The 72,089-nt window shown below is 34.5% G+C and overlaps 4 protein-coding genes across 5 annotated transcripts in view; 3 read left to right on the forward strand and 1 right to left on the reverse strand.

Annotated features, from left to right (window-relative positions):
* Window positions 1–22,912: 22,912 nt before the first annotated feature.
* Window positions 22,913–25,968, reverse strand: LOC112039711 (uncharacterized). Of its 2 annotated transcripts, none has more exons than XM_065767340.1 (6): window positions 25,478–25,968; window positions 25,340–25,397; window positions 24,786–24,850; window positions 24,470–24,530; window positions 24,186–24,245; window positions 22,913–23,306 (listed from the first exon to the last, which is right to left on the reverse strand). In XM_065767340.1, the coding sequence occupies exons 2-6, from the start codon at window positions 25,373–25,375 to the stop codon at window positions 23,181–23,183; spliced, it is 348 nt and encodes a 115-aa protein (XP_065623412.1). In that variant the 5' UTR covers window positions 25,376–25,397; window positions 25,478–25,968; the 3' UTR covers window positions 22,913–23,180. The 2 variants fall into 2 exon arrangements, with proteins under 2 accessions (XP_065623412.1, XP_023928379.1); XM_024072611.2 differs by having other exon boundaries at window positions 23,194–23,347.
* A 23,409-nt stretch (window positions 25,969–49,377) lies between these two features.
* LOC111999656 (aluminum-activated malate transporter 8) lies at window positions 49,378–52,076 on the forward strand. Its single transcript, XM_024031788.1, has 6 exons — window positions 49,378–49,651; window positions 49,776–49,916; window positions 49,998–50,270; window positions 50,682–50,794; window positions 50,925–51,068; window positions 51,735–52,076. Exons 1-6 carry the CDS (start codon window positions 49,378–49,380, stop codon window positions 52,074–52,076), a joined length of 1,287 nt encoding a protein of 428 aa, XP_023887556.1.
* A 7,188-nt stretch (window positions 52,077–59,264) lies between these two features.
* LOC111999657 (uncharacterized) lies at window positions 59,265–60,492 on the forward strand. Its single transcript, XM_024031789.1, has 3 exons — window positions 59,265–59,540; window positions 59,699–59,947; window positions 60,061–60,492. Exons 1-3 carry the CDS (start codon window positions 59,265–59,267, stop codon window positions 60,490–60,492), a joined length of 957 nt encoding a protein of 318 aa, XP_023887557.1.
* A 9,501-nt stretch (window positions 60,493–69,993) lies between these two features.
* The window catches only part of LOC111999658 (aluminum-activated malate transporter 2), a 2,480-nt gene continuing 384 nt past the window's right edge, over window positions 69,994–72,089 (forward strand). Inside the window, exons 1-5 of the mRNA XM_024031790.1 lie at window positions 69,994–70,267; window positions 70,392–70,532; window positions 70,727–70,999; window positions 71,418–71,530; window positions 71,654–71,797. Of these exons, the coding sequence (XP_023887558.1) occupies window positions 69,994–70,267; window positions 70,392–70,532; window positions 70,727–70,999; window positions 71,418–71,530; window positions 71,654–71,797 (945 nt within the window). The remainder of the gene's footprint in view (window positions 70,268–70,391; window positions 70,533–70,726; window positions 71,000–71,417; window positions 71,531–71,653; window positions 71,798–72,089) is intronic.

A 72,089-nucleotide genomic window follows, 5' to 3' on the forward strand; every position in this document is an offset into this window, starting at 1 on the left:
AAAAAACACACATCCAAGCATAGTCACAAAGCATAGGAAGTATTAATGCATGGACATGTTGTAATGCTTATGCATAAGTACCCCTCTTCACCCACACGTTACGTGCGTTTGGGGTGTTATCCCTATAGGATTGGGTACGAGAGTTAGGACTTTCAAACCTTTTAGTGAAGCTTTCCAAGCAGGCGGTGAATGCACCGATCATTTTCATCATGTCCATCACACCGAGATCACCATTTCGACCTCTTGATGACTCAACAGCCCAAGTCCTTTTGTCATTTCTTGGTCCTCTTGACCTTTGATCAGTCGCATTCTTCAATGCTCTAAGCTTATGACAATTTGGTTTGGCGTGTCCTTGAAATCCACAATTATGGCAAAAATGGTTCGTTCTCGGACCTCTTTGTGATCTTGGAAGATATTTCCATCTAGCTTCAGGTTTGATCACTGATTGGTTACGGGGCTTGTTCAACACCCTTTAATTAGCCATGTTCTTCTTCTTTTCATCCCCTACTTTCTTAGGTGTAGAGGCAACCACTATAGGTTTTTTGGCTTGCACAAACTTCACTTCTTTAGTGATTTTGACAGCTAAACTAATTTCTTCGGTATACCCTAACCCAGATTTGTCTGAGAATTGTTTTTGAGAGGAAATGACATCATCTAGTTTCTTAGTAGAGACCCTCTCTACCTTGGCATTTGCTTGAACTACTCAAGCTCGAGAAATTTTATCTTTGAGTAGGCTTTGGTCAGCTCTCCATTCAGCGTCTCTATCTCACACTTGGCCTCCTTATGTCGCACCAGAAGACTTCTGTAGTCCTCCTCTGCCTTCTTCATCTTTTTCACAGCAGCCTTGACCACACGTGCATATTCTCCAAATTTCTAAAAGAGAGAATTGAAGTTTTCCTGAAGGCCCCCTGTACTCTCATCTTCTTCAACATCTGATTTTTCTACAATTCCAATTGATTCCTCATCACTATGCTCCCCAAGCTCATGTACAAGAAAATTCAAGTCCTCCGAAGACTCAACATGAGCAATAGTCATAAAAGCAGAGTAATTCCCTTCTCCATCACAGCTTTCCTCAAAATCAGAATTGGATGAATCCGAGTCACTAAGAGTTGTGGCATATGCCTTGCCATTCGATTTCAAATAATTGGGACACTTTTTCTTGAAATGTCCGTGTCCATTGCACTCGAAGCAAGTGATTCCTTGTGTAGATTGGGATTCCTTTCCATCTTTTCTTTTGAATTTCTTTTTCTCTTTTCCGAAACTTTGGAATTTCCCTTTACCACCAAAATTTCCATTGTTCTTGAATTTCAAGAACTTTCTGAAATTTCTTCACCAAATATGCCACATCTTTATCGTCAACATCCTCATCCGATGAGTCGTGAGCTTCGACCTTTTCATCAACCGTCTTGAGAGCAAGAGATTTGCTCTTCCTTTGTGTGGGCAATGACAATTCATAAGTCTGAAGTGAGCCAATCAGTTCTTGGACTTTGATATCATCAAGGTCCTTACTCTCTTCAATCGTTGTCACCTTGGCACGGAAGCTCTCTGGCAATGAACGAAGAATTTTCCTCACAACTTTAGAGTCCTCCGTTTTCTCCTCCAAGTTGAACTTGCCGATAACTACTTCATTCAGCTTGCTATAGAAAGAGTCAAAAGACTTGTCCTTGCTCATTTTCAGCTTCTCAAATCGAGTGGTCAACATTTTTAACTTGGTATCCTTCACTTTCTTCGTTCCTTCATACATCTTCAACATCTACCATGCCTCCTTGACAATAGAAATGTGAGATATCTTGTGGAACTCTTTTGGAGACACACCGCAAAAAATAGCATTAAGTGCTTTGCTATTTGCATTAGACGCCGCGAGGGTTGCTTTATCCTACATGGATTTGGCAGCCTCCGGCCTAGTCCATCCAATATCCACTGCATTCCAAACAGTTTCATCCATTGAACACAAAAATGCCCTCATCCTGACTTTCCAAAAGGCATAGTTGCTGCCATCAAAATATGGTAGCGCATTTAAAGATTGAGACTGGTCCATCTCAATATGGGGTCAAGGATCGCACTAAAGTGTTTAAACCACAAAGAGTGCACTCGCTCTGATATCAATTGAATGTTCAAATAACGTATAAAACGCTATGAACGTTTAGACTCCTAATTACAAAATTATCAATTCAAGCTTAATGTCAAACAGTATATGTGCGAAAAATAACACAAGCTAATAACAGAATTGATAAACAATCTAAACCAATTAAAATAACATCCACAATAGAAATTAAATGACAAAGATTAAGGGAAGACATATGTAAACACAAGGACAACACAATGATGTGTTATCGAAGAGGAAACCGAAGCCTTCGGCGTAAAACCTCTCTGCCACCCTCCAAGTGATCAATAATCCACTAAAGAATTAAGTTGGGATACATGAATAGCAAAAGACCCTCCAAGCCTAATCTACCCAGTGTACCTAAGCCCTCCAAGCTTTTTGCTCCAATGAGGTTGTGCCGAACCTTTGTCTTTTTTAGCTTACTAAATTCCGCTATAGCTCATAGCATCAACCAATAAACATTGGCCCTTTCTTAACTGCTTCCCAAAGCACCAAATAGCCTTCTCACAGATGTGGGTATGGTGAGAAAATGATTTGGGTAAGAACCTCTTAAGGATGTAACAATGGAAAGGGTGAGAGTAGAGGAATTTGAAGAGTCTCTATGTGAAGATTGTGGACGGATCAATTTTGTTTTTCTCTAAGGTTTCTCTCTCAAAATTCTCTCAGGAAGCTCTCTATATTTCGTGGGAATAAGGGGTATTTATACTAGGGTGAGAAAGGAATGCGAAGAGTTAGTTTTTTAAAAACAGAGCTGGCTGGCGACTTGGCCTCGCAACTTGATTGAGTTGCGAGTTTCAGCCGCGAGCTAGCTGAATGGCCAGACTGGACTTTTTGTTCTGTAGTGCAACAGTTGGTATGATGGTTCAGCTTCTCTACATGCTTCACTCGTGTGCATCATCTGGCAGCTTGCCAGTCGCAAGTCCCTGTTTCACTGCACATTCTTGAGCATTTCTTCACATTCTCTCACACACTACTCTTACATGATTCTCACCTAAATACAGGGTTTCTAAATGCTGAATTACAAGCAAATTTGGCACGGAATAAAGCCAACAAGATGGTTGATTAAATTAAACCTTACAAAACTGAACAAGAAAAAGATAATGGATAGAGATTGATCATGCCTGATCTAATTCTATTACTGTAGAATTTGTGTCAATAAATGTGTAGTTTTTCTCAAGGATTGGGGAATGTCATGGACTTCCTTTGTTTTGTATGTCACTTCATACCATAAGATTTTTTTTCTTCATAACAAATACACTTGTATGATATCCAAATGGGTGGTCAAGATTTGTCTCCCCGGACCTGGTTGATAAATCTCTTAAAAAATATCATTTTCTTAAGAAAGTTGAAGGTTTGATGTTGACTGCAAGAATTTTGTACAATGAAAAATTGGAGTAGGAAACCAAAAAGTTTATGTATACACACTTTGTCACTAACATTACCACAATTTATGAACGAGTCAAGTAGTTATTGATTTTTTTTTTCACCAAATACTAGAGAATCAGTTATGTAATCTAACTTGTGAAAAGTCTTTGGTAAAATGAGTGGTAGGAAACAGTAGCTGTTAATTCTGGACTACACTAATTTCATTCCGTCAATGCATCCTGCATGCACGTACGGACGCATGGAAGCCATGAATTTGAATGTCCAAATATATGGTTCTTATTTTTGACCTTAAGGCCATGTTTTCCGACTCAAAATTTGTAATAACATCTGTACCCAAAATGTTTTTTTTTTCGATAAGCACAAACCTAAATGTCTGATGACATTGGTTGTTACCTATTTTGACCAATAAAGTCCTTCAAATTAAGGACCAATTAGACCTCCATATGCTCTCTGTCAGACTGTCGGTAGACTCGGCACTACCACATTTCCCTTTCCACTACCGCGTTTCTTTCACATTGTTCATAAAAATTGTGATATGCGTGTACTCCAAAATTTTTGAAATTCTCATTTAAGCTCTTTAAAAAGTTGACTAAACTTAATTATTTTAGGCTTCCCCCAATTAAAAATTATGAACTCCTTAGAGGAAAAAAAGTAATGCTTTAAAAATGATGCTATGTCATTGTTATTATGCCACGTGATATTATTTTATTAAATTAACTAAACACACGTGACAAGATTATGTGTCATTTGATAGAAAATATAGGTGGAAGCGATGCTGATTCAAACGAAATATAGCTTTAAGAGTGTAAACTTCAAATTTTGAAATTTTAAGGTATAAAATCCAAAAACACCGAACTCCAAACTCTAAGGATGTAGTTTGCACTTTAACATTTTTTTCTTTTTAGTGTACCTTAGAAAGATTATTTAATTTTCAAATGTTTTATTTTTTATATTTTTGTTAGAGATATATTAAGCCCAATAGTATAGGCTCAAGTCCAATCTAACTTAGTGTGCAAGCCAAGTATTATACTTGTACAACAAGTCTATTAATCATAGTTAATATATGGTTAATCTAGGATTTAGCCTCTTATATGTACCTATATATATTGGGCTTATTGTAACACAAGATTTGTACTTGTTTTACACATTAAGAAAGATTAGGCTCCCCTATGCTATTGGGTTTAATATATCTCTAACAATTCTGAAGTTTTTTTAAAGAAAAATGAAACTTGCCCCCAAACGAGCTTGATTTTAGGATGTAGTATAATGATAGGATAACAAACAATGTTAAATAAATAGGAGGAAAGAAACATAAAAGAGAATAAGAAAGAAACATTGGAAATTTATGTGGTTTAAACTAACGGTCTATGAATACAGAAGAAACCTTTGAGAGCTACATATCTTATCTATGAGTGAAATACAAATCGTGTGTTACTGATAGGCCACAATCTGAATGACTCCTTGTGATTAAACCAATTAATTAATTAGTCAAGTTATTAATTAATCAATTTAGCATGCAAATATGTGGAAGCACAAACAAATCACCAAATAACTAAATATGCACCGGAAATTAAATGACATGGTGATTTGTTTACAAATGGGAAAAAACCTCGCGGCAAAAACCCCACCGGGTGATTTTTAGGTCACCACTCCCGAAACTCGACTATTATCAAATCAAGCGGTTACAAGTAAAGGAATCCCAAGTACCTTACCAACCTACAATTGAACCTTTACCCCAATACCCAATTGGACTTGACCTGTAGTGACAGTTCCCACCTTTGATGCACGGCTCCCAAGTAAGTGACTAACCAATGCGCAGATCATAGTATGCGACTTCAAAACACCAACTTAAGGAAGAAAGGTTGGTTGCAAAGTTCTTCAGTTCATCCTACACGATGAAGATCAGGAAGATGCTTGGTCACAAAACCCTATGGTGCAAATACACAGCAACTTCTTCAAAGAAGATGAACTAGGTCAAGAACTTCGTCTTTTGATCACAATTTGCTTGAACAGAGATTGCTCAATGAGTTTGAAACTTGTGTCACACTTGACGGCTCTTAAAACAATCCTTTTATATGTTTAGGGTTTGGAGAAAAGAGGGCCCAAAAGCATATTCACGGATCCCAAGAAAATCAGATCAGAAAATCTGAAATTTTAAATCTCGACAGATAGCAGGTGTCGAGGTAGCTATCGAGCAGGTGTCGAGCTTTAATGAAATTGCACTTTAGCTTGCTTTTTCTTGGACAAACTTAATGACTTCAACACTTGACCTTGAAACCTTGTTTCTTAAAGTATTAAAAACACCCAAAACTACCCAATTACAAGTAGAGTGCGTTTTTTCAAAGGATTAGCTAATTTACATAAATAAGTGACATATGTTCTTAATAAGTGAAAACATATATGTCCTAACAATCTCCCTCTTTGGCAATCCGTGATAAAACCACAACAAGCAAATGAACATAAGAGAAAAGTCATAAATCACTAAACTCATATTCACTTGTTGAATACACTAAATCTATCCTAACCCAAACTCTTGAAAAACTTTGCAAGAAGAGAGTTTATGGCAAGTAGACTTTGACAACCTGTATTTCTGAAACACTTTAAACAAAACTCATCAAGGCATCTTGTGTGAAACAGAAATAATAGATTGCATACAAACATAAAGAACATGTGTATAAAGATAGAGAAGAAACAACACATGAAGAGAGAGGTGAAAGAAACATACATCCACATATATAAAGAAGTATAAGTACAATGTATGTAAAACTGGTCAAAGGACCTCATATACAAGATCAATGTATCTATAAAGAATAGAAAAGAAAAGATACATAAAAACCTCACTACATCCTTCAAGAATATCAACACTCCCCCTATCAAAATGTCCTATACTAACTTTCCCCCAAAGATGACTACTCTCATAACCCAAAACTACTCCCCCTTTTTGTCACGAGTGACAAAGGGTAGAGTGTCATGTAGACATAGCATCAGTAGAGCTAGCATCTCCATCATCATTATTATCATCATCATCCTCAGAATCTGAAGTTGTCGAAGTAAGTGGTGAAGGAGTAGCCTCTGGAGCAAAACCACCCATGGTTGCCTGCCGTCGTGCAATACGACCAACATGAACATTCACCTGATACAACTCAGCAGAGAGTGTATCAAGGCGAGTGTCCATGCACTGCAGCTATGCCATAATGTCTCCTAGAGATACATCACCCGTAGATGAAGAATGAGCAGATGTAGATGGAGCTGATCTGGATGGAGCAGATTTGGATGGAGTCGAATGGGAGGGAGGAGTGGAATCCGTTTGTCGCGACCGAAACTGAGCCTCACTACGTTTTACGGTAGCAACATCTATGGCAGATATGTGTGTGAAGTAGTCAGACACAGGAAAGGGAATGGAAAAATGGCGTAAGATCCTCGTGATAGCGGAAGGAAAGATGAGCTTATCACGGGACGCCGAATCAAGATGAACATCTATGATAGAAAGAATAAAGTGAGAAGGAAAATCTATAATGAGATGCTCAAGAAGAGATAACAAAAATCGAGCACGAGACTCTGTGATAGAGTTGTAGTGAGAGAGAGGATGGAGTACAAACGTCATCACCATGTTTAGGAATCTAGGACCTTTAGCAAAAGGCCTGCATGATGTGTACTGATGCTCACCCCAATCAGCAGGGCGCTGACAAAAGGCAGAGATGAGCTCATCTTTGGACATAGTCCTCAGACGCTCACAAGAGGGATAGTCAGGAAACTTTATCCTAGGAACCTTAAGCACATCCGTAACTAGCTGCGGTGTGACAAGGATGCGCGTACCTCGAACGCGAGTGAAAAAGAGAGGTACTGAACGATCTATCCCGTGCATGTTGGAGTAAAACTCCTGAATCAGCACTAGAGGACAAGTGACCGGGACATCACACAGTGACCCCCATTCCCTACTATGAATGACAGAGGGAAGGTCAGTGTCAGCGAAGTCTGCCAGAATGACTTGGCGTTCCAAATGAACACCTCGTCGAGAAAAGTTTTCCGTAAATGCCTTGTGGGCATCTCCATCACAGAACCGAAGGTCAAGAGGAGCAGAGTCAGAAGAAGAGGAAGCTCCAGAACGCAGAGGGTTCCGAGTAGGAGTGGATTTACATTTGGGTGCCATAGACACTACTAACGTAAAATAAGGAGAAAAAGATAGAGAGGGAGACAATCAAAAAAGTCCCAACATAGTTCAAAATAGAGTAAATATGATGAACAAAAAGAACGTATGCATGGGAATGCATGAGCATGTGACATGTAAAGCAAAAGGCATCATGGGCTCAGCCCAATCCAATCCTACCAGCACACAGCATAAAGCACACATCTAAATGCATGTAAACGTCATTCTAATGTACATGGAATGCAATGTATGTCATTTTGAAAGCATTTAAATGAAAACCCAACCCAAAATTTTAAGAGAAACTCATCAATTTTGAAAAACCCCAAAAATTTTCAAAAATCCCAAAAACTAGGTTTCAAAACATGCAATGAATGAAAAAGGAAGGGAAAAATGAACTTACCAAGTGATTGAAACCAAGGGAAGGCCGAAAATGAAGAGGGTTTGAAGATTTGAGTGAGAGAAAAGTGTTTGGGAGGTGAACAGCCGTCGGACAGATCGAGAGAGATCGAGGAAATGAGTGAAAAATCGCGATAGGCCCTTTTATAGACACCTCAGTAATTCTCGACAGCTGAGGTGTCGAGAGGTATCGAAAAAGCTGTCGAGGAAGGTGTCGAGAATTTGGCCTTCGACAGATAGAGGTATCGAGGTGCAAGATCAAATTTCAAAGATCAAAAGCTCGATTGATCGACAAGGTATCGAGAAGGTATCGATGAGACAGGAACTTTCTCGATCGATCCATCAGGTGTCGAAGAGGTGTCGAGATTGCAATAAGAAAAAGCTTGAGAAGCTCGACAGATGACCAGGTATCGAGGAGGTGTCGAGACAGGATGAAAAAGCAGTTTTTCGAGAAAAGAAAAACACAGACATAAATGCAATTCATCATACACCTCAACCAATGATCCACTCAACATATAAAGCTCTCAAAATCATCTCCTAACAAGAATTTAAACACATGGATCCTCAAAAACACACACACACACTAAACAAGTCTAACAAATTTTATTTTTCAAAAACAAGTTAAGACAATTTAGTGAGCATACATTAGCACATGTAGAACCTTTGTGATGGTCAAATCATATTGTACCTGCACATGTATCAAAAGTAGCAAAGAATATTGCGTGTTGTGTGTGAAAAACATCGCAAGATTGCATATGTGTATACATATTATGATGATTTGAGATATGAAAAAATAACTTTAACTCACACACAATCATAACTGTTTGATGGGGACTATCACCTTCGAGGTACATCTTATAACTCCCACATCTCCTAGAATACACGCTTGCAACCATATTTAAAGCATTTTTGATCTTTTTGCTTTTTATTTTCTTTGCATATTTTCTTTTATTTTAGCATACCATACATGGGCATATAAAAGAGAGAAAAGAAATACCTAAAATGTTAAGCATTTGACATCGCACTTTTGCTATGCCGAAGCATACGAATGTCTTTGACACTGCACTTTTGCTATGCCGAATCATACATGTGTCATTTATGATTAGCGAGCAACAGTGGTGAGATGGTTATTTATGCCTTTCTCTTAGGACTTTCTAGTTCTATCCGTCAAAAAGAGTGATATGAGTGTTAAGCTTTAAGAAATAACTTAATCTTACTCATCACAAACAAGAGCCACAAAGTCACTTGCTTAGTTGTGCATAGAGATGCTCATCTAAGCTACAAGAGATACAAAGTTTAGAAACTTTATTTCAATGGCCATCCAAGGTAAACAAGTACCAAAGTACACAAAACACACACTGTTTTTGTATTTTTTTTTCCTGATTTTTCAATTTTTTATTTATTTTAAAAATAAAAGTAAGCAAAACTGAAAGTAAACACACAAAAACATGTTAAACAAAACAAATCATAAAACTAAACTGACTCAACAAAAATGCAACACACACAAGCAATGTAACAAACAAGAAAAGCAAGAAGGGAAAAGAAAGTGATGAAATCACTTAGAGTCTTTTTTCTTCCACACCTTGGAAGAACCTTTCCTTTGATTGAATCCTTGAACCAGTGGTGAGGGGGAAGAATTGAAACCGTTCAAGTTAGAAAGAAACATAAGGGCTTTTAGAATATCTCCAAGAGGAGCAAGAGAGGATTGAAGCTGATTTTGGCTTCCAGATGCTATCATACCATTACTCTGTTGAGTGACTAACCACTTATAACAATTTGGTCGAGTATGACCGGCAGCTCCACAATGATGATAGAGATGCTGCTTCTTTTGTTTAGGCTTTTGAGAGTTAGCCTTCTTAGCCCTAGGGTTTTTAGCATCTTTTTTATCTTGTTTAGGGGGTGCTCCTAAGATAGATTTACCCTTGTCTAAGTTCTCACTAGCTAATTCAATTTTGACATCAGTGTTCTCAATTTCAGTGTTATTAGCAAGAGAAACAAAAACAGTATTGCTAGTAGAAGCAGTATTAGAGAAAGAAAGACCATACCCCAAGCTAGTTCGATCCGAAGCAGTTTTCTGATTGCTTAACATCTCATCAAGCTTTGCACTTGAAGTCCTCTCCAATTGAGCTCTAACTTGAAACAGCTCAGCTTCAAGCTTCTTGGTCTTCTCAGCCAAAAAGTTGTTCTCAAACCTCAGTGCTCCAATAGTTTGATTCGCCTCATCAACCTTTGTGGACAACTCTTCACGATCAAGTTCCACATCACCGAGCTTCTTGGTGGCCAGCCTATATAATTTCTCATGCTTCTCAAAGAGCTTGTAAAGCTTCTCATAGGCTGAGTGGATATCATCTTGATCATCCATCTTCTCAAATTTGGACTCCACCAATTCTTCTTCTTCATCCACTTATTCAACAATCCCTTCAGTAGGATTGACTGTGGCAGTGAAGGCATTTAAGATTCCGTCATCCTCATTGTCGGAATCATCTTCGGGCTCAGTGTCACTCAAGGTTGCAGCAAATGCCTTACTCTTCCCAATGCTCTTGAGATATGTTGGGCATTCATGCTTCATATGACTGAATCCATGACATCCGAAACACTTTGATCCAGCCGGAACAGTGTACTTACCGCCATCCTTAGTGTCCTTCCCTTTGTCTTTATTCTTAAACTGAGAAGAACTGGATTGTCTGCAGTCCTTGTCGAAGTTCCTCCCATTGGCATTCTTCATAAATTTCTTAAACTGTCTTGTAATGTAGGACTTCATCTTAGAATCTTTATCATCGGAAGACTCATCTGTATCACTGCTCTTTGCCTTCAAGGCCATGCTCTTGGCTTTACTAGTTTTGCCAATCCTAGATAGTCCTACCTCGTAGGTCTGCAAGTTTCCAACCAGCTCAGTCAAAGGAATTTTGTCAATGTCCTTTGATTCTTCTATTGCCGTAATCTTGGCATGAAATCTATCAGGTAGAGATCTGAGTACCTTCTTTACAACCTTAGGTTCAGGGATGGTTTTCCCAAGATTGAAGGCTAAGTTCACTATGTCCTTTAGCTTGGCATAAAACTCATCAAACGACTCATCCTCCTCCATCTTAATTTCTTCAAAGCTTGTAGTGAGCCTTTGAACCTTTGAATCTTTGACAGCCTTTGTTCCTTCATAGGTTATCTGGAGGATGATCCAAGCCTTCTTAGCAGTTTCAGTTGAGGATATCTTCTTGAACTCCTCATTGGTGACTACGCTAAATAGGGCATTTAACGCTCTACTGTTGAAGTTAACCGCCTTGATCTTTGCGTCATCCCAATCGGCCGGTTCTCCTTTTGGCTTGGTCCAGCCAATCTCTACAGCCTACCACACCTTCTCATCTAAAGACTGCAAAAAAGCTCTCATGCGTACTTTCCAGTATGCATAGTTAGTGCAATCAAATAAAGGAGGTATAATTAATGATTGTCCTCTATCCATGACAAGCAGGGGTCAATGGATCAACACAGCAAAGATTAAACCTAATCAGAGTGTGCCTGCTCTGATACCACTTGATAGGCCACAATTTGAATGACCCCTTGTGACTAAACCAATTAATTAATTAGCCAAGTTATTAATTAATCGATTTAGCATGCAAATATATGGAAGTACAAACAAATCACCAAATAACTAAATATGCAGCGAAAATTAAATGACACGGTGATTTGTTTACGAATAGGGAAAAATCTCGCGGCAAAAACCCCACCGGGTGATTTTCAGGTCACCACTCCCGAAACTCCACTATTATCAAATCAAGCGGTTACAAGTAAAAGAATCCCAAGTATCTTACCAACCTATAGTTGAACCCTTACCCCAATACCCAATTGGACTTAATCTGTAGCGATAGTTCCCACCTTTGATGCACGGCTCCCAAGTATGTGACTAACTAATACGCGGATCCCAGTACGCGACTTCAAAACACTAACTTAAGGAAGAAAGGTTGGCTGCAAAGTTCTTCAGTTCATCCTACACGATGAAGATCAGGAAGATGTTTGGTGACAAAACCCTATTGTGCAAATACACAGCAACTTCTTCAGAGAAGATGAACTAGGTTAAGAACTTCGTCTTTTGATCACAATTTGCTTGAACAGAGATTGCTCAATGAGTTTGCAACTTGTGTCACACTTGACGGCTCTTAAAACAATCCTTTTATATGTTTAGAGTTTGGAGAAAAGAAGGCCCAAAAGCATATTCACGAATCCCAAGAAAATCAGATCAGAAAATCTGAAATTTTAAATCTCAACAGAAAGCAGGTGTCGAGGTAGCTATCAAGCAGGTGTCGAGCTTTAATGAAATTGCACTTCAGCTTGCTTTTTCTTGGACAGATTTGATGACTTCAATACTTGACCTTGAAACCTTGTTTCTTGAAGTATTAAAAACACCTAGAACTACCTAATTACAAGTAGAGTGCGTTTTGTCAAAGGATTAGTCAATTTACATAAATAAGTGACATATGTTCTTAATAAGTGAAAACACATATGTCCTAACAGTTACAATGAAAGCGAAACCTTAAACTGATCATATATTAACTATAGTTGATAGACTTGTGGAACAAATATAATTTTTGTCTTGCACACATTAAGTAAAATTGGGTTTGGACCTTGACTATTCGGCTTGATATGTTTTTAACAAACCATATTAAGACTTAAAAGTGTGATGGGTAAGGCAAATGACAGCTCTTTCCTCAAGTTCAAGATTTATTTGATAATGGTTAAAATATTTCTAGTCAAAATAAGGCAGGTATATTATTAATAAGGGTAAATTTCAGTAACCTATCCTGAGGTTTGGGCTAATACCAACTAGTTTAAAAAAATTAAAATTAACCAATTTAGTCCCTAAACACCATTAATGCCGTTAGTAAGCCCTCTCTTCTCTCTCTCATCTCTCTGATTCTCCCCTGCCCTCTATTCTCTCTATTGTCCCTCTCCCCTCTCTTTTTGTGTACACCCAGCCAAACCTATACCAAATCAGCAAGACATGCACACATTTTGACTAATGAATCCATCAAATTCTTCTCTTGTACAAAACCAAACAAAATCACTATCTCACCACCATTGTCAGTTTTTCACAAACCCACCACCACAAACAAATCTTACACATCACTGATTTAGGCACATATGAACAGTACATCCAAGCCTATTGGAAATCAACCCCTATATCCTATTTTCCAAACCTTAATAGCCAAGCTCAAAACACCTAATATCACATTTAACAAACCCAAATCAAAATCACTAAATCCCTACAACCAACAAAAACTCAATCCCTAAATTAACAAAACCAAAAACCTATCACAATACCAAACACAGAAGGGGTTTGGCCAAAAACAAAAGGAGAAAATAAATTTAAAAAAAGAAAAGAAAAAAAAGAAGAAGAAAATAAGAGAGAGATAAAGAGAAGAAGGCATTTGCTAATGGTTGTGATGGTGGTGGTGAGCTCAGCTTCCATTAGTGGTGGCATGGCTTTGTGGAGTTTAGCCATAGCTGAGCTTGAGAGAAAAAGAACTGATAGAGAGAGCCAATGTGGTATTGGTGTTGGCTTGTGGTGATTGTGGCTTGAGACTGTGGCAGTGGCGGCGGCTGTGGCTTGAGATTTTGGGGCCCATAGTTTAGGGTTACGGAGAGGAATGAGAAATCTTGAGTTGAGAGAAGAGAGAGACATGAAAGAGGAGAGAATCTGCAAAAGGAGATAGAGAATAGTGGGCTAAATGACTAACGGATGGGCTAACAGTGTTTAAGTAGTAAGTTGGGCTTAGGGACTAAGTTGTTAATTTGAAATGTGTTGGACCTAGTTGACATTAATCCAAATCTCAGAGTAGGTTGTTGAAATTTACCCTATTAATAGTAACAAGGAATTTGATATCCATGTATTATGAGAAGACACCATATTTATGTGACGCCACATTTGGAACAAGTTTAAGTCTTTGAATTTGAAACTTTGCATTTAATTTAATTAATTACAAAGAAGTCAAAAATTAAAATGTAGAGTTGCTTGAGAAGGTAGATGTAAATCAATAATAATAAAAAAAGATCAAGGGATGAAAATTGTTAGAAATTCTGGAAAATCTTATGAGACTCAAGTTCAAGGTGAACAAATAACCCACAAGTTCTTATTGGATTCCATTGATTCTCCCGAGTCCCGACTTCAAAGCATTGGAATGCAATGACTTCATTATGGATGAAATTTTAATTTGAATTTTATTCCTAAATTGATTGACCTCATAAATCAGTTAAATGTTGCTATAAAGAATTTTCTGGTCTGCTACTTCTGGAAAATAAGTTTTATAACATTTCACGAAGTGCAAAATGATTTAATCATTGATTCGTTCGGTTAAAAAAATTTAGTTTAGAGTTAAAAATACGAGTATGGTTTTTTTTTTTTTTTTGGTTTAAAGTGAAGTTCAAACTATAAATTGTTTGAGAGTAATTTATGATTATCAAATCACTTTAGTTACTACATTGGTGATTTCCGATTTTAGGATTGAGATAATTAAAATGCAATATCTAAGGTATTATATACACTGGTTCCTAAAAAAAAGGGTATTATATACACTGGGTGCAAGTGAATCCAACGGCAGAATTTTATTTTATTTTTTTTGTATTTGATCCAATGGTAGAGGAAAAAAGTTAACTTTTTCCCCTCTTACTGAATTCAATTGTACCTGGTGTCTAGAAATTATATTGGATCTCAAACCCTTATTTTACATCAATGAGGCATATATATTGGCCCATATAATTATATGGAATAAAGCTAAATTCCCTTCTGATTTTCACTTACAATATTGTTGTGAGACACAGTTATTTTTCTTTCATATCTATGAATTATGTTAAACTAAAAACAGAGATCTAACCCCTAGATGCTATTCAATCTACATAAGCAGAGAATACACACACATATATATATAGACACACATATTGACTAATGAAAATCAAGCATAATAGCAAATTAATTATTGTTTTTGATAGGGAGGAAGCTATTTGATGGCTTGGGGGGCTATGCCCCCGGAATTTAAAAAATAACCTAGTAGTATATATATTTTTATGAGATTTTAAATTTGTACCCAAGAAAATTCTCCTTGGCCTTCCCAATCATGATCCTTTTAAACTAACAAATTGACCCAAACAACCGGAGAAAAAATTCGCTTAATCATGCCAAACAATTTAGAAAATGACAATTTATAAACAGTATCTTAGGTTTTCCTCTTAAAATTCAATCATGTAGCTACATAATTAAAAAATACATTTTCATTCTATAAGGAAAAAAAAAAAAAAAAAACCATGTAAAAGAATTTTAAAGAATAACACCTAAGTCTTGCCATTTGGAAAAACCCCAAAATTTTCCAAAAAGGAAATTATAAATTTATACCATCACAACACCACAACCTTGTTCACTCAATCTGCTTCACTTGTTCTTACAGTAAAGATTTTTATTTAAGAACAATTTATTTAGTTGAAGCTGAATTTTTTTTACTAAATTTATAAATAAAAAAGTTGAAAAATAAACTAAATAGTCCAATAGAACTCATGAATAATAATAAAAAAAAATAGAATAAGACTTATGTCAGAATGCAGGTGAATACTAGGTGGGATGTCTTGAACTTTTGATTCTTTTGACTTATGCTGGATTTTTTTTTTTTTTGTTTTTTTGTTTTTTCCACATCTAATTGGGCCATTCTAAACATAACAATGGTGGTGAACTGGGCCATTAAATTCGGTTAAAGACATAGATTTGTGTGACCGTTTATTAGTTTACATTTTTCACATCACTGAGATTCATCACGCCTCGCTCAGTGGGTTAAAATCTGGCCATCGGAAGTCCGTGTGTGTTATGTCGTTGTCTTGTTGTGGTGTTATGTCTTGTTGCTGTGTCACGGCTGTTGTGGTTGTTAAGGTATGGATGTTGTCTGTAGCTTTGGTTGTCAAGTTGTGGTTTTTGTAGTTATGTAAGTCTGGTTGAAGTCTCTGTACTGCACTTTCAGTTTGAAATAAAATCCCTTTTAACGCAAATATATATAGATATATATATATATCAGTGAGCGGCTCTAGGAATTATTTTTAGGGTGGTCATTAAGAATTTTAAATTACTACAATATTTTTATTGGTACAATTTTTTTAAAGAAAAATGAAATTAGAAATTATTTTTATTGAATAAGTTGAACGAGCTACAAATTTTATCTTTTTGTTTTATAATAGGCTTTTTGTTGAATAATTATTTCAATTGTTGTTGTTTGATCTTGTCTTGTTTTTGCTTGATTTATGTTTGTTGTTATTTGAGCTAATATTTATTGTTGTCATTTAAGCTTTAAAAAAAAAAGATTAAGAATTATGTTTGGAGGCAAAATTAATTTTGGAGTAATGCTACGTTCACAACATTTTTACAATATATCTTATGCAAAAAGTTATTATTGGTGGGTGAAAAAAAATATATTAGTATTTGGTCCAAATTAGAATCAGTAACAGCTTACTATATTAAATTTGCTGTAAAATTATTGTAAAAATATTGTGAATGTAGTAGCATTACTTTTATTTTTGTTGAACCCAAATTTTTATAATTCTCCAGTCAAGGTGTTCAAACTTTTTATTAGAGTAGTCACAATAGGATAGTTTAACATATAATATTTTTTTGACAAGTGTATATATACAGTTTTTTACAAGTCAGGTGGTCCTGTGACCACCCTGGCTTGCATGTAGAGCCGCCACTGATATATATATATATATATATGTATGTATATTTATTTATTTATTTATTAGTTTACATTAGATTATCAATATCATATTTGCATGGTATATTATAGACGTGTACAACATTTTACACTTTTTACAATTGTATATGATGTTGTACAAATTAGTTTAGTTTGCAATGTAAACCAATAATTGAACGAAAGAATATATATATATATATATATCTTTTATAAAAATAACAATAATATATCGAAATAGTATACTACTATTGAACAATATCAAAAACTTTGATTTCTGTGACCAAACCAAAATATTCAAATTCCATTTGATAGATTGTATTGCAATGTATTAAAAAAAAAAACATTTATTTTGCCTTTTTTCATTTGTTGAAAATTTTTTATTATTAAAACAACAGCCCAATTGTCGATACTATATGAATGCTAGTTTGGATTTTTAAGTTAAAAAAAAAAATTGTTTTACTTTAAGTCCTTCGATTGAGACCCTTGAGATCCTGGCTTCGTCCCTGGTTTATGACTAGGGAAAAATCATGCATGTTAATCCCTTCATCTCTGACATACCTGCATGTTTTGACTTTTGATTCTTTCATATTCACTTATGGCTTCAACGTTTTTGTCTTTTTACTTACCTTTTAATCAAATATGAATGTTTCATAAGTCCACAAGTGACATCGATAATAGAAATAGAAAACTGAGGTAAAAATGGGGGGTTTTACCTATTTCTCATAAACTTTCCAACAAAATATTTCATATTTAAAACTATTTAGGAATATGCTCCTGTTTTAAAACTTAATTTTTAGACAATCGAGTTTTAAATGTAAAACTCAATTTTTTACAATCGAGTTATAGCAAACTTGGACTTAGAAATTTTTTTTTTTTTTGGGGGAACTTGAGTTCATGGAACTCGAGTTACAGAAATCTTTTTTCAAGGAACTCGAGTTCTTTGAATGAAACTTGAGTTCCAACAAATTTTTTTTTTTTTTTTTAAATTTTCTATTTGCTATAACTCGATTGTCCAAAAATCAAGTTTTAAATTGAAACTCGATTTTTAGACAATCGAGTTTCAAAATAGGAGCATTTTCCTAGATAGTTTCAGACAATGGGCATTTTGCTGAAAAGTTTTGGCAAAATAGACAAATGCCCATTTTCGCTAGAAAACTGATAATGGAAATCTAGGCAACCAACTTACCATATTTGTTAATTTCAACATCATTTTAAGTCCGACCTCCGCATGAGAAACAAAAAAAAAAAAAAAAAACGAACCTAAGGCTAAACCCTTTGGAAAAGTTGATCTAATTAACTAGCACACAGATGACAGAACTCTTGGACTGGCTACTAGATATTTTCTCTTCATTTACTTTTTGTCCATTATTTATTTTCATTTTTTTGATTTGTAAATAGTTGGGGAGGGATAGGGAGATATAACTTCAAACCACATACATGTGGCACCAAAAAAAAAAAAAAGCATTATTATTGGATTATCACTTGAATCCCATGTTTTGACTTTTATTCAATTCACTGTGTACACATTTTTTTTTAGTTCATATTTAAAACATGAAAGTGATAGTGTGTACAAATGATATACAAAAATGAGTGTGTAATAATGATATCGTGGAGTATCTAAATAAGGCCTTACCTTTTGTTCTTCCCACCTTTACCCACTTTTGTTTCTTGCTGTGCGTTTGGAAAACTGCTCCTCATCTAAACACGCTTACCTTTGTAAATTCCTCTTTTATGACGTGTTATGTAGCCAAGTAATGATTTGGTAATCGTTGTTGTCCTAGTTAATAATGTGGGTCCAAACTTGATCTTTGGTCTCAAAAGCCCCGTTAATGGATTTCTTTAGCTCCTTAGTAAAGAAAATTATGGTATAGAACGATCTTATAAGACTTTTGTTTCAATGACATATGGGTCTTATATGTGTGAAATCCAAATATTTTCTTCCAATCACCCGAATATAATTTCCTTGAATTGACAAAAATTAAACAGAAAACAAGCGGACGAAAATGTCCTGCATGGCGCAACGTACTTATCCTTCCTTTTTTTTTTTTTTTTTTTTTTTCTTCCTTGTTTTCTTCACTTCACTGTGCAACGCTTCACTATAATTGTTTAATAAGTTCTTATATATATATATATATATATATATAAAAGAAAGTGTCCATCCATATATAATTTTTTAATAAAATATAATTTATTATCTTTTTTATTTGATAGGAGTATAAAAGTAAATTTATACCAACTATGTTTTTAATTTCCTCTTTTTCATTTTCAATCAAATATTATAATAAGCGAAAACTAAAATTTCTTCTATGATCTCACTTTTCCATTCTCGCTTATTTTTTATCTTCTTACTTTTTTATCTCTTCAATTAAACGGATGGGTAAAAAAGAATCCGATTGATTTCAAAATCAACCAGGTTTTTTATTGTTTTTCTTTTTCTATGCGCTAGGATATTGACATACTTTAAACATAGGTTGTCAAAATTTGTGCCTGCAGGGCGGGGGGAGGGGGGGAGAAAGGGGGGAGAAACTTCTATTATAGTGCAATTTTGGTTTGTTGAGCCACTTTGCCTTTTTTTTTTTTTTTTTTTTTTTTGAACAGTAGTTACAGTAACAAGCGGCACTGTAGCTATAGTAGCTATAGCTTCTTTTTTTTTTTAAGTCTTCCGTTTGTACTTTTTTTTCCTTTTATATATATTGTTATACTGACACAACAAATTTCATAATATTTTTACAATTATTGAGGTATTAATTTCTTATAAATCAAAATAAAATAATAAAATATAAAACTGTGACCAACCACAACTGAAAATAAATGTTTTGTAAAAGTATTGTGACACTTGTTAAGTGAATGCGTAAAAACTACTGTACTTTTGGTTTGTTCAATATGTACTTTTTTTTTTTCCAGTCATTGATTTGTGCTCTTTTTTTATATATAAAAGAGCGAATAATAGTATTATGAACAATATTCTTGGTTTAGTGACTTGCCTTTTTCCTCCTTTTTTTTTTTTTTCCTTCAAGTTCACCAACTTGGTTTGAGTTTTTTTTTTTTTTTTTTTTTTTTTTTTTTCTTTTCTTTTAAAGGATCTATATATGTTTACTTTCTACTTGTAATACAACATTTACCAATTTTTATGTGTTTACAATATAAATTTACATTGTAAGTGCAATGTGTATATATATATATATATATATTATATAAAAAGAGTGAATGAGAAAAATTACAGTAATTTCGTACAGTAGTTTTGGTTTGTTTAACTTTCACTTCTTTTTTTTTTTTTTTTTGTGAATGCATAAAGTTGTAGTATATTTGCTATATTATTTTTGGTTTGTTCACAATAATTTTCACAACACTTTCATAACAAATCAATAATGATAAATTGTTATTGGTTCTAATTTAAACTTACCAATGAAACTACTTTTTTACCCACCAATAACAACTTGTAGTAACCTACTACTTATGATTTGTTGAGAAAATGTCATGGACATAACATTTTTTTGTATGAAAAAAGTTAAGACATCTTGGTGTTGTCACAATATTTTCAAAACAGCTGAATTGTCAATTCTTTACAAGTTCAAATAAAATATAACAAAATTATAAAGATATTATGAAAATGTTGTGTTATTCTGTTATGTTTTTAGAAATTTTTTGTTGGTTTAATCAACTTAATTTGTTAAGCCAAAATTCACTATTTCACATACAATTTTCTTGGGTTTACTTTTTGTATATTTTTTTCTTTACATACTATTTTAAGTAAAAACGCATAGTTTTGAACACAAAAACAAAAACAAAAACATTTTTCATCCTTTATGTTGGGGTAGTTTACCATTCTTTCTTAAACTTTAAAATCAAGCAATTTTTTCCTTAACATTTTGAAAAAGAGCAAATATGATATATTGTTATTCTCTCAGTTAAACCCTAATGAAAGCTTATGATTCTTAAAATATTTTATTGCGTAATGTCTAAATTACTCCTGCTAAATTTTAACATCCTAAAAATTTTCTTTATGTATTTTGAGTTTTAAATGATAAAAATTCTTAAAAAATTAGAATGATGATATTCGATGACACAAGCCTTTTGTTATCTTTTTTTTTTTTTTTTTAAATATTTTATTTTAAATTTCTTACCAAAACTCAATTGTTTATTGTTGGAAGATGATGATATTCATTATCGTTCTTAGAAATTTTTAGAGAATAGATATAGTGTCTTTAGCAAGTAGGTACTAAAAAATTATTATAGTTAAATAAATATTTATATGTTAAATAGCTACCCTAACTTTATGGTTGATCAAAATTCTTAAATGAATGAGATTAACCTTTTACGGTATAATTATCAAAATTCTTAAAATTAATGTCTCTTTTGATTAATGCAAATCTCTATATGCTTTAAAAATCAAATGATTCATATATTTGTTTTGTAATACAAATAAAATCTAGAATTGACCTTAATTACTATAGTATTTTTTTTTTCCACAACAAGCACGTGCCTTGCACGTGCTGGCCTTAACTAGTTTTTCTAATAAATCTCTCAAATAAAAAATTGTCTAATATGGTTTAAAGATCAAATCATATTCACGCCAAGCGTATTGTATAATGAAAAAAATATAGGAGTAGAACCAGCTATTAATTGTGGACTTCCACTAAGTTTCATTCCTTCTATTTCTTCTAGAGCGTCAAGTTTAATCAACTTCCATAGGAGAGGGACAGATCGAACAAGACTGGGTTGCAATTTGCAAGCATGGATGTCATGAATTTGTCTGTTCTAACTATGGTGTTCTTATTTTTCAAACTGCTGAAACTCACCTGACCTTAGGCCATGCTTTCACACCCAAAAACTTGTCTAACATCTCTCCGTCGCAAACCTAGCTAGACCCGTTAATTAAGCTAGCTAGGAAGACTTAACTCTCTCTAAAACACAGTTCAGAGATTTGGATTTAAACCCTGTTGCCTCAATTCCATTAAAATAATCTATATATTTGGAAATCTAACAAACTAGAGTTGGAATCTCTTATGAAATTGGCTGGGCTTATCCAATAATTTTAAGGTCAGGACCAACTATAGCTCCCTAGCTAGAACCACCGCCCACCACCCCACATCCCCTTCCCACTTTGGGGCGTCTTTTTCACGTTGTTCATAAAAATTGTGACATGCTTGCAGTGTAAAAACTATATAGTTCCATTCAACATTTATCACGTATAAATAGACATTTCCACAAAACATCAAGATCGGAAACCCCTATCTCTCTCAACCATTGCAATCTTGCATTTTTCAATCCATAGCAATGAATATTGCTGCTCCAAATATTGAAAATGCTGGACCTTTCACTCGTGCATGTGGATGGCACAAGCTATTGCCTAATAAGATAGTCGAGATGACAAAGAAGATTAAGAAACTGGGACAAGATGATCCACAGAGAATTATCCATTCGCTAAAAGTAGGACTGGCTCTCACATTAGTTTCCTTATTCTACTACATCCAACCACTCTATGATCGTTTTGGCGAAAATTCAATATGGGCTGTCATAACAGTCATTCTTGTCTTCGAGTTTTCTGTTGGTAAGCTTGCAACTTATTTACCATGATGCATATAAACCAATTTACGGTATATTAACAGCTTCAGAATTGGAACTAACAATTCCATTTGCGACGTTTTTCTTTTTGATTTTTTCCCAATCTTCTGTAGGAGCAACTCTGGGAAAAGGCTTAAACAGGATGCTAGCAACGTTGTCAGCAGGTCCTCTAGGTGTTGGAGTTCCATCACCTAGCAACTCTCTCTGGTGAGAAAGGAGAGCCCATTGTACTTGGATTCTTCATCGCTATGATAGGTAACATGTTACAGACAGATTGTGATAAATTTAATGTTATAGTTCAAAATTCTGAAACTCATTAGAGGTATAATGCATATAAGCAGCTGCAACAGTAACATTTGTGAGATTCTTTCCCACGATGAAGGCGAGGTATGATTATGGGCTGCTCATATTCATATTGACTTTCTCTTTAGTATCTGTTTCGGGTTACCAAGTAGATAAGGTTCTACATATGGCCCATCAAAGGGTAACCACAATCATCATGGGTAGCTTTATCGCTATTGTTACATGCATCTGTATACGTCCCGTTTGGATTGGAGAGGAACTTCAAAATCCGATAGCTAACAACATTGAAAAGCTTGGGAATTTCTTACAAGGTATATATTTCATGCCCCATATATAAAAATCATGGACACTCCAAAACTCTAGTCATTTTTGTGTTGGACACGTCCATTCATGTCTTTGTACAAACACACGGGTTTGTATAAACAAAATTTACTGGATACACGTTCACCAAGATATCAAAATCATATAAAACAAACCCAACAACTGAAATCAACGTTTCCATGTTATTACACAAGTGCATAACCAATGTGGTAAACAATGAAAGAGTCATACCCAGTGCTTAAGATGCTTATACTCTTCTTCTAGTAGTTCCATCTCCCCATCTCCTCATCTCCATTGTTAGCTTTCGCTTCATCTCCCTCTCACTTTCCCTTTCTTCGTATTCAGACTCAGCTTCTTCTTTTTCATACTCCAACTACATCATAAATGCTCAATTAACAACTCAGTTGCTACAACCTACATCAACCAACAGTATTCAAGTTGGACAAAAATCCTTGACACATAAAAACCACAAATTAAGATTCAAGACAAAACCAATAACTCAATTTCCAATCTGTTAAAGATATAAACCCCCAAGAGATATCTTTAACACAAGCAAATCCGATTCTGCACAGCCAACCACAACTCTTTGCTGTAGAATATCAATCAATTTTCTGCGTGTTTTTCATGGATGTAATTTTATAGTTAGGTTTTCTAAACTTGCGTGTAGGGTTTTGTAGTCAATTTCTCAAAACATGAGTGTGTGGTTTTGTCATAGAAGAGGCCTCTCACCATCTCTCTCTCTCTCTCTCTCTCTCTCTCTCTCTCTAGTCTTGTCACTAAAAATAATTAACACCTTAATTTATTTATAGTATGCTAGCTAGCTATTCTCAGTTTATAACAATGGAACTATCATAGAACATGGTATGGGGACCGTAGGGCCCTGAGGAATATGCAATCATGATGCCATTAAGGATAAAATAATACTACAGGTTTGGAAAGGAGCTAGCTAGACTTCATAAAGTGACCCCAAGACTTGGACAAACAAATATAGGGTAATTACCAGGTGAATTTCATCACCATTTTCTGTTCTTTAGAGGTTTATGTAAAGTCATTAAGTCCATATTCTTAGAACTAGTGATAAATGCATTCATTAAATCGATTCAAAGGGAATTCTTTTGGTATATACTTTTTGTCCCCTGTAAATATATATGACAAGTGCCCCACTATCAAAAATTGGTTATAAAGTTGCAGTAAGGGTATTGTAATATAATTCATACAGATTGAGTGCAAGTATGGTAAAAAAAAGCCTTACCATCATTGTTTGGCACATGTCGAAGAGCTTCATCCACCATTTCTTGCACAGATTTCCCTTCTATAAAACACCACCAACAATATCAGTTTCCATCTAACTACAAAAGTGGGGCACCATCCTTTGGGAATCTCCCAAGTCAAAAACTTGTCAAAATCCATTTTAATTTTTACAGCCTGATCTTGGAAGCTTAAGAAAAAGGTGATTGGGTCCAAAAACGCTTGGACCTTTCTTAATTCATATTTCAACAACAAAAAAATATCCTAGGAAAGCATTTCTAAACTTACGTAGAAAATCACTCTGGATAAGCCACAAAAGCTTTGCAGGCTTAAAGGCAATATGTTGGCCCTATGAAAGTACCCAGCCATTCAAATGCATAACAAAGTGTTAGCAATAAAACTCAATATAAGAAATTTTACAATTAAAAAAAATATATACAAGGGTTCATAAATTACCTTCACTCTATTTACCATGTTATGTTTATTGTACATTAAACCAGAAAAATAAAGTTAGCTTTGCTAATAAAAAAAGGGTGTTCAAAACCACCAATGCTATAATAACATAAAATGCTTCATAAAGAACTTGGAGAATTGTATTGTATACCTCCCATAAAATTCTTCAGCAAGCTCAACAGCAAATGACAGCCGAGAGATGTCAGCCTCACAAATCTAGGCACACAATGAGACAAACAAATTACTATAGCCATATTAACCAAGACGTGCCAAAGTGAAATGCGGGCTTGAACAAAAGTTGCTTCATAAAACCTTGCAAATGAAGTAAAGGCTCATATGTAATTGGCATCTCAAGAACCTAAAACGAACTGTCTTAACTAATGACATGATAAATCTATAAAATATTTTGTAAGTGGATTCTCTATATCATCCATCACTCTTGCCCCTTCAAAGCAGGATATGTTTTCTCATTTTTTTTTTGCATTCTTTCACGGCCACCCACATCCAAGACAGAACATATCTTATTCACAATTGGAACCATATTTCTTCTCTACAACCACACCCATACAAAATCCAGGAAATGACTATCCTACTATTCTCATCCTCAACCCCAGATTTGGTCCTTAAGTAAACTAAGAAAGTAATTCAGTTCCAAGCAAGAGAAATTAACAAAATGATGAAGAAGTAAAAGTCAGGGCAACTAACTGTCTCAGGCAGGTTATAGATGAGCACAGAACTCATGACAGTTGCCAGAGCAAAAATCCTGCAAAAGCAGATATTAGAAATGCAAAGCACGCAAAAAATTTACAACCGGCAATTGCAAACCAAAGTGTTAGAGATTACCGGTCATCATATACATTAGATTTCCCAATACTTTCAAATCCCTCTGTGTCAAGGTAAAAGACAGAGGTTCTAACTCCATCAATATCCAATTCTATAGGGGTTCCCCAAACCCATATTCCTGTAAAAGAGAACAAGAGACCTTTCAAATGATACTACAAAAACAGATAAGCATATCCACCACTTATTTTTATCTAATTTCTATAGATTTCAAGCAACGGCCCTCTTGGCTCCCTTAGCAATAAACAAATTAAAATTCAAGCAATAAACAATTAAAACCCTAGAAATCCATAGACACATATCACAAAGATTTCAACAAGTAATAAACAATTAGCTCTATGTACATTATTCGCATAATCCGACAGTTCAAAACCCTAGAAATCCATAAAACTCCAATACTGAAAAGAAATTGAAACTACAAAAACTAAACTAAACGAAGTTGATCGCATCAATTAGAGCCAAAGCCAATCCATTTTAACCTTTTTTTTAGTGCACTTTAGAAGGATTATTTAATTTTCAAATGTTTTATTTTTTATATTTTTGTTAGAGATATATTAAGCTTGAAAGTTCAAAAAGGGTATAAAACACATTTGAACGTTTAGACTCCAAATAACAAAAATACCAATTCAAACTTTATATCAAACAATTTATGTGTGAAATATGATAAAAAGCTTATAACTGAATTGATAGAATAATCTAAGCCAAATATAAACACATCCACAACAGTAAATATAAGGCAAATGTAAAGGGAAAGAAGATGCAAACACACGGACAACACACGATGTGTTATCGAAGAGGAAACCGAAGTCCTCGGCGTAAAACCTCTCCGCCGCCCTCCAAGCGGTCAAATAATCCACTAAAGAATGTAGTTGGGATACATGAACAGCAGAAGATCCTCCAAGCCTAATCTACCCAAGTACCTAAATCCTCTAAGCTTCTTGCTCCAACGAGGTTACGCCGAACCTATTTCTTCTCTAGCTTCCCGGATTCCGCTACTTGACCATAGCATCAACCAATATATATTGGTTCCTTTCCAAACTGCTTCCTAAAGCACCAAATGGACCTTCTCACAGACGTGGGTGTGGTGAGACAAGGGTTTGGTAAGTGACCTCTCAAGGGTATGACAATGGAGAGGAAGAGAGTAGAGGAATTTGTAGAGTCTCTTTAGATGAAGATTGGGGATGAATCAATCTTGTATTTCTCTAGGGTTTTCTCTCACAAAATTCTCTCTAAAAGCTCTCTCAATATGATGGGTATAAGGGTGTATATATAGTAGGGTGAGAAGGGAATGCAAAACGTCAGTTTTTGCCAAATAGGGCAAGTTGGCGACTTGATCTCGCGGCTTGGCCAAGTCGCGAAATTAAGTCGCGACGTAACGGCCTGGCCAGACTGGAACTTTTGTCCTGTAGCGTGACAGCTGGCGCGACCCTTCAGCTTCCCAGTGTGCCTCTCACGTGACTGCCTTTCGCGGCTTGCCAGTCGCGAACCACCCGCGAGTCCTAGTCGCGAACTACCTGCGAGTCCTAGTCGCGAGACTCTGTTTTTCTTGCACACTCTTGAGCTTTTCTTCACATCTTCTCACACACTACCCTTACAATTTTCCCACCTAAATACAGGGTTACTAAGTGCTAAATTACAAGCAAATTGGTCACGGAATAAAGCCAATTAGATGGTTGATTAAATTCAACCTTACAAAGCTCAAGTCCAATCTAACTTAGTGTGCAAGCCAAGTATTTGTAAAACAAGTCTATTAATCATAGTTAATATAGTTAATCTAGGATTTAGCATCTTATATGTACCTATATATATAGTGGGTTCATTGTAACACAAGATTTGTACTTAGTTTACACATTAAGTAAGATTAGGCTCCCCTATGCTATTGGGTTTAATATATCTCTAACAATTCTGAAGATTTTTTAAAGAAAAATAAAACTTGCCCCAAACGAGCTTGATTTTAGGATGTAGTATAATGATAGAATAACAAACAATGTTAAATAAATAGTAGGAAAGAAACATAAAAGAGAAGAAGAAAGAAACATTGGAAATTTATGTGGTTTAAACTAATGGTCTATGAATATAGAAGAAGCCTTTGAGAGCTATATATCTTATCTATGAGTGAAGTATAAATCTTGTGTTACAATAAAAGTGAAACCTTAAACTGACCATACATTAATTATAGTTAATAGACTTGTGAAACAAATATAATTTTTGTCTTGCACACATTAAGTAAAATTGGGTTTGGACCTATTGGGCTTGATATGTCTTTAACAAACCATATTAAGACTTAAAAGTGTGATGGGTAAGGCAAATGATAGCTCTTTCCTCAAGTTCAAGATTTATTTGATAATGGTTAAAATATTTCTAGTCAAAATAAGGTAGGTATATTATTAATAAGGGTAAATTTCAGTAACCTACCTTGAGGTTTGGGCTAATACCAACTAGATTCAAAAAATTTTAAAATTAACCAATTTAGTCCCTAAACACCATTAATGCCATTAGTCAGCCCTCTCTTCTCTCTCTCATCTCTCTGATTCTCCCCTGCCCTCTATTCTCTCTATTGTCCCTCTCTCCTTTCTTTGTGTGTACAAAAACAAACAAAATCACTATCCCACCACCATTGTCAGTTTTTCACAAACCCACCACCACAAGCAAATCTTACACATCATTGATTTAGGCACATATGCACAGTACATCCAAGCCTATTGGAAATCAACCCCTATATCCTATTTTCCAAACCTTAATAGCCAAGCTCAAAACACCCAATATCACATTTTACAAACCCAAATCAAAATCAAAATTACTAAATCCCTACAACCAACAAAAACTCAATCCCTAAATTAACAAAACCAAAAACTTATCAAAATACCAAACACAAAAGGGGTTTGGCCAAAAAAAAAAAAGGAGAAAATAAATTTTTTTTAAAAAAAGAAGAAAATAAGAGAGAAATAAAGAGGAGAAGACATTGACTAATGGTTGTGGTGGTGGTGGTGAGCTCAGCTGCCATTAGTGGTGGCATGGCTTTGTGGAGTTTAGCCATGGTTGAACTTGAGAGAAAAAGAACCAATAGAGAGAGCCAATGTGGTACTAGTGTTGGCTTGTGGTGACTGTGGCTTGAGATTGTGGTGGTGGCAGTAACTGTGGCTTGAGATTTTAGGGCCCATAGTTTAGGGTTACAAAGAGGAATGAGAAATCTTGAGTTGAGAGAAGAGAGAGACATGAAGGAGGAGAGAATTTGCAAAAGGAGAGAGAGAATAGTGAGTTAAATGACTAACGGATGGGCTAACTGTGATTAAGGAGTAAGTTGGGCTTAAGGACTAAGTTGGTCAATTTTGAAATGTGTTGGAACTAGTTGGCATTAGTTCAAATCCCAAGATAGGTTGCTGAAATTTATCCTATTAATAATAATGAGGAATTTGATATCTAAGTATCATGAGAAGACACCAGATTTATGTAACGCCATATTTGGAACAAGTTCAAGTCTTTGAATTTGAAACTTTGCATTTAATTTAATTAATTACAAAGAAGTCAAAAATTAAAATGTAGAGTTGCTTGAGAAGGTAGATGTAAATCAATAATAAGAAAAAGATTTAGGGTTAAAAATTGTTAGAAATTCTGGAAAATCTTATGATACTTAAGTTCAAGGTGAACAAATAACCCACAAGTTCTTATTGGATTCCATTGATTCTCCCGAGTCCCGACTTCAAAGCATTGGAATGCAATGACTTCATTATGGATGAAAATTTAATTTGAATTTTATTCCTAAATTGGTTGACCTCATGTTTTCCAAAAAAAAATAATAATAAATAAAAATAAAAAATTGGCTGATCTCATAAATCAGGTAAAGGTTGCTAAAAAGAATTTTCTGGTCCGCTACTTCTGAAAAATAAGTTTTATAACATTTCACGAAGTGCAAAATGCTTAAGCATTGATTCATTTGGTTAGAAAATTTTAGTTTAAAATTGAAAATACGAGTATTTTTTTTTTTTTTTTTTGGTTTAAAGTGAAGTTCAACCTGTAAATTGTTTGAGAGTAATTTATGATTATCAAATCACTTTAGTTACTACATTGGTAATTTCCTATTTTAGGATTGAGATAATTAAAATGCAATTTCTAAGGTATTATATACACTGGTTTCTTAAAAAAGAACAAAGGGTATTATATACACTGGGTGCAAGTGAATCCAACGGCAGAATTATTTTTTTCTTTTTTGGTTTTTTGTATTTGATCCAATGGTAGAGGAAAAAAGTTAACTTTTTTCCGCTCGTACTGAATTCAATTGTACCTGGTGTCTAGAAATTATATTGGATCTCAATCCCTTATTTTATATCAATGAGGCATAAATATTGGCCCATATAATTATATGAAATAAAGCTAAATTCCCTTCTGATTTTCACTTACAATATTATTGTGAGACAGAGTTATTTTTCTTTCATCTCTAAGAATTATGTTAAACTAAAACAGTAATCTAACCCCCTAGATGCTATTCAATCTACATAAGCAGAGAATATATATACACACACATATTGACTAATGAAAAGCAAGCATAATAGCAAATTAAATACTGTTTTTGACAGGAAGGAAGCTATTTGATGGCTTGGGGGTTATGCCACCGGAATTTAAAAAAGAACCTAAGAAAATTCTCCTTTGCCTTCCCAAACATGATCCTTTGTGCCTTGTAGAAAAAATTCGTATAATCATTGATGATGCCGAAAATATCAACAGTGAGTTGCACAATGCTCGTACCCTCGAAACGACACCTGCACAGAAAAAAAAAAGGACCTAATAGAGAGCACCGGTGTGGTGCCGGCCAAATACCCTCCGAAGGTCAAGTTAGAAAGAATGCTCACAACTCTAGAGTGCTAGAGAGGGTTAATTATGCGTACCTTGGCTTATGAGGGTATTGGGGCTTTTATAGTGGCTTGGGGTTGACATCCCTTCCTTGACGCGGAAGTCTTTTCCTTATAGGACTCTTCTTGTAGAATCCTAAACGTGATGAATAAGTCTCCTCCTTACGCGGAAGATTTTTACCAAGTATACAAGATTTCCGGAGTCCTACTAGCGCAAGGAACAAGGGAAATAATTTCTCTAGCAGTAAGGGCAAAATTACACTTAAGTCTAGAAAGATAAATTCTCCAATGGTAAGGGAGAAATTACACAGTCCAGCAGCCAATGATTAAATAAATTTAGGAAAGTGTTAACTCTTGGGGGTCCTTGCATGTCTTGGTCAGGTGAATTTATTGTACTTTCAGCCATCATTACATCAACGTGAGGGAAGAGTTCGATTGTTACAAATACATTATATCCTTCAATAGTAAAATAAAAGGTAAAAATTAAAGGTTCCATGGGAAGAAGAAAATGATTAATTGGCATAGTGTGAAGGGAAAGAGAGATCCCAACTCAGTGTAGCAAGTATTAAACTAAGATTTTGGTGAGTGTATGTTTATAAGGCATGAACGGGATAAATGTGGGTTGTTTTGAGTGAGTGGGATAGGATTAATATTGAGATTAAGACTTATAGTGAGTAGTGAGCTGTTTGTGACTAGTTGGGAGACATTTATGAGTTGTGATTGTGTAGGGGGGAAAGGAATATCTTAGGTTAGGTGAGTGTGGTCTAAGGGAAATGAGTGATTAGCTTAAGGAGAGCTAAACCAATAGAAAAAATGGCAAATGAATCCAAAGTTTTAGAGGGAGTACTTGTTCTTTTGTGGGCTGAGGTGCTTATGTTTTTATAATGGAGTTTTAGAGAAGTATTAATTAACAAGAATCCAAAAACGTTGGACTGATTAGAGGCAGTGAATCAAGGTTAATCTTCCTAGGATTTGGCCAAAAGTAGGAGATTTACTTTAGGGGTTGCCTTGCTTCTTTGGGTAATATATGACACATATGGGATTTTGGAGTGTTTTGCATTAAATGCTAGGATTTCTAACCAATGAGATTAAGGCATGTATCAAGAATGAATCCTAATGCTGCAATCTGAGATTTGGACCCCTAAGAAGTAAGATTCAACACCTCAAGCCAAGTGTCAAACTCTAAGTCCACTTCAGGGGTTCCGCTGGAGATCCCTTTATGCCCTCTAAACCACATGTTCCCAATTTTTCCCCTTTAGGATTCATGGGCTTGGCACATGAATCATGTCTTAAACATTTTTAACATTTATAGCATCAATTTGTTAAGGTTTAGATAATTTGGTTTTAGCTTCCTTTCCGCTGGAGATACAGTCTTAAGGAAGATGATGGAGTTCCATCATCTTTTAGACTTCAGTTGATATAACAGCCTTCGAGTACTGTTCACGTCAGGTAGAGGGTGACAGAAAACTGATGGGACAGCCTCTAGTTCATCCTCAAAGACTTGGTTCTCTTATAAGGGCCTCCAGTTGTTCTTTGGTTACGGATGAACAAGGACTGGTTCGTTTGGGCTGAGTTGTGTGCATCCTACAAAATGGACATTAACAACACATGTTTGCCATGGGTTTCATTCCTCATGGACTTTTATTAGTAAATATTTAGGGTTTTTTTATAGACACTTGAAATGGGCCTTTGGGCAATTAGTTGTAATATTTGAAACAATAGGACAAGCTTCAAAATGCCTTTGTAAATCATTTACTGTGAATTCCACATTGTAAATAATGCTCGTGGTTTCTAATAATCGTATCATAATTTAAATGTTGAGCTTGTGGGTTTGAATATTTACCATGAGTGTTGAAGGTAAATATTATGGATGTTGTGACACAAATGATGATCATGCACTTCATGGGTTTATGAGATCATAATCTTCAAGATAACTCCCAATGAGTTTTTATAAGACGATTGCCACAGCAATATTTAAGCAACGATTATACCATGATATTTTTTCTTTGCCAAGCGTTAATAATCTTGGGCTCTTTGATAAAATAGTGCCAATGAAAAATGGGCTTTGGATATTGCCAGTGGGAACTAGGGTTTTTGATGAATAATTTGCCACGGGTTTGAATCATGGGCTTTGATCATGGGGTTGAATCCCATTGGAAAAGATAGTATTGCCATGAATTTGTATCATGGGTTTTTCGAATATTTGCTAAGTATAAAATTCTTGGGCCTTAAAAAGGATTAGATTTTATCTCACTCACTAAATAATTCTGGCTTTTACAAGAAAAAATTAGGTCACATAGTGTTTTGCATTTGTAGCCCAATTTTGTGATAGAGAGGAGAAAGATTGTGGGCTAGCATAGTGATAGTTAGAAAATATTTAGGCATGCCCAATAATTTGTTTGTGACATTTGAAAAGAAATAAATAGGTGTTATTTAAATAATATTAGGTGTAAAGAAATGTACACCAACAATTATTTTATTAGGTAGTATATATTATTTTAATGAGTTGAATATGAAAATAAATGTTGGAATGTTGGGTGTGTTATAAAATAATATGGTATATTTGATAAAGTAACTTTTAAGATGATAAAATGGAATTTTTTGAAGAAACTGGATGCGAATGCTCATGTAGAGAGGTCCAAAGGCATAAGTGGATGTTTCTATTATAGTATATGAGATCTATTTATATTGTAAAAGATAGGTTTTATGAGATTGTCTCGTAACATACTTTTTCAAAAGGCACTCAATTCTTTTTCACCTGTCATTTTTTTGTTGCAATTATTTTCTCACATGGGGATTATCAGTTGTGCACCTTTTGCTGCCAACTTAGATCCACTGTCCAGGCTAATGAGTTTTCATCTCACTATTTTGCCAATTTGTAGTAGATGAATAGCTAGGCTCGGCGGCCTGGCCTTCCAAGGAAAGAATAAGAACATAAAAATAATTCTCTTTGGAGCTTGATTTTGTACATTTCTCCACTGCTTTACAAAGGTTGTTATTGTGTAACCATTTAAGAGTGTTCACAGGTAGTGAAGCTAGAATTTTCCCAGCCCATGGACAGCTTTAGTCTCGACCCCAATTTAAATAATTGAGTTTTAGTTGTTATTGATTTCTGAACTAATTTTTAATTCGATAATCATAATGAGGGAGGGGAGAATTTGAACTCTGAATATCCAAGTTTGAAACATCAAGAGATGCCAGTTAAACTGCAAGCTTCTTAGCTTCTAAATTTCTAATTTAATAGCACCAAGTTAAGGCCGAATTCAAGATACAAAGCTAACTTGTTCGGCGCCCATACATTCATAACTTGCTCTAATCTTTTATTTTTGTCTTCTAAAATTAATGCATTTATTATGTAATCTTCCAAAAAAATGTTCAGAAATTATTTTGTAGATTAGTGCAATTTGTGCCACATAGTAACATGATGCTACATTGGCAAGTATTACTAGTATTGTTGTGATAGTCCATTTTTGTATAATGATATGTCAAACATTTACTTTTAAAAAGTCAAAAATGACATGTAAATTTTCAAATAATTGTTAGTATGCAAGTATGAGTAAAGTCCTACATAGAATAATAATAATAATAATATGAATGGTTAATATAACATAGTAGGGTCCAAAATCAAACTCGTAAGTGTAAGCTTTTTGATCAAATAGTATCCGTATATGTTATATTAATTTTTCCAAGATGCTCTCTCCTCCCACATTCTTGTGGTTATGCTTTGATGAAATGGACCCCACTAGATGATAATTCCAGGGCGTATCTACTCTCTACTTTATAATCACGTTTGTTTCTGTTGTAATTGCTTGTTATTCGGCATTGTTTCTGGAGAATTTTGACAATTATGAAGTAAGACAAAGACGTCCTCAATCACCAAGAAATATATGCCATATTTTTAGGATATTGTCTTTTAGGTACTTTTTTTATTCTTATATTAGTAATTAGCTATAGAAAATCTGCAAGAACAGCAGAGTCTTGTCACTAAATGACAAATAGACCAACGGAAATCTAGCTACATTCAGAATATATCAATAAAGGTTACAAAAAATTCATTCACTATTGATCGTGATCCAGTGATCCTTCAATTGACTTTGTCCTTCACACCATCACTTATCAAGATAAGATGGAGTGGTGAACATTGGCATTTTTCAATCTAAGTTATCATGTATATCTTTTGAAGGGCATCAATCGACTTGTCTCTGTTAAAGGTATCTTTATTTTCCTCCCTTGATTTCATTGATGCTCTCTATTGTGGAGTCATGAATGTACATGGCAATGTATAACTTAGCATGTGCAACAATAATTAGTGTATGATTTAATACACTCCTAATGATTCATAAGGTGTGGCGTGCATTTTTAATATCTCATGGTCATGGGTTTCAAAATCTTTGAACAAAAAATACCTGTTCTGGGATCCGCTTATCTCCTAGGAACAAAATTTTAAGACATCCAAGCAGCCTGGGTTAGAGCTTTTTTAATTTGAAACAAGAAAAATAATACTAAAGGAAGAACAAATAAACTTGCACAGAGATTTAAAATAAAGAAACATACGCATAGTCCAAGTTCAAAACTTCAAATTGCAATTCTTGAGCTGATTTCGCCTCTGCCTTGGAGAATTGCTTCAATCATAGCTAACATGTGATCTCTTCTGGTAACTTACTCTAATGTTTCTATCTCATAGGGTCCTAGGCTAACTAATATGGTAGCTCACTCCCTAACTAAGTGGTCTTTAGCTTATAATTTTTTTGGTTCCTTTGTTTGGCGTAACTGCCCTCCCTGTTTTGTTTATGTTATAAGGGAGGAAGCTATTCTTTTTTGTAGTCTGTTTTTCCGTTCAATAAAGTCTTTTTTCATAATTAAAAAAATGCTATTTTTTATTTTCTGTTAATAAGATTCCCCCCCCCCCCCCCCCCCCCTCCCAAAAAAAAAACTATCAACCAATTTGATGGGGGGTGTGAGTAATTTCAACTGTGTAGCGCGGTGTAGTCAAGTCTAACATTAATAAAAATAAACAAAAGATACTTGAGCGCGTCTCATGTGTTATATTGTAATCTTAAAAAGTACAGTAATATGAGGTGGTTTTATTTAGATGAGTGTATGCTATTATTGAGTTATCTTGTTTTTCATGTTTTATAATGTAATAATCTTAAAGAGTGCAGTAGTTATCTTTGGTTTTCATGTTTTATATTGTAATCTTAAAGAGTACAGTAATGATGAGGTGAGGAACATATCCGAGGAGGGCCCCATCCTCGGGCGTCCGAGACCTCAGAAGAACGCGAGCACCATCCCACCAAAGGTGACTCCTTAAATATCCGAGGAGGAAAGGGTCCAGTGCCACGCGTCGGCGACGGAAGCACGGCGAAGGAACAAGCCTTAGGCGAGTTGTCACCTCTGCATTGAATGCCCTCAACTAACGTCCTGGCCGCATTAATGAGGACAGGACTCCTGAACAGCGCCACCTTGGGTGCTGCAACCCACTGGAGGAACAGGGATGCGGCTGATGGGATAGGCTCTCAAGTGGTAGCCTGATTGATCGACAAATGGAGGGTTAGGATCAGTTTAGAGGGGTATATAACGTAGGGAGTCTCTCCTGAAAGAGGGGGGAGGATCGGCATTAAGGAGTTCTGTAATGACCCATGCCCTCTGGAACCTTTGTAATGAATCTTAAAAGAAATAATAAGAACATCAAACTGCGGAAGACCAGTCCGAGGAACATCATTGTGCATCCCAATCCATGTTCAAGTTGATAAAGTCACATGCAACCATGCAGGGCAGTTGTACCCCTTGCTAAGGCCTAGTTCTTGAGCCCATACTCTATAAATTCATTGAAGGGCAAGCTGGGCTTTGGTCCACTCTCTCAATCTGAAGAAGTGTCCCAAATCCGGTCCCTACAAAAGCGAATTCTAAACAGACCTGTAATCTCAATACAAGAATATAACATTACATTATTTAGGAAGTTGGTGAGATTAAGATGATGTAATATATTTTGTAAATTTAAATTGCGGTAATGTTAGAAAAAATAAAAGAATCTAAAAACCTTAATATCACATCATCGTAAAGTGCATTACATCAATGGTACATCGTAGCAAAACAAACACCAGGGAGATGACATGGTAGAATAGGATGTGGCAAGATAGTACCATGACTACTACACATGTTAGGTCCAGCACTGAATTGAGTCTCACTTGCATAATAAACTTTTTTTTTTATTAAGAATGAAAATCTACTAAAGGTTAATGCAACCTATGTCTAGCATAAAAAGAAGAAAGCACTCTAATACTTAAGTTAGTTCCATACTTAACAATGGAAACAGAGAATGTGAAAGATAATAAAAGAGAAAAAAGCCTTAGAGAGAAAGAGAGTGAGACCAAAAGTCCTTTACCAAAAGACTTCTTCGATCCTCCTTATATAGCCAAATGTGCGGCTGTAAGTCAATAGTAAAATGTGTGGCTGAAAATGTCTTACTATAGCAACCCCCCCCCCCTCCCCCATATCTACAATTCTATGCTTAGAGCATTCACATCCAAACTTCTAAACGGTGAAGTATGGTATATTTTAGCATCAAAGCAAAAATAACATGCATTATGCGGTCTTTTAATTGCAAAAATTTTTAAAATAGTGTTACAGCACCGTCTTACTTATATGATGGTACTATAGCATATTCTATAATTATTTTTTTTTCTCATCTGTCAGCCACTTCTTCTTTCTTTTCATTTTTTCTCTAAGTCTCACTATTTTCTTCAACCCTCACTCCTCTCTCTCTCTCTCTCTCTCTCTCTCTCTCTCTCTCTGGCGTTCAAAGCTTGCACCAGAGCTGGGTTGGATTCGGCGTGGTCACAGCATGGCGGAGATCGAAGTGGATTTTGGATCGGCGAAGATCGGAGAACGGCTTGGATCAGCGATGGGGTTTTTTGATTTTTTTGCTATGGATTTTTGTCCTTTAGGTTTTGATGGGTTGGATTTTGGATCCCAATGGGTTGGGTTTTGGATTCTGATGGGGTTTGGGGTAGATTTGGATTGTTGAAACTCAAACTTGTTGCCATGCTTTCACACCCCATATGGTGTTCTTGTTTTTCAACCCCATATGGTGGCAAAAGTGGGTTTCAGTTGTGTGGATTTTTGCTTTGATTTTTTTGTGGGTTTCTATGCATGGTGGTGGTAGGATGGGTTTTTGAAGTGGTGGTGCCTCTGGTGGGTTTCCTTGGTGGGTGGTTGTTGGTTGCTGATTCGGGTATGATTCTAGTTTATGGGTTTGATTCTCACCGTGGATGTGGCTGTGGTTGTAGTGTTTGGTGGGTTTTTTAGCGATGGTTTTGTGGCTAGAGGTGGTGGTGGAAATTAATGTGTTTTGTTTCTGGTGGTAGGGGTGGGTTTTTTTCATGGTGGTGGTGGATTTCTTGTGGCAGAGGTGGTGGTGATGGGTGGTTGAAAGAGAGAGACAGTGAGAAAAAGATAAACTGAGTGATGGGGGGAAGTGAGAAAGAGAGAGGGATTGTATTATATTATTGTTGAGGGAGAATTTGATGCCTTTGAATAAAATGTTGGGAAGTCAGGCCGAAACTCGACTATGGCTCTTGTGATGGTGCCCAAAGGCTTTCAGTGTGATGACAAGCCTATCCAAGCAAGAAACAAAGGCTGCATTTGACAAAACAACAACAAAAGCATAAAGAAACACACTTTACAATACTTAATTAATACGTTAGTGGTCCAGGTCTGATAGTACAAGGGAAATAATTTCTCTAGCAGTAAGGGCAAAATTACACTTAAGTCTAGAAAGATAAATTCTCCAATGGTAAGGGAGAAATTACACAGTCCAGCAGCCAATGATTAAATAAATTTAGGAAAGTGTTAACTCTTGGGGGTCCTTGCATGTCTTGGTCAGGTGAATTTATTGTACTTTCAGCCATCATTACATCAACGTGAGGGAAGAGTTCGATTGTTACAAATACATTATATCCTTCAATAGTAAAATAAAAGGTAAAAATTAAAGGTTCCATGGGAAGAAGAAAATGATTAATTGGCATAGTGTGAAGGGAAAGAGAGATCCCAACTCAGTGTAGCAAGTATTAAACTAAGATTTTGGTGAGTGTATGTTTATAAGGCATGAACGGGATAAATGTGGGTTGTTTTGAGTGAGTGGGATAGGATTAATATTGAGATTAAGACTTATAGTGAGTAGTGAGCTGTTTGTGACTAGTTGGGAGACATTTATGAGCTGTGATTGTGTAGGGGGGGAAAGGAATATCTTAGGTTAGGTGAGTGTGGTCTAAGGGAAATGAGTGATTAGCTTAAGGAGAGCTAAACCAATAGAAAAAATGGCAAATGAATCCAAAGTTTTAGAGGGAGTACTTGTTCTTTTGTGGGCTGAGGTGCTTATGTTTTTATAATGGAGTTTTAGAGAAGTATTAATTAACAAGAATCCAAAAAACGTTGGACTGATTAGAGGCAGTGAATCAAGGTTAATCTTCCTAGGATTTGGCCAAAAGTAGGAGATTTACTTTAGGGGTTGCCTTGCTTCTTTGGGTAATATATGACACATATGGGATTTTGGAGTGTTTTGCATTAAATGCTAGGATTTCTAACCAATGAGATTAAGGCATGTATCAAGAATGAATCCTAATGCTGCAATCTGAGATTTGGACCCCTAAGAAGTAAGATTCAACACCTCAAGCCAAGTGTCAAACTCTAAGTCCACTTCAGGGGGTTCCGCTGGAGATCCCTTTATGCCCTCTAAACCACATGTTCCCAATTTTTCCCCTTTAGGATTCATGGGCTTGGCACATGAATCATGTCTTAAACATTTTTAACATTTATAGCATCAATTTGTTAAGGTTTAGATAATTTGGTTTTAGCTTCCTTTCCGCTGGAGATACAGTCTTAAGGAAGATGATGGAGTTCCATCATCTTTTAGACTTCAGTTGATATAACAGCCTTCGAGTACTGTTCACGTCAGGTAGAGGGTGACAGAAAACTGATGGGACAGCCTCTAGTTCATCCTCAAAGACTTGGTTCTCTTATAAGGGCCTCCAGTTGTTCTTTGGTTACGGATGAACAAGGACTGGTTCGTTTGGGCCGAGTTGTGTGCATCCTACAAAATGGACATTAACAACACATGTTTGCCATGGGTTTCCATTCCTCATGGACTTTTATTAGTAAATATTTAGGGTTTTTTTATAGACACTTGAAATGGGCCTTTGGGCAATTAGTTGTAATATTTGAAACAATAGGACAAGCTTCAAAATGCCTTTGTAAATCATTTACTGTGAATTCCACATTGTAAATAATGCTCGTGGTTTCTAATAATCGTATCATAATTTAAATGTTGAGCTTGTGGGTTTGAATATTTACCATGAGTGTTGAAGGTAAATATTATGGATGTTGTGACACAAATGATGATCATGCACTTCATGGGTTTATGAGATCATAATCTTCAAGATAACTCCCAATGAGTTTTTATAAGACGATTGCCACAGCAATATTTAAGCAACGATTATACCATGATATTTTTTCTTTGCCAAGCGTTAATAATCTTGGGCTCTTTGATAAAATAGTGCCAATGAAAAATGGGCTTTGGATATTGCCAGTGGGAACTAGGGTTTTTTGATGAATAATTTGCCACGGGTTTGAATCATGGGCTTTGATCATGGGGTTGAATCCCATTGGAAAAGATAGTATTGCCATGAATTTGTATCATGGGTTTTTCGAATATTTGCTAAGTATAAAATTCTTGGGCCTTAAAAAGGATTAGATTTTATCTCACTCACTAAATAATTCTGGCTTTTACAAGAAAAAATTAGGTCACATAGTGTTTTGCATTTGTAGCCCAATTTTGTGATAGAGAGGAGAAAGATTGTGGGCTAGCATAGTGATAGTTAGAAAATATTTAGGCATGCCCAATAATTTGTTTGTGACATTTGAAAAGAAATAAATAGGTGTTATTTAAATAATATTAGGTGTAAAGAAATGTACACCAACAATTATTTTATTAGGTAGTATATATTATTTTAATGAGTTGAATATGAAAATAAATGTTGGAATGTTGGGTGTGTTATAAAATAATATGGTATATTTGATAAAGTAACTTTTAAGATGATAAAATGGAATTTTTTGAAGAAACTGGATGCGAATGCTCATGTAGAGAGGTCCAAAGGCATAAGTGGATGTTTCTATTATAGTATATGAGATCTATTTATATTGTAAAAGATAGGTTTTATGAGATTGTCTCGTAACATACTTTTTCAAAAGGCACTCAATTCTTTTTCACCTGTCATTTTTTTGTTGCAATTATTTTCTCACATGGGGATTATCAGTTGTGCACCTTTTGCTGCCAACTTAGATCCACTGTCCAGGCTAATGAGTTTTCATCTCACTATTTTGCCAATTTGTAGTAGATGAATAGCTAGGCTCGGCGGCCTGGCCTTCCAAGGAAAGAATAAGAACATAAAAATAATTCTCTTTGGAGCTTGATTTTGTACATTTCTCCACTGCTTTACAAAGGTTGTTATTGTGTAACCATTTAAGAGTGTTCACAGGTAGTGAAGCTAGAATTTTCCCAGCCCATGGACAGCTTTAGTCTCGACCCCAATTTAAATAATTGAGTTTTAGTTGTTATTGATTTCTGAACTAATTTTTAATTCGATAATCATAATGAGGGAGGGGAGAATTTGAACTCTGAATATCCAAGTTTGAAACATCAAGAGATGCCAGTTAAACTGCAAGCTTCTTAGCTTCTAAATTTCTAATTTAATAGCACCAAGTTAAGGCCGAATTCAAGATACAAAGCTAACTTGTTCGGCGCCCATACATTCATAACTTGCTCTAATCTTTTATTTTTGTCTTCTAAAATTAATGCATTTATTATGTAATCTTCCAAAAAAATGTTCAGAAATTATTTTGTAGATTAGTGCAATTTGTGCCACATAGTAACATGATGCTACATTGGCAAGTATTACTAGTATTGTTGTGATAGTCCATTTTTGTATAATGATATGTCAAACATTTACTTTTAAAAAGTCAAAAATGACATGTAAATTTTCAAATAATTGTTAGTATGCAAGTATGAGTAAAGTCCTACATAGAATAATAATAATAATAATATGAATGGTTAATATAACATAGTAGGGTCCAAAATCAAACTCGTAAGTGTAAGCTTTTTGATCAAATAGTATCCGTATATGTTATATTAATTTTTCCAAGATGCTCTCTCCTCCCACATTCTTGTGGTTATGCTTTGATGAAATGGACCCCACTAGATGATAATTCCAGGGCGTATCTACTCTCTACTTTATAATCACGTTTGTTTCTGTTGTAATTGCTTGTTATTCGGCATTGTTTCTGGAGAATTTTGACAATTATGAAGTAAGACAAAGACGTCCTCAATCACCAAGAAATATATGCCATATTTTTAGGATATTGTCTTTTAGGTACTTTTTTTATTCTTATATTAGTAATTAGCTATAGAAAATCTGCAAGAACAGCAGAGTCTTGTCACTAAATGACAAATAGACCAACGGAAATCTAGCTACATTCAGAATATCATCAATAAAGGTTACAAAAAATTCATTCACTATTGATCGTGATCCAGTGATCCTTCAATTGACTTTGTCCTTCACACCATCACTTATCAAGATAAGATGGAGTGGTGAACATTGGCATTTTTCAATCTAAGTTATCATGTATATCTTTTGAAGGGCATCAATCGACTTGTCTCTGTTAAAGGTATCTTTATTTTCCTCCCTTGATTTCATTGATGCTCTCTATTGTGGAGTCATGAATGTACATGGCAATGTATAACTTAGCATGTGCAACAATAATTAGTGTATGATTTAATACACTCCTAATGATTCATAAGGTGTGGCGTGCATTTTTAATATCTCATGGTCATGGGTTTCAAAATCTTTGAACAAAAAATACCTGTTCTGGGATCCGCTTATCTCCTAGGAACAAAATTTTAAGACATCCAAGCAGCCTGGGTTAGAGCTTTTTTAATTTGAAACAAGAAAAATAATACTAAAGGAAGAACAAATAAACTTGCACAGAGATTTAAAATAAAGAAACATACGCATAGTCCAAGTTCAAAACTTCAAATTGCAATTCTTGAGCTGATTTCGCCTCTGCCTTGGAGAATTGCTTCAATCATAGCTAACATGTGATCTCTTCTGGTAACTTACTCTAATGTTTCTATCTCATAGGGTCCTAGGCTAACTAATATGGTAGCTCACTCCCTAACTAAGTGGTCTTTAGCTTATAATTTTTTTGGTTCCTTTGTTTGGCGTAACTGCCCTCCCTGTTTTGTTTATGTTATAAGGGAGGAAGCTATTCTTTTTTTGTAGTCTGTTTTTCCGTTCAATAAAGTCTTTTTTCATAATTAAAAAAATGCTATTTTTTATTTTCTGTTAATAAGATTCCCCCCCCCCCCCCCCCCCTCCAAAAAAAAAACTATCAACCAATTTGATGGGGGGTGTGAGTAATTTCAACTGTGTAGCGCGGTGTAGTCAAGTCTAACATTAATAAAAATAAACAAAAGATACTTGAGCGCGTCTCATGTGTTATATTGTAATCTTAAAAAGTACAGTAATATGAGGTGGTTTTATTTAGATGAGTGTATGCTATTATTGAGTTATCTTGTTTTTCATGTTTTATAATGTAATAATCTTAAAGAGTGCAGTAGTTATCTTTGGTTTTCATGTTTTATATTGTAATCTTAAAGAGTACAGTAATGATGAGGTGTGATGATGCCGAAAATATCAACAGTGAGTTGCACAATGCTCGTACCCTCGAAACGACACCTGCACAGAAAAAAAGAGGACCTAATAGAGAGCACCGGTGTGGTGCCGGCCAAATACCCTCCGAAGGTCAAGTTAGAAAGAATGCTCACAACTCTAGAGTGCTAGAGAGGGTTAATTATGCGTACCTTGGCTTATGAGGGTATTGGGGCTTTTATAGTGGCTTGGGGTTGACATCCCTTCCTTGACGCGGAAGTCTTTTCCTTATAGGACTCTTCTTGTAGAATCCTAAACGTGATGAATAAGTCTCCTCCTTACGCGGAAGATTTTTACCAAGTATACAAGATTTCCGGAGTCCTACTCGCGCAAGGACTCTATTTGGGCCCTCCTTCTAGGGCCAAAATATCCCTCATTAGAGGCTCAGCAGGCCCATGGATAACCAGCCCATCATTCTTCACCCCGTCCATATCCGGCCCGTCCACACCAGGTCCGTCCAAAGGGGGCCCGTGCAAATGATGGATCCGTTTATCCGGGCATAAAGATACTTTTTCCTTTTCAATCATATATACCAAACAATTTAGAAAATGACAAAATTTATATACATAATTTGAAGTTTTTTTCTTAAAATTTAATCATGTGACTACTTAATTAAAAAAATATACTTTCATTCTTAAAATAAATAAAAAAAATGTAATAGAATTTTAAAAAACAGTATCTAAGTCTTGCCATTTGGAAAAACTCCAAAATTTTCCAAAAAAGAAATTATAAATTTATACCATCACAACACAACAGCCTAGTTCAGTTAATCTGCTTCACTTGTTCTTATAGTAAAAATTCTTAGGATCCGTTTGAGAACAACTTATTTAGTTGAAGTTGAAAACTTTTTGTTAAAAGTGTGGTGAAAAAAAAATAGTTGAAAAATAAGTTAAATAGTACAATGAAACTTATAAATAATATCAAAAAATACAATAAAAATTATAAATAAAAATAAAAATAAAATAAAATTACAAATAACCTGAAAATTTTAGTTCATCCCAAACCATCTTTTTATTGGTGTTAATTTGTCACTTTGTCTTTTCTGCCCGACCACGCACCATGCTTTCATTTTTCACTAGAGAAATATCAAATGCGTTTACACACTCTCTCTCTCTCCAGCAGCTGTTGCAAATTTTTGTTATCTTATATTCAAAATGTGTGGCTGCGAATTATGTCAGAATGCACGTGAATTATGTCAGAATGCACGTGAATCCATACTAAGGTGGGATGTTTTGAACTTTTGATTCTTTTGACTTGTGTTGGACTTTTTTTTTCTTTTTCTTTTTTTTTTTTTTTTTTTTTTCACATCTAATTGGGCCATTCTAAAGATAACAATGGTGGTGAACTGGGCCATTAAATTAGGTTAAAGACATAGATTTGTGTGACCATTTACTAGTTTACATTAGATTATCAATATCATATTTGCATGGTATATTATAGACGTGCACTACATTTTTCACTTTTTACAATTGTATATGATGTTGTACAAATTAATTTATTTTATAATGTAAATCTTATATTGATAGTGTAATGTAAATTAATAATTGAACGAAAAAAAAAGAATATATATATTTTATAAAAATAACAATATTATCGAAATAGTATACTGCTATTGAACAATATCAAAAACTTTGATTTCCTTGACCAAACAAAAATATCCAAATTACATTTTATAGGTTGTATTGCAATGTATTTTTTTTTTAAAAAAAATTTATTTTGTGTTTTTTCATTTGTTGACAATTTTTTTATTAAAACAATGGCCCAATTGTCAGTACCATACGAATGCTAGTTTGGATTTTTAAGATAAAAACAAAAAATTGTTTTACTTCAACCTCTTTCGATTGAGATCCTGAAATCCTGGCTTCGTACCTGGTTTTTGACTAGTGAAAAATCATGCATTTTAATCCCGTCATCTGCATGTTTTGACTTTTGATTCTTTCATATTCACTTATGGCTTCAACGTTTTTGTAAAAAAATCATGCATGTTAAACCCGTCATCTCTGACATACCTGCATGTTTTGACTTTTGATTCTTTCATATTCACTTATGGCTTCAACGTTTTTGTCTTTTTACTTACCGTTTAATCAAGTATGAATGTTTCATGATGTATCTTGTTATTCTAGAAGTCCACAAGTGACATCGATACTAGAAATAGAAAACTGATAATGGAACTTGAGGCAATCAACTTACCATGTTTGTTAATTTCAACATCATTTTAAGTCTGACCTCCGCACGAGAAACAAAGAAAACGAACCTAAGGCTATAAGCCCTTTGGAAAAGTTTATCTAATTAACTAGCTAGCACACAGAACTCTTGGCCTGGCTACTAAATATTTTCTCTTCATTTACTTTTTGTCCTTTATTTATGTTCATTTTTTGATTTGTAAATAGTTGGAGAGGGATAGAGAGATATAGAGTCCGTTTGAATACTGCTTATTTTGTTGAAAATTGAAAACATTATAGCAAAATAATTTTTTAATGTGTTAATAATGCTATGAGACTCATTTTTAATAAAAAAATTGTTAAAAAAAGATTTGTAAGTCCCATAAATAGTATACGGAACCCATTAGTGTGACACCACAGTCACAAAACGCTCAAAAAATAAAAAAAAGGAAAACACCCACACGTAAACGTGTTCCTTTTCATTTGTATCCAAACCCAGCTATAAACTTCAAACCCCATACATGTAGCACCAAAAAAAAATTCATTATTATTGGATTATCAATTGAATCCCATGTTTTGACTTTTATTCAATTTACTATGTACACAATTTTCTTTTTAAAGTTTATATTTAAAACATGAAAGTGATAGTGTGTACAAATGATATACAAAAATGAATGTCTATTAATCCTATCGTGGACTACCTAAATAAGGCCTTACTTTTTGTTCTTCCCACCTTTACCCACTTTTGTCTCTTGCTGTGCGTTTGGAAAACTGCTCCTCATCCAAACACGCTTACCTTGGTAAATTCCTCTTTTTTGACGTGTTATGTAGCCAAGTAATGATTTGGTAACCGGTGTTGTCCTAGTTAATAATGTGGGTCCAAACTTGATCTTTGGCCTCAAAAGCTCCGTTAAAGGATATCTTTAGCTTCATAGTAAAAAAAAATTTCTTGTATAAAATAGTCTCATGAGACCTCTGTTCAATAATATATAGGTCCTTCTTGTGTGGAATTAGGTGTTTTCTTTCAAAATGCATCCGAATATAATTTCCCTGAATGGACGAAAATGGGACAGAAAACAAGCGGACGAAAATGTCCTGCATGGTGCGTAGCACTTATCCTTTTTTATTTTTCCTTGTTTTTTTCACTTTACTGTGCAATGCTTCACTATAATTGTGTATATATATATATATATATATATATATCATAAGAGAAAACTAAAATATATATTTTTTTTTTTTTTTTTTTTTTTCACATCTAATTGGGCCATTCTAAAGATAACAATGGTGGTGAACTGGGCCATTAAATTAGGTTAAAGACATAGATTTGTGTGACCATTTACTAGTTTACATTAGATTATCAATATCATATTTGCATGGTATATTATAGACGTGCACTACATTTTTCACTTTTTACAATTGTATATGATGTTGTACAAATTAATTTATTTTATAATGTAAATCTTATATTGATAGTGTAATGTAAATTAATAATTGAACGAAAAAAAAAGAATATATATATTTTATAAAAATAACAATATTATCGAAATAGTATACTGCTATTGAACAATATCAAAAACTTTGATTTCCTTGACCAAACAAAAATATCCAAATTACATTTTATAGGTTGTATTGCAATGTATTTTTTTTTTAAAAAAAATTTATTTTGTGTTTTTTCATTTGTTGACAATTTTTTTATTAAAACAATGGCCCAATTGTCAGTACCATACGAATGCTAGTTTGGATTTTTAAGATAAAAACAAAAAATTGTTTTACTTCAACCTCTTTCGATTGAGATCCTGAAATCCTGGCTTCGTACCTGGTTTTTGACTAGTGAAAAATCATGCATTTTAATCCCGTCATCTGCATGTTTTGACTTTTGATTCTTTCATATTCACTTATGGCTTCAACGTTTTTGTAAAAAAATCATGCATGTTAAACCCGTCATCTCTGACATACCTGCATGTTTTGACTTTTGATTCTTTCATATTCACTTATGGCTTCAACGTTTTTGTCTTTTTACTTACCGTTTAATCAAGTATGAATGTTTCATGATGTATCTTGTTATTCTAGAAGTCCACAAGTGACATCGATACTAGAAATAGAAAACTGATAATGGAACTTGAGGCAATCAACTTACCATGTTTGTTAATTTCAACATCATTTTAAGTCTGACCTCCGCACGAGAAACAAAGAAAACGAACCTAAGGCTATAAGCCCTTTGGAAAAGTTTATCTAATTAACTAGCTAGCACACAGAACTCTTGGCCTGGCTACTAAATATTTTCTCTTCATTTACTTTTTGTCCTTTATTTATGTTCATTTTTTGATTTGTAAATAGTTGGAGAGGGATAGAGAGATATAGAGTCCGTTTGAATACTGCTTATTTTGTTGAAAATTGAAAACATTATAGCAAAATAATTTTTTAATGTGTTAATAATGCTATGAGACTCATTTTTAATAAAAAAATTGTTAAAAAAAGATTTGTAAGTCCCATAAATAGTATACGGAACCCATTAGTGTGACACCACAGTCACAAAACGCTCAAAAAATAAAAAAAAGGAAAACACCCACACGTAAACGTGTTCCTTTTCATTTGTATCCAAACCCAGCTATAAACTTCAAACCCCATACATGTAGCACCAAAAAAAAATTCATTATTATTGGATTATCAATTGAATCCCATGTTTTGACTTTTATTCAATTTACTATGTACACAATTTTCTTTTTAAAGTTTATATTTAAAACATGAAAGTGATAGTGTGTACAAATGATATACAAAAATGAATGTCTATTAATCCTATCGTGGACTACCTAAATAAGGCCTTACTTTTTGTTCTTCCCACCTTTACCCACTTTTGTCTCTTGCTGTGCGTTTGGAAAACTGCTCCTCATCCAAACACGCTTACCTTGGTAAATTCCTCTTTTTTGACGTGTTATGTAGCCAAGTAATGATTTGGTAACCGGTGTTGTCCTAGTTAATAATGTGGGTCCAAACTTGATCTTTGGCCTCAAAAGCTCCGTTAAAGGATATCTTTAGCTTCATAGTAAAAAAAAATTTCTTGTATAAAATAGTCTCATGAGACCTCTGTTCAATAATATATAGGTCCTTCTTGTGTGGAATTAGGTGTTTTCTTTCAAAATGCATCCGAATATAATTTCCCTGAATGGACGAAAATGGGACAGAAAACAAGCGGACGAAAATGTCCTGCATGGTGCGTAGCACTTATCCTTTTTTATTTTTCCTTGTTTTTTTCACTTTACTGTGCAATGCTTCACTATAATTGTGTATATATATATATATATATATATATATATCATAAGAGAAAACTAAAATATCTTCTATACTCTCATTTTTTCATTCTCTACTCATTTTTTATCTCCCTACTTTTTCATCTCCCCAGTTAATTGGATAGGTAAAAAAGAATCGGATTGATTTCAAAATCGACCAGATTTTTTATTCTATTTTCTTTTCCTTGTTTTTCTTTTTCCTTGCGCCAAGATACTGACATACTTTAAACATAGGTTGTAAAAATTTGTCCCCCGGGTGGGGTGGGGAGGTGGGGAGTGGGGAGCAACTTGCGTACTGTATAATGAAAAAAATATAGGAGTAGAACCAGCTGTTAATTGTGGACTTTCACTAAGTTTCATTCCTTCCATTTCTTCTAGAGTACGTCAAGTTTAATCAACTTCCATAGGAGAGGGACAGATCGAACAAGACTGGGTTGCAATTTGCAAGCATGGATGTCATGAATTTCTCTGTTCTAACTAGGGTGTTCTTATTTTTCAAATTGTTGAAACACACTTGACCTTAGGCCATGCCTTCACACCCAAAAATTTGTCTAACATCTCTCCATCGCAAACCTAGCTAGACCCGTAAATTAAGCTAGCTAGGAAGACCCTGTTGCCTCAATTCCATTAAAATAATCTACATATTTGGAAATCTAACAAACTAGAGTTTGGGGCATCTTTTTCACGTTGTTCATAAAAATTGTGACATGCTTGCAGTGTAAAAAACTATATAGTTCCATTCAACATTTATCACGTATAAATAACATTTCCACAAAACATCAAGATCGGAAACCCCTCTCTCTCTCTCTCTCTCTGCAATCTTGCATTTTTCAATCCATAGCGATGAATATTGCTGCTCCAAATATTGAAAATGCTGGACCTTTCACTCGTGCATGTGGATGGCACAAGCTATTGCCTAATAAGATAGTCGAGATGGCAAAGAAGATTAAGAAACTGGGACAAGATGATCCACGGAGAATTATCCATTCGCTAAAAGTAGGACTGGCTCTCACATTGGTTTCCTTATTCTACTACATCCAACCACTCTATGATCGTATTGGCGAAAATTCAATATGGGCTGTCATAACAGTCATTCTTGTCTTTGAGTTTTCTGTTGGTAAGCTTGCAACTTATTTACCATGATGTATATAAACCAATTTACGGTACAACAGCTTCAGAATTGGAACTAACAATTCCATTTGCAACGTTTTTCTTTTTGATTTTTTCCCAATCTTCTGTAGGAGCAACTCTGGGAAAAGGCTTAAACAGAATGCTAGCAACGTTGTCAGCAGGTGCTCTAGGTGTTGGAGTTCATCACCTAGCAACTCTCTCTGGTGAGAAAGGAGAGCCCATTGTACTTGGATTCTTCGTCGCTATAATAGGTACCATGTTACAGACAGATTGTGATAATTTAATGTTATAGTTCAAAATTCTCAAACTCTAGGTATAATGCATATATGCAGCTGCAACAGTAACATTTGTGAGATTCTTTCCCACAATGAAGGCGAGGTATGATTATGGGCTGCTCATATTCATATTGACTTTCTCTTTAGTATCTGTTTCGGGTTACCGAAAAGATAAGGTGCTAAATATGGCCCATCAGAGGGTAACCACAATCATCGTGGGTAGCTTTATCGCTATTGTTACATGCATCTGTATACGTCCCGTTTGGATTGGAGAGGAACTTCAAAATCTGATAGCTAACAACATTGAAAAGCTTGGGAATTTCTTACAAGGTATATATTTCATGCCCCATATATAAAAATCATGGACACTCCAAAACTCTAGTCATATTTGTGTTGGACATGTCCATTTCAGATATGTCAAGAACAGAACACTCTTACATGTGTTCGTAATGTATTGGGAGGAAAAAACATATTTATGTTTTTAAAGATTTAAACAATTTTTATTTATTAATTTTGAAAACTTAGAATAAACAAAAAATATTTCTATAAAAAAATAAAATATGCCTATTAATTATTTTTTGTAAACCGACTCATGTCCTAATTCTTCAAGAATTACCTTGTGACTATGTCACATGTCCTGTTCGTGACCTTAGTATATAATTCCTTTCCATTCTCTCTTTTAAAAAAAAAAAAAAAAAAAAAAGCTTTGGAGAATCAATATTAACCAATACAAATTTATAGGATTTGGGAGTGAATTCTTCAAAATATCAGAAGATAGGCAGCCCTTGAGTGATATAGCATTTATTCAAGGATATAAAAGCCTTCTCACTTCAAAAAACAATGAAGAAACTATGGTGAGTATAAAATTGTCACCGTAGCCCTCTTGTTTTCACCTCGGAAAAAAAATGAAGTTATTTGAATTCGATCCATGGCTACATGACTTTTTTTTTCTTCAATTTTTTGTAATTATTTTTTAATTTTCAGGCTAATCTAGCAAGATGGGAAATGTGGCACTATCGTTTTGGGCTCTTTCATCCTTGGAAACAATATGTTAAAGTTGGAGCCCTAACTCGGCAATGCACCTACAAAATTGAAGCTCTTAACAACTACCTTAACTCTGAGATTCAAGTAAATTAGCAATACTCAAATTTTTAATGGATAATTTATTTAGCACAAGTCATTATGTATAGAAAACTCTTCTGGATTATGTAGAAACAATTATGTATACTCTTTTTTTTAATCTTTTCTTTATTGCTGAAGCGTATACTCTCTCTCTCTCTCTCACACGTGCACACACACACAGATATATATGATTTTCTATTATTTATTTTGGTTTTTACCCACCCCCTCCCTCCCCTCCCAAAAAATGTTTCCCTTCATATTTTAATTTTCAATAACAGTATCTAATTACAAATAAGTTCACATATATTCCAAATAGTGTAGAAAAAATTGTTAATCTTTTGGTGTTGGTTCTTATTTATATATGATTACAATGATAACTTTGTCTTAAGAGTAAACTTATTTTCAATAGTAATTATTTTTATTCGCTATCTGTTAAAGTAATCATAATATATTATGAAATTTGTTATATGATAATGAATTATTGTTGATTGTTTTCTTAGGTGTCATGTATCATATTAAATTTATGAAATGGTAATTATATATATCTTTCTATTCTTTAATTGAAAATATTTTTGTTTATTTAAAAAAAAAAATGACAAAACTTTCACAAATTTTTTTAATAACTCATTAGGTAGAGTTAATTCACTAACCTATGTTTTGCCATCCTCACAGACGCGCAATGAGTTCGGACGCAAAATTCAAGAGCCAAGCACAAAAATCTGCTCAGAATCTGGAAAAGCTCTTAGGGAATTAGCATCAGCAGTCAAAAAAATGAACCAACCAACATCAGTTAATGCACACATTGAAAACTCAAAAACCGCTATTGAAAACCTGAAATTCATGCTTGATACATACCATTTGGAAGATGCTAATCTCCAAGAGATCATACCATCTGCAGAAGTTGCTTTAACTCTAATTGATGTCGTACCATGCATCGTGAAGATTGCCGATGCAGTTCAAGAATTAGCCTCCCTTGCACATTTCAAGACTCCGGCCACAAGAGTGTCACCATAACAACCATATGTATGTGCTCCATCGATCAGAGAACAATATTGCTGCCACTTTCTGATGGTTCATATTCGATCTGTTGGAGTTAATGGATTTTTCTATTAAATCCAACTCGGCTACAAGAATAATCTTGGCTTTTGATAATATAAGAAGGCTCGATCTAATTAATCCTTCAGCTATGAAATGCTCATCTTGAGGGGAGTGTTACTGATAGTATAATGTTCATTTTTAGACCCCTTAAAACACAACTAGATTAACCTAGTTATTTAGTAAAGTGATTAATTTAGGTAAATTATGCAGATCTAAGTTAACACGGATTTCATATCATTGTAAAGTGTGGAAAATAAAGAACACAATGATATGATAACTCAGGAAAACTAAACCGGTAAAAAACCTGGGGAAGATTTAGCCTAGTTATCCTCAAGGTAAAATAAATCCATTATGAAATAATTGAAGTTTACACAATAGCGACTTAGACCACTAACATCCTATTGTTACCTCGAGTAGGAAACTTACTACCACGATTACGTGATAGCTCCAAGTCCACAGACTACTTTTTCTTAGATTCCCAACAAGCACAAACTCTCCTACTTGTATATCTTTAAGCTCTTGAATTTGCAACTGAATTGATCACCAAACTCTTGACATCAATCTTGAGATTGGAAACCTTAAGTGTATATGAAGGCAAACACCTCTAGATCTCATAAGATATTCACACACACAGCATAAAAAGCAACCATAAAACGTGACTAGGGTTTTCCCTTTTATACTTAAGGCAAAACATAAAACCCTACACATCAAACGGGCTTGGACTGAGTTGGAAAATTTTGTAGAAAAACAATTTGCACGAGTTTCGATCAATCGAGTTTAATTTTTGATCGATCAAGCCAGACAGATTTACACAGTAAATCCTGCAATGCACTCGATTCCAACTTTACACTTTAAACATGTTTTAAGCAAGTCTAAAATAAGACTAAACGTTTTGATCATGGTTTGCTAACATTACAAATTGAAGTTCTAATACATTTAAACCTGAAGTCTTAGAACCCAACAAACTCCCCCTTTGGCAATCCGTGACAAAACACAAACTTAAACAAAATGCTCAAAATTTACAAAAAATAGCCCATTACAAATTCAACCTAACTACTATCTATCAATTGTAAGTGTAGAAAGCAGCACGATTGAATCAACCTGAATATTCCTGAAACACTCAACAAACGTATAGACGCATGTGTGGAAAGTGCAAGTAAAGCAAAATAACTTCTTGATTTCACATAACACAAAATAAAGACATATATCATGAATAACCTTATAAATATAAATCAACAAACAATGTGAAACAAGAAACATATATAAAAACATCATAGTATCTCCCCCTATCATGGAAAACCCCAAAAAAAAAAAAAAAAAAAGACAACATCATGAGCCAAAAATGTAGATACACAAGGAAGCACCTAGATACAATCTAAAACTCCACAGCTCCAAAACAATAAAATCTCTCCCTAACAACAAAATCTCCTCTACAAATGTACTCCCCCTTTTTGTGATGAATTGCCAAAGGGCACTTACTCATCATCAAAAGGAGGTGATCGTCTAATACTCTCCAAATCCACTCGCAAGGCATGAAGCTCATCAAGCATGTCCACCAAAAGTTGACCATAAGCCATTTGAACGGTCACGACAGTCTCCAACATATGACGAATGTTTGAATCATCTGAAGTAGAAGGTGGAGGAACAGCAGCAATAGCAGCAGGATTGACAGACGCCTCAGCAGAAGTATCACTTGTAGAAGAAGAAGGAGGAGGTGCGACATCAGAAGACTCAACCCTAGGGCATTTAAAGCTAGCTCTCATCTGAGTAGCCCTTTGCCTAAGAAAGGTGGCACCTATGGGAGCTATAATATCAACAAGCTCAGACGCAGGAAACTACTCTAATCCTAAAGATAATGAGTCTCGGTCAACTCATGAGGGGTGATCCAAGGATCAGAGCCCTACTAGATAGAAGTACCAGTAATAAATGACATAATGTCATCTAGGGAAAGAGACTCATTATACGGATCAACAGGATGCTGGACTAGTGGCACCTCAAGAGCATCAGTCACTACTGAAGGAGTAATGGTATACTTTTCACCCCGTATCTAACTCTTCACTTGAGTGCTAGAATTATAGGAGTGGATAAAAAGGTTCGAGTAGAACTCTCTGATCAAGGTAGCTAGAGGAGGATGATCAACATCCAACAAAGACAACCAGCCCCAACGGTCAAAGTTTCTCCAATCTCACCATCTAACTCATCTAATAAAAGCTTTCTCTCAGCCCAGACATTCCTACGAATGTTCAGCTTTTCATATGCTTCCTGGTTTTTCTCACTCAGGAACCTCTCACTATTAAAGGTGGGAGAAGAAGTAGAGGTGGAGGTCCTATGAGCTATAGTTTTCCTAACCATGATACTAAGGATCAAAAGGACAGACACAAAAGAGATAGAGAGAGCAAAATCACAAAAACCAAGGGTAAACTACAAGTTAGCACAAAAATATATAGAAAATAACAATCTATATGATGCATAAACAATATCAACACATGATGCATGCTCTAATGCCATGAGAATGAGTTCAATTTCACTTTAAAATCACAAAATTGGCTTGAGCATAGAGTTTATATTAAAAACCCCAATGTTTGAAAACCCACTTTCAAAAATCCAACAAATTGACCAAATTGATCATCACACAAGATAGATAACATAAAATAATGATCCAATCAATCAATCTAACAAGCCAATTTCATCAAATTAAGCTCAATTTAACAAAAACCCAAAATCGGTTAGTTTCAAGCCCTAGAATTTCTGATTTTTCCCAAAACATCAAATTTATCAAATTAATACTCAAAGATCAGTTTTATATTGTCCCACAACAAAAACCCATTGATCGATTTCCAAAGAAAAGGCTTTAATCAACAAAATCCCCAAATTCTCATAGGTTTGAAATTATCCCCAAAATGCATGAAAAAATGCATGAAACATGAAAATAAATGAAAAATGAGGGGCAAAAAGGTCTTACTGGCCTTAGAAGATAAAAACCTTGCAAAAGATTTGAGGGAAAATGACAAAAATTTGAATTGACTCCTTGATCGATCGAAGAGAGAGAGAATAGCTTTTTAAAAAGTTGAAAAAGTGATGAACACGTGAAAAGATAAAGGTTTTAAAAAACTCTCAATGCAATTTTTGATTGATCAAAAATTAAATTCAATTGATCGAAAATTACATTCGATTGATCCAGAACCAATCGAGCAGCGATTGAAATGGTCATATTCAAACCAAAAATTTAATCACATTCTTAATCGTTCGAGAAACAAGTTCGATCGATCAAAAATCTGGAAAAATTAATTTTTTGAAAAATAGAACAATTTTATGCAGAAACACTTCAAAACATTATATTTTATGAATAGAATGAATGAGTATGAGATGAAATGCATTTCAAAATCACTTGTATTGAACTTAGATTTTCCAAAAATAAGATTTTCAATCAATTTTCCTTAAATTCTCAAACTTCAAACACATTTTGCATTAAAATCAAGGAATTTTTAAACTTGGATAGCCAAAACAAAATCACACAAAATAACATGTATAATGTTTAGCAAAACGTAACTTGTGTAGTGTGTGCAACTAGCAAAAACTTGAGATACATGTGAGGTGATATGTGAATAGTAAGTAATCACAATTTCTACAAAATTCATCACATAAATTTGAAAGAGACTATCACTTAAAGAGTTGCGTCATATAACTCTCACATCTCCTATAATAAAAGTTTGCAATCATGTAAGTTTTTTGAGTTGCCTTATAATGTACACATCAATTTTATTTGATCAGAAACTTATTAAAATGGCTAGGATAATGTATACACCAATTTTATTTGATTGATTTAATTATAGTCTAATAATGTACACACCAATTTTAGCATTTAAACCGAGGCTACACCTTATATTCTTTTTGTGCATATGCTACATTTTCTTGAACACAAAATCTTATGATATACACTAAGCTGTTCATAATTGGCTAGTAAACAGTGGTGAGATGATTATTTATGCATTTCTCATTAAATTCAAGTCCAACAATCAAAAGTATGTGACTTCAAGATCAAGATCATATGATCAAAAATTATAAACAACTCTCACACAACATGCACTATAAAGCTCCAACTAGTAAAGTGAAAAAAAAAAAAAAAAAAAAAACCTCATCCAAGCTAAACAAGGTACATAGACATGTCATGTAAATAAATCCAAGAAATAATGCAAAACACATTTTGCTTCCTTTATCTTCTTCCCTTTTTTCTGTTTTTTATTTATTTTTTGGAAAAGTGAAGAAAAGTGAAGAAAACAAAAACAATAAAGAACAAAGGTTACAAAGAGTAGAGCGATAAAGCGCAAGGACCAAGTCAAACAGAATCAATTAGATCGAGCATTTTGCATCCAAAACGTTTTAGATGCAACTCTAGCATTGGAGTTATTATTCACATTAGAATTCTGAGCAACTTCAAGATTGGAATAAAGGTTTAAAACCTTTACCAACTCACCAATAAGTACCATAGGATATTGTGCTTAAGTCACAGGTACTTTTGGCTTATTTGCTCGTTTAGTAGCTTGCAACTTGAAACAGTTTGAATAAATGTGCCTAGACTTTCCACAAAAATGACAAACCCATGCAGGCTTATCATGCAACTTGCCCTTAGGAGGGTTAGGAGCCTTAGGTTTAGACTCATGAAGATCAACTCTAATCTTCTTAGGAGGTATGACTTCTACAGGTTTAGTAGCCTCACTTATAGAGGGTTTGACAACCTCACTCATAGGGGGTTCAGAAGAAAGAACAAAGTTTGTAGAATGGGGTTCAGGCACAGAGATGCTTTCTACAAAACCTAAATCGGTTTTGTCTAAGGGAGACTTTTGAACACTTAGCATGTGATCAAGTTTGGAGCTTGCAGACCTATTAGTTTGTTCTCTAGCAACCGATAATTCAAGTTCCAAATTCTTAACTTTATCAAACAAAAGCATGTTCTCAGTCTTCACATTATTCAACAATTCATTTAGCATAAAATAGTTTCACAAGCAAATTTTTCTTATCAAGTTTAAGAGATGTAATTTTCTTTAAGCCTAGATTAACACTCATAGCATCCTTTGTAGCAACTTTGCAAAATTTATTGTAGGCTTCTTGCAAATCTGCATCCTCAGAGTGTTCCTCATTAGAAAGGTTCTCTTCGACAACAACACTTTCATCAATTACAGCAGTAGCAGTGAAAATAATAAAGTTTCCATCCTCATCATTACCAAACTCATTATCAGAAACTTCATTACCACTAAGGGTTATAGTCATAGCCTTACCCTTAAACCTTAAGAATGTAAGACATTCTGATTTCACATGACCATACCCTTGACAACCAAAAAAATGTTGACCCATAGAATTATTAGAAGGTTGACCTACTTTCTCTTTAGGTTTTTCAGTGTTATTCACTTTGGTGGAATCATTCCTCCTAAAATTTCTAGATTCAGCATTGTTCTTACCTCTTGCCATTCTATTGTTGTTCCTAAGAAAGTTTCTAAAGTTTTTGGCAAGATAGGCAATCTTTGTAGCAGAAAGCTTATCATCAAATCCACTCACATCAACATCATCAACAGACTTAAGATCCATTGATTTGGATTTGCTAATCTTAGGTAGGTCCAACTCATAGGACTGAAGAGATCCTACAAGTTCATCAATAAGGGTGGAGTATACATCCTTGCTTTCAATGATGGCAGTCACTTTGGATCTAAAATTCTCAGTCAAAGATTTAAGAATCTTCTTAACAATTTTAGGTTGATTATAGATTTCACAAATTATATGCAAAATTAACAATATCATTAAGCTTAGCATAGAATTCATCAAAAGATTCATTATCAAATATCCTAATGCTTTTAAATCTAGTAGTTAATTGCTGCAACTTATTGATTTTAACTATATTTGTGCCTTCATGCACAGTCAGGAGGATATTCCAAGCACTATGAGCAATTTTAACATTAGAGATTCTCTTAAATTCTTCCATAGAAACAGCATTAAAGATAGCATTCATAATTTTGCTATTAAAAGCGACTGCTTCTTTTTGAGAAGTTTGCCACTCACTAACAAGAGTAGTGGGCTTCTCCTTTCTGTATTCAAAGGAATTCCAAACTCTCTCATTAATAGATTTCAGGAATGTTTTCATCCTTACTTTCCAATAAGCATAATTATTCCCATCAGAGTGAGGTGGGATAACAAGAGAGTGACCGTGTTCCATGACAACAGGGGTCAAGGATCAACTCTTAGATCAAAGGATCTACAACAAAAGAGCTACCCGCTCTGATATCACTTGTTTGTTTTTAGACCCCTTAAAACATAACCAGATTAACCTAGTTATTTAACCAAGTGATTAACTTAGGTAAATTATGCAGATCTAAGTTAACACAGATTTCATATCATTATAAAGTGCGAAAAATAAATAACACAATGATATGATAACTCGGGAAAACCAAACTAGTAAAAAACTTGGGGAGGATTTAACTTAGCTATCTTCAAGGTAAAACAAATCTACTATGAAAGAATTGAAGTTTACACAATAGCGACTTAGACCACTAATATCTTATTACTACCTCGAGTAGGAAACTTACTACCACGACCACGTGACAGCTCTGAGTTCACAGACTACTTCTTTCTTTTACTCCCAGCAAGCACAAGCACTCCCACTTGTATATCTTTAAACTCTTGAATCTGCAACTGAATTGATCACCAAGCTCTTGACATCAATCTTGAGATTGGAAACCCTAAGTGTATATGAAGGCAAACACCTTTAGATCTCATAAGAGATTCACACACACAGCATAAAAAACAACCATAAAACGTGGCTAGGGTTTTCCCTTTTATACTTAAGGCAAAACATAAAACTCTACGCGTTAAACGGGCTTCAGCTAAGTTGGAAAATTCTGCAGAAAAAAAATCTACACGAGTTTCGATTGATCGAGTCTAATTTTCGATCGATTGAGCTAGGCAGATTTACACAGTAAATCCTGCAGTGCATTCAATTCCAACTTTACACTTTAAACATACTTTGAGCAAGTCTAAAGGTGTCCTCATCATGACCTTGCAACATGGCTTTAAGTGCAAATATTCTACAATGGTCTAGGAGCTACAAACAGGTCTATGGTTGATGCAGCAGCTGGTGGAGCTTTAACGAGTAATACTCATGAGGTAGCCTATGAACTTCTAGAAAAATTGGCATCCAACAACTATCAATGGCCTACAGAAAGAGCAATGCCAAGAAAGACAGCTGGAGTTTTAGAACTTGATTCTATTACCTCATTGGCGGCACAAATGGCAACTTTGTCTCAACAACTAGGTAAAATGAATGTTAATGCTATTCAAACTAATGTTGTTTGTGATCATTGTACAGGAAATCATTCAAGTGTTGACTGCCAAGTGGGAAATCCTTTTGCCCAATCGAGTTATGGACAAGCAAATTACGTGTCAAATCTTCAATGTCAAAATAATCCATACTCGAACACATGCAATACATGTAGAAGACAAATGTAGCGATCCAAAACAACTCAACTTCAATCCGTAATCTTGAGGTGTAGATCGGTCAGCTCTCAAGCATGCTCACAAAGAGGACTCTAGGAACTTTATCGAGCAACACTGTCACCAATTCGGAAGAACATGCAAAGCCAATATCATTGAGAAGTGGGCAAACATATGAGGAGCCAAAAGCAACAAATGCCAAACAAGATGAAGCTGTGGATAATGAGGAGTTAGAGATGAAAGAAGTGGAGCAAGCTGAGAAGACTAAAGAGAATGGAAGAGCTTCAAAATCCAAAAAATCGAGGGAAGTCACTTTTGAGACTTATTCTCCTTCAATTTATGATCCACAAATTCCTTTTCCACAAAGATTAAGAAAAATAATGTGGATGATCAGTTTTCTAAATTTCTAAGTATATTTAAGCAATTGCATATTAATATTCCTTTCATTGAAGCTTTGGCACAAATGCCTAAATATGCTAAATTTTTGAAAGATATTATATCAAAGAAGCGGAAATTGGAGGAGCATGAAATAGTAATGCTGACAGAGGAGAGTAGTGCAATCTTACAAAAGAAGTTGCCGCCTAAGCTGAAAGATCCGGGGAGTTTCACTATCCCTTGCACTATAGGAAAATCTTATTTTGATAGAGCTTTATTTGATTTAGGGGCAAGTATTAATCTAATGCCTCTCTCTGTTTTCAGGAAATTGGGTCTTAGAGAAGTAAAGCTAACCACTATCTCTTTACAATTGGCGGATAGATCTTTTAAATATCCAAGAGGAGTCATTGAGGACGTATTAGTAAAAGTTGACAAGTTCATCTTCCCGGCTGACTTCATTGTCCTTGATATGGATTAGGACGAGGAGATCCCTTTGATATTGGGTCGACCTTTCCTTGCGACGGGGAGAACCTTAATTGATGTCCAGCAAGGAAAACTTGTTTTGAGGGTTAGAGAGGATGAGGTCACTTTTGATGTATTTGAGTCTATGAAATTTCCTTTCGAGACACATTCTTGTTTTCAAATAAGTGACCGAGACATGATCATGGCCGATGAGACTTGTGCAATTGATTTTCTAAAGTTACCACTTGAGGTGTGTCTTACTTGCTCTACACCTGTTAAATTCAATGATGAAGAGGTTAAAGAGTGTGAAAGATATTTGGAGGCTACACCACTCTTTCCTCCTTCAATGCAACCAAAAGTAGAAGACTTAAAATCATGTCAACCAACATCTCCACCAAAGGAACCACCTAAACTTGAGCTCAAACCGCTTCCATCAAATTTAAGGTACACTTTCTTAGGCCAAGACTCTACTTTTCCAGTTATTATTAACAATTCTTTGAATGATGTAGAGGAGGAAAAGTTGCTGAGAATCTTGCGGGAACACAAAATGGCTTTGGGTTGGACCATCTCTGACATCAAAGGAATTAGTCCTTCAATTTACACACACAAGATTTTAATGGAGGATAAATATAAGCCGATTGTCCAACCCTAGAGAAGATTGAATCCATCAATGAAAGAAGTGGTGCATAAAGAAGTGCTGAAGCTATTAGATGCTGAAATTATTTATCCTATCTCGGACAGCGCATTGGAAAGTTGTGCTCTCGGTGGTCAGGACCATTTGTGGTAACCCAAGTTTTTCCCTATGGGGCGGTTGAAGTCCATCATGAACAAAAAGGGACATTTAAAGTAAATGGACAGAGATTAAAACCCTATATGGATGGAGACTTTAACTCAGAAAAATGCTCCATCAATCTCATCAGTAAAAAAGGATGAGAGGATAACATCTAGCTACAGACGTTAAATAAAGCACTTTTGGGAGGCAACCCAAGTTTTTTTTTTATTTTTTATTTTTATGTTTTTTTTTTCCTTCTCTTTATCTTATTGTTTTTTTTTTCTTCCATTTTGTAGGAATAAAGAGACCAAAGAAATCTTCAATGGGTACACAGCTGGACCTCAAGGAAAAATATTCAATTAAAAATCAGGGGAGCATCTCCTCTCCTTTCTCATTCTTTTAATTAGTTTTTCTTCCTTTTTCCCATTGAGGACAATGTGAAATTTAAGTTTGGGGGAAGGGAATTTATTTTATTTATTTAAAAAAAAAAATTGCCTATGATAAGAATATGGTTGAAAATTCTTATAATTTTTAGGAATCATTCTCATTGCTTAAGTCTAGTTGTTAATTCTTTACTTGATCTTGTTTAATTTGATATGATCATTAATTATTGTGCATACCTAGAGAAATTTTATGTGAATTTTGTAAATTTGGATGATCTCTACTTATTCTAGAACTTGTTAAATTACTCTCATGGAGAAATCTTATACAGAATATTACTTGGGAAGTGATTTAGGCATTCTTTGAATCGATTGAGCCTTTCAAGGTTACCTCTTTATTATCTTTATCCCTAGTTACCCAATTGATCTATTCTTAAACTGGGTTGAAGAAAAGAGAACGATATATGAGTGTTTAAAGAGAGAGAAAAGAAGAAGAAGAAGAAGAAGAAGAAGAAGAAGAAAATTGTACAAAGTTCCATTTACTCCAATGTTTTGAGTTGCTTAGTAACTAGGGGTATTCATTACCAATGTTTACTCTTACGTCAAACTGTAACTTGAAATATGAGTATGCAAAAGCACTTCAAGTTTGTGACTTGTTGAGTAACTAGGTGCATCCATCACAAATGCCTGCATTCACATCAAAAGGTAAGTGACGACTTGAAGTAAAAAAAAGAAAAAAAAATGTTTGATGAAGAGAGATATTTAGAGATATTCAAAGGACTGAGAAAAATTTATATTTTAGAAGTGAGAGTGCTCTATTTGTTTAAACCTTATCTTTTCTTTATAGCCCTCACCATAGCCATACATCACAAGCCTAATAAAGACTTATTGATCCTGGGTAATATTTTATTTTATATTAGTGGAGAGTGATTTAAAAAGCAAGCTTATGGCGTTTTTAGAGATCTGTACTTATTTACTTGTTTGCATAAAACTATCCGGGAAGCTAATGATGAAGTGAGAATGATAATGCGATGGAGTTGAGTCTTGAATTAACTTTTGGATTATAAGCTTTATGTAGATCTTTGAGGCAAGGAGAAAAAAAAAATTAAAATTTATGAAGTAAAGCTTGTTCTAGTTGTTTTTTTTGCTCGAGGACTAGCAAAGTCTAAGTTTAGGGGAATTTGATAAGTGTAATTTTTACATGATTTTTATTATCCTCTTATTTATTAAAATTGTTAGTTTTCCTTTATTTCTTTTGATTTGATTTGATTTTTATTTATATTTATCTATTCATTTGTGCTTTGAAGGAATGAGAAGATTTCAGATTAATCTACAAGGGCTTTACATGCAAAGTAGGGCTAGGCCAATTGAATCAAGTCAACTTACATCTAGCCAGGCATGAATTCAAGAGAAGACCAACCCAATTAAATTTAATCCAATTGGAGCAAGGAATCAAAGGAAATTTGCACCAAATCCAAGTCCAATTCGGATTAGGATTCCAACCTGCACATCAGTTAGTATTTTTGGCATAACTTTCGGCTCAGATGTCCAATCGAGATGATTCAAGTTAGGCTGGAAAGTTAACTTAAGGGCTACAACTTTGTAGTTTACCAAGAGCCTTAATTCTGACGTTCCCACATTCTTTCTATCCTTGAGTATAAAACAAGTACTTCCAAAGATTCTGAAATACTTCACATTCGACTTCCTTCCTTTCCATAACTCATAAGGAGTCTTTTTGGTACTGGGTCTGAAGTACACCCTATTAACCATATGACATGCAGTGTTAATGGCTTCTCCCCATAGATTTCTAGCCATGTCTTTGTTATGCAACATGGCTCTGGCCATCTCCTGAATAACCCTGTTCTTTCTTTCTACTACACTATTATGCTAAGGAGTAATAGGAGTAGAGAATTCTTGAGATATACTTGATTTTGTGCAAAAGGACTCCATATATGAGTTCTCAAATTCTTTACCATGGTCACTTCGAATTCGATCAATCTTCAAGCTCTTGTCATTCTACAGTCTTGTGCAAAAAGCTTCAATGTGCTCAGAAGCATCAGACTTGGATCGTAGGAGAATGACCCAAGTGTACCTAGTGAAGTCGTTTACCACAGCCATGATGTATCTCTTACTACCAAGAGACTCAGTTCTAGTTAGACCCATAAAATCCAAATGTAGAAGCTCTAATGGCCTAGATGTAGCTGATGTCTGAGTGCCTGGATGCTAAGCTTTTGTCTGCTTCCCAAGTTGATATGGTCCACACACCACATTACTCATTCTACTAAGCTTTGGTATCCCCAAGATAGATTCATGCTTAGATACAATGGAAAGATGTTTGTAACTAGCATGTCCCATCCGTTGATACCATAAATCTTCATTTGGCAAACGAATACTATTGCACACAATATCAGCATCAGGAACCAATCCATAACAGTTGTCCAAAGTGCGAACACCACTTATGAGTTTCTTTCTAGACTCATCCATGACAAGACACTTTCCCTTTGAGGAAAAGTACCATGAAGTCTTGATCACATATCTGAGTTATACTCAACAGATTCACCCTCAAACCTTCTATATATAGAACATTTGCAATGTCTAGTAGTCTAGGTAGAGAGATGATTCCCTTCCCTTTAATATGTGATTTACTCCCATCACCAAAAGTGACATTACCACCTTTCTTAGACTTGAAAACCTTGAAGAGAGATCGGTCTCTAGTCATGTGTCTTGAGCAACCGTTGTCAATGTACCACAAACATGTGTCCATAACTTTAAATGCGAACTTCATCATAAAACACACTTCGTGCTTAGATGACAGATCAGTGAGAATGGTGCTTTCTTTCATCTGCCTTTTACGAGCTAAGCCTTTAATTTTTACTCTTCTCAAACGAACTTCTTTGCACATTTTCATTCTAAGACAATCTAGTTTCTTCTTAGTCAAACTGAGATCTTTTCCAATAGTCAACATAAGAGAATTCAAATAACTTTTAGACTTGTATTTTCTACGACACTCAAACAAATAGAAATTAGAAAAACAAGATATATTTGAAAACAAAGATCTCTTCAAGCCGGTTACAGCCATGACAACAGGGGTCAATGGATCAACACAACAAAGATTAACCCTAATCAGAGTGTGCCCGCTCTGATACCACTTGGTAGGCTAAAAATGAATTGACCCCTTATGATGAATTAATTGATTAATTAGCCAAATTTAATTAATTAATCAAATTAACATGTAAACGCGTGGTAGCACAAACAAATCACCAATTAAACTAAGAATGCAGTGGAAAATAAATTGACATGGTGATTTGTTTACGAATGGGGAAAACCTACACGGCGAAAAATCCACCAGGTGATTTTAAGGTCACCACTCCCGAAACTCCACTATTATCACAACAAGCAGTTACAAGCAAATGAATATCAGTACCTTATACCAACCTACAGTTGAACCCTTACCCCAATGCCCAATTGGACTTGTTCTATAGTGACAATTTCTCCTTTCAATGCATGGCTCCCAGTACATGACTAACCAATTGCGCGAATCCTAGTATGCGACTTCAATCACCAACTAGAAAAGGTTATTGGCTGCAAAGTTCTTTAGTTCATCCAAACGATGAAGATCAAGAAGATGCTTGGTTACAAAACCCTTCAATGCACAAACACAAGAACTTCTACAAGACTGATGAACTAGGGCAAAACTCTGTCTCTGATCACAATTTGCTTGAACAAACTTTGCTTAACACTTGTGCAACTTATGTCCTTTTTGATGGCTTTTAAAATAATCCTTTTATATGTCTAGGGTTGTGAGAAAAGAAAGCCCAAACACATAATCACGGATTAGAGTTAAAACAGATATGAAATTCTATTTTTCATAAATCTCGACATATACATTATCTGTTAAGCTGCTATCAAGCCACAAGGCTAAACAGCTCTTTAAACCTCGGCAGATGGCTAGCTGTCAAGCTTTAATGACAAGCACTTTTCAGACTTGAATCTTGGACAGACTTGAATGGCTTTAAAACTTGATCTTAAAATAAAGTTTCTTAAAGTACTAAACATATCCTAGATCTAGCCAAATACAAATAAAATGAGTTTTGTCAAATGATTAGCCAATTACACAAAATAATAACATATGTTCCTAATAAGTGAATCACATATGTCCCAACAAAAACTCCCTTTTGATTCACTATTTTCTAGTGAATCTTGTATTTTTCCCTTTGGATTTTTGTGTGCTTTGAAAATATACCATGTAAGGCTTTTTATAGTGGAAAAAATGGGATTTGGAACGACTCTCAAACGATGTGAGATTCATTCCAAACCTTAGTCATTATTGCAGAAAGCTTGTCTTTTTCATGCTTATAAAACCCTAGTTCCGTACGCAGGCCACTGCCCATGTACGTGGGCCGAGAGCCACTTTGGTCTTTTGTTCACAAAAATAGATTTTTACTCATTTAAAATATTATATTTTCCATTTTAATACTTCTCAATTTTTGATATCTGATTGGGCTCTAAATTGGCCTTGGACCTTTAGAGTTCGAGCATCATTGGGGAACAGGGATTCGGGTCGTAAGGGGTAAAAAATGCGGTATTTACACATGTTTCATGTTTTTTTGGATGGTCTCGAAAAAACTTAAATTATACAAAATTTAATAAAAACATAACTTGAATAAATCTACATAAAAAATTAAATAATAAAAAATAAATAAAAGATGTTTCTAAGCCTAGTATTAGTCTTCTTTTCGTTGTAATAAAAGATGTTTATTAAAATAAAAAGTACATGGACCTTATTGGCACCTATAGGAACCCAATTAAATGATAGGAAATATAGTTTTTTTTTTTTTTTTTTTGTTCCACCCAGAATAGTGTGTGTGTATATATATAATAGATTATAGTATACATAATAACAAAATGATAATAATATAAATTTATATGTGTGATGCATTAATTTTTATATTATTTAATGAGTACAAATAAATTATTTCTTACATATTATGTAATAAAGGCATAAGAGTAAATTTATATAAACTATATTTTCTATTCTCTCACTTTTCTCTTCAACCAAACAATAGAGTTTTTCATCTCTCCCACTTTTCCACCCCTCCAACTAAACACACACGAGGGAAAGCTAAATTTTTTCTATCCTTCCACTTTTCAATCCTCCCACCAATTTTTTACCCTCCCACTTTTTCACTCCTCCCACCAAACGGGTCCCGAAGTAATGTGAGACAATTACTTCTTCTTTTTTCTTTTTGAGAAACAAACACACATACAAGGGAGAGAGAAAAAAAGAGTTCTAAGACAAAACTTTTCCACAAACTCCAGTCAAAAGTTATAGAATGTTTTTGTTTATTTGTTGTTGTTTGACCTTTTCTATAATGTGCAGCCACCCCTAGTCTATAATGGTGACACGTTTAGCCTTATGTGTGCCAGCTATGCAAAGAAAGGGGTTGATTGAGGGGGGCTAGGGTGGGCCATGGCCCCTTTGAATTTTCAAAAATTGCTCTTTTTTATAAACAAGGATATCCGAACCTCTTCAAGTATCTGACTATTTCTTTGAGCATATGTAGCCCCCTTGTTCCACACACACCGATTTATTACAGGGAGGAATTCCATAGAGATGGCCCCAAGATACTGGAAAGAGATTTCGAACCCAAAATCTCATGAATATCACGAGACCTTAGAAACCATTAAGCCAACCCCTTTGGGTTTTCAAAAATTGCTCTTCTTCTATTTTTGGTAAAATTATAAAAATTTATGTATAAATTTTTATAACAGCCCCCCTAGATAGGGCTATGAATGAACCAATCCACTCATAAACAGATCGGGCTTGTCTCAATAAAAAGCTCATTCATGTTTATTTGTTTATGAACAAGCTAAGCTTAAGTTTTAGTTTTAAGCTTATTTAATAAACGAGCCAAGCCAGAGTAAAAAATATTGTTCATGAACAAGTTTGTGAATACCAAGGCTCAATACAAAAGTAACAAAACAAGTTGAACCTAGGCTTATTTATGAGTTTGGTAATAAAATTGATATGAGCTTGACAAGTAAACTCATATCCTTCTAAGACTTTAATTAATTATAATTGAGACCACTTATCCAAACCAAATAGACTAGATAATAAACTTGATATAGGCTTGATATTACACTTGTATTGGATCTCAAGCTCAAAAGCATGATATTGAACTTAAGTTTGGGCTTGATATTGAGCTCAAGTTTGGCTTGACTAATGAATCAAGTCAAGCCAAGCCGAGCTCAAGATTTTATACTTTATAATGAGCTTAAATTTGATCATTATTTTTAAGCTCGTATTAAACTCAAGCCAAGCTTGAACATTCTATTTTTGCTTTCGAGCCAAGCTTGAATATTCACTACTCGACAAAGCTCGGCTCGTTTACAGCCTTACCCCCTAGATTTGACTAATACATCAATTTTGTTTCCCAAAATTATTCTTATACCATACGTAACTCATTAATTCAAAGTGCATTTAATGCATTTCATAAAAATATATAAAAGTTTATAAATTATTAATGCAATTTATTTTTCCTCTAATTACTTTTATATATCATAATAGCTCATTCAACTAAATAATATTTAGGAGACATCCTAGAAATACATAAGTAAGTATTTTTAATAAAACCTTTATTTATCTTCTATTGTTTTTAGAAAATTAGAAATATGGCCATTTTTTTTCCTTTTAGAAGAAATCATAAATGTGGATTTAATGGTTAGGAGTAAGATCTCATATATATATATATATATATACACACACACTTCTCTTTTTTTAGAGAGTTTCAACCTACTATGGTGTCCGCTCTTATTATCAGACTAAGACACCAATCAATTTTTGATGTAGGCGAAGATTGAACTACAGATCTATTATTTAACCATCAGAGATTTTATCAGTTAAATTAACTAAAACTCACATATATATATATACACACACACTTGATGTAAATACTTTGTTAACGTAAGAAAATATAAAACTTATAGTAAATCATGTTATAAACATATTTTTTGCGTATATACATGATGTACATATATATATTTAGCCTGACCCGACTCTCAAAAAAATATTTAGCATGACCCCCTTGAAGAAATTTTCTAGTTTCGCCACTAGGAGAGAGCGCATATGGCACATGTGGGAGACATGCTTAAAGCCTCTGGTACTGGTAGTGCATGGGAGGTCCGATTGACGTGATTACAGAGAGGTCAAAGAAAAGCAACAGTACACAGGTATAACAATAGTAAACTAACAAGACATAAATGAATACAGTGGGCACAGATGAGAAAGTAGATAAAAATTTGTTTGAATCCTCTTGTCAATCAGATTTCTAGGAGCTAGGGTTATCAAAAAATCCAAATTCCCAGAGTCCTCTTGTCAGCAATGATGAAACACTAAACATAGTAAAAAAAGAATCCTAGGAATTTCAAGATCAACCACATCTTTTATTCTATTTTCTTTTTCTTTGGGCCAAGATAATGACATACTTTAAACATAACTCGTCAAATATTTGTGCCATGTGGCTGTGGGGGAGGGGGGAGCAACGTTTTTCTTATAAATCTCTCCGGGAAAAAATATGTCTAATATGGTTTAAAGATCAAATCATGTTCATGGCATGCGTATTGTATAATGAAAAATACGAGTAGAAACAGTCAAACAGCTGTTAATTGTGGACCTCACTAGTTTCCTTCCTTCCATTTCTTCTAAAGGTCAAGTTTAATCAACTTCCATAGGAGAGGAATAGATAGAACAACACTGGGATGCGACTTGCAGGCATGGATGTCATGAATTAATTTTTCTATTCTAACTACGGTGTTATTGTTTTTCAAATTTTTGAAACTCACTTGACCTTAGGCCATGCTTTTACACCCAAAAACTTGTCTAACATATCTCCATCATAAACCTAGACGGCGCAGAATACCCGTTAATTAAGCTAGCTAGGAAGACTTAACTCTCTCTAAAAAGTTCACAGATTTGGATTTAAACCCTTTCGCCTCAATTTCATTAAAAATAATCTACAGATTTAATTGGAAATATAACAAACTATAGTTTGAACCTTTCATGTAATTAGCTGGACTGTTTTTTATCCAATGATTACACGTCAGGGCCAATTATAGCCCCCTAGAACCACCGCCCACCACACCATATCCCCTTCCCATTTCGGGGCATTTTTTTCACGTTGTTCACAAAAATTGTACTATAAAGTTCCATTCAACATTTATATAGTTCCATTCAACATTTATCACGTATAAATAGACATTTTTACTAATTAAACATCATAGATCCAAACCCTTCTCTCTTTTTACTCCTCTCTTTTTACTCTTCTCTCTCTCAAACATTGCAATCTTGCATTTTCAATCCATAGCAATGAATATTGCTGCTCCAAGTATTGAAAATGCTGGACCTTTCACTCGTGCATGTGTATGGCACAAGTTATTGGCTAATAAGATAGTCGAAGTGGCAGAGAAGATTAAGAAACTGGGACAAGATGATCCAAGGAGAATTGTTCATTCGCTAAAAGTAGGACTGGCTCTCACATTGGTTTCCTTATTCTACTACATCCAACCACTCTATGATCGTATTGGCGAAAATTCAATATGGGCTGTCATGACAGTCGTTCTTGTCTCTGAGTTTTCTGTTGGTAAGCTTGGAACTTATTTAATTACCATGTTATATAAACCAATTTTTTATGGTATAACAGCTTCAGAATTGGAACTAACAATTGGCAACGTTTTTCTTTCTGATTTTTTTCCAATCTTCTATAGGAGCAACTCTGGGAAAAGGCTTAAACAGGATGCTAGCAACGTTTTCATCTGGTGCTCTAGGTTTTGGAGTTCATTACCTAGCAACTCTGGCTGGTGAGAAAGGAGAGCCCATTGTACTTGGATTCTTCGTCGTTGTAATAGGTAAAATGTTGCAGACAGATCTAATTCTAATATATATTCTAATAAATTTTTTTATGACTTTTTATACTTTTAATAAAAGTGGTGTCAAAATTTTTTTTTAAATAATTTATTAACAGTTTCCTAAATACACCCGAACCTTTTAATGTTATAGTTCAAAATTCTCAAACTCATTATTAGATTTGTAATGCATGCAGCTGCAACAGTAACATTTGTAAGATTCTTTCCCACAATGAAGACAAGGTATGATTACGGGCTCCTCATATTCATATTGACTTTCACCTTAGTATCTGTTTCGAGTTACCGAGAAGATAAGGTGCTACGCATGGCCCATCAAAGGGTAACCACAATCATCATGGGTAGCTTTATCGCTATTGTTACATGCATCTGTATACGTCCCGTTTGGATTGGAGAGGAACTTCAAAATTTGGTAGCTAACAATATTGAAAAGCTTGGGAATTTCTTACAAGGTATATATATTTTATGCTCCATATATATATATATATATACATATATAGTAAAATAAATATGAAACTTTCATGCCCCATATATATATAAAAATCATGAACACTCCATCACTCTAGTCATATTTATGTTGGACATCCGTTTCCGATATGTCAAGAACAAAACACTCTTGTATGTGTCCATATATAATGTATTGGGAGGAAAAACCATATTTATGTTTTTAAAAATTGAAACAAAATATGCCTATTAATTATTTTTTGTATACCAACTCATGTCCTAATTTTTCAAGAATTCCTTGTAACTATGTCCCACGTCATGTTAAGTGTCCTTAGTATATAATTCCTTTCCGTTCTCCTTTTTTTTTTTTTTCTTTTTTTTTTCTTTTAATTTAATTTCTCAATATTGACCAATACAAACTTACAGGATTTAAAGGCGAATACTTCAAAATATTAGAGGATGGGCAACCCTTGAGTGATAAACCATTTCTTCAAGGATATAAAAGTCTTCTCACTTCAAAAAACACTGAAGAAACTATGGTGAGTATAAAATTGTCACCGTAATCCTCTTGTTTACACCTCAAAAAAAAAAAAGTTATTTGAATTCCATGGCTACTTGAATTTTTCTTCTTTAATTTGTTGTAATTATTTTTTAATTTTCAGGCTAATCTAGCAAGATGGGAACTGTGGCACTATCGTTTTGGGTTCTGTCATCCTTGGAAACAATACGTTAAAATTGGAACCCTAACTCGGCAATGTGCTTACAAAATTGACGCTCTTAACAACTGCCTTAACTCTAAGATCCAAGTAAATCAGCACTACTCAAAATCTAAATAGATGATTTAATTCACACAAGTCATTATGCATAGAACACTCTTCTGCAAAGATTATGTAGACAACAATTGTATATACTCTTCTTTTTTTGCCAAAGTGTATACTCATACATACACATGTATATATACATATGTTTGGAACTTTAGGGAAAAAGATTATTCGAGTTATGGGATTAACAGCAAACTATAATTATCTCAAAAAAAAAAAAAAGACAAAAACACAAATAGTAATTATAATGTCATACATCCTTAATCATGACTCATGA

The sequence above is a fragment of the Quercus suber genome, unplaced genomic scaffold, assembly GCF_002906115.3.
Source record: "Quercus suber isolate HL8 unplaced genomic scaffold, Cork oak 2.0 scaffold_794, whole genome shotgun sequence".
Lineage (NCBI taxonomy): Eukaryota > Viridiplantae > Streptophyta > Magnoliopsida > Fagales > Fagaceae > Quercus > Quercus suber.

What these genes read in the sequence shown, in the direction of transcription:
- LOC111999657 (XM_024031789.1), top strand. Translation starts at nt 59,265, where the DNA reads ATGGTTGATGCAGCAGCTGGTGGAGCTTTAACGAGTAATACTCATGAG. An exon ending in ATTCAAGTGTTGACTGCCAA is followed by an intron (nt 59,541 to 59,698) that starts GTGGGAAATCCT and finishes CTTGAGGTGTAG; the next exon opens with ATCGGTCAGCTCTCAAGCAT. An exon ending in AATCCAAAAAATCGAGGGAA is followed by an intron (nt 59,948 to 60,060) that starts GTCACTTTTGAG and finishes AGTATATTTAAG; the next exon opens with CAATTGCATATTAATATTCC.
- LOC112039711 (XM_065767340.1), bottom strand. Translation starts at nt 25,375, where the DNA reads ATGAGTTCTGTGCTCATCTATAACCTGCCTGAGACA. An exon ending in GCTGAAGAATTTTATGGGAG is followed by an intron (nt 24,531 to 24,785) that starts GTATACAATACA and finishes GTACTTTCATAG; the next exon opens with GGCCAACATATTGCCTTTAA. An exon ending in TATCCAGAGTGATTTTCTAC is followed by an intron (nt 24,246 to 24,469) that starts GTAAGTTTAGAA and finishes GGTGTTTTATAG; the next exon opens with AAGGGAAATCTGTGCAAGAA.
- LOC111999656 (XM_024031788.1), top strand. Translation starts at nt 49,378, where the DNA reads ATGAATATTGCTGCTCCAAATATTGAAAATGCTGGACCTTTCACTCGT. An exon ending in AAAACAATGAAGAAACTATG is followed by an intron (nt 50,795 to 50,924) that starts GTGAGTATAAAA and finishes TTTAATTTTCAG; the next exon opens with GCTAATCTAGCAAGATGGGA. An exon ending in ACCTTAACTCTGAGATTCAA is followed by an intron (nt 51,069 to 51,734) that starts GTAAATTAGCAA and finishes CCATCCTCACAG; the next exon opens with ACGCGCAATGAGTTCGGACG.